The sequence below is a fragment of the Nicotiana sylvestris genome, chromosome 3 (genome assembly GCF_000393655.2).
Source record: "Nicotiana sylvestris chromosome 3, ASM39365v2, whole genome shotgun sequence".
Classification (NCBI taxonomy): Eukaryota; Viridiplantae; Streptophyta; class Magnoliopsida; order Solanales; family Solanaceae; genus Nicotiana; species Nicotiana sylvestris.
The window spans coordinates 218,417,284-218,469,479 of NC_091059.1; the positions used below are offsets into that span (position 1 = coordinate 218,417,284).

General features: G+C 37.2%; 5 protein-coding genes across 6 annotated transcripts; 3 read left to right on the forward strand and 2 right to left on the reverse strand.

Annotated features, from left to right (window-relative positions):
- Positions 1-3,502: 3,502 nt before the first annotated feature.
- On the reverse strand, positions 3,503-8,543 carry LOC138888688 (intracellular protein transport protein USO1-like). The gene is made up of 9 exons (XM_070170600.1): positions 8,170-8,543; positions 7,593-8,049; positions 6,786-7,541; positions 6,442-6,694; positions 5,696-5,913; positions 4,775-5,389; positions 4,482-4,666; positions 4,005-4,409; positions 3,503-3,923 (listed from the first exon to the last, which is right to left on the reverse strand). The coding sequence occupies exons 1-9, from the start codon at positions 8,541-8,543 to the stop codon at positions 3,503-3,505; spliced, it is 3,684 nt and encodes a 1,227-aa protein (XP_070026701.1).
- An 11,577-nt stretch (positions 8,544-20,120) lies between these two features.
- LOC104246034 (small ribosomal subunit protein eS19x-like) lies at positions 20,121-22,413 on the forward strand. Its single transcript, XM_009801764.2, has 4 exons — positions 20,121-20,312; positions 21,124-21,214; positions 21,316-21,499; positions 22,070-22,413. Exons 1-4 carry the CDS (start codon positions 20,229-20,231, stop codon positions 22,140-22,142), a joined length of 432 nt encoding a protein of 143 aa, XP_009800066.1. The 5' UTR covers positions 20,121-20,228; the 3' UTR covers positions 22,143-22,413.
- A 1,344-nt stretch (positions 22,414-23,757) lies between these two features.
- On the forward strand, positions 23,758-28,956 carry LOC104246035 (diacylglycerol kinase 1-like). The gene is made up of 8 exons (XM_009801765.2): positions 23,758-23,978; positions 24,470-25,989; positions 26,598-26,964; positions 27,121-27,197; positions 27,468-27,587; positions 27,926-28,090; positions 28,409-28,546; positions 28,672-28,956. Exons 2-8 carry the CDS (start codon positions 24,793-24,795, stop codon positions 28,819-28,821), a joined length of 2,214 nt encoding a protein of 737 aa, XP_009800067.1. The 5' UTR covers positions 23,758-23,978; positions 24,470-24,792; the 3' UTR covers positions 28,822-28,956.
- Positions 28,957-36,808: 7,852 nt separating this feature from the next.
- LOC104246036 (UDP-glucose 6-dehydrogenase 4-like) lies at positions 36,809-39,690 on the forward strand. Of its 2 annotated transcripts, none has more exons than XM_009801766.2 (2): positions 36,809-37,064; positions 37,967-39,690. In XM_009801766.2, the coding sequence occupies exon 2, from the start codon at positions 37,987-37,989 to the stop codon at positions 39,427-39,429; it is 1,443 nt and encodes a 480-aa protein (XP_009800068.1). In that variant the 5' UTR covers positions 36,809-37,064; positions 37,967-37,986; the 3' UTR covers positions 39,430-39,690. The 2 variants fall into 2 exon arrangements, with proteins under 2 accessions (XP_009800068.1, XP_070027600.1); XM_070171499.1 differs by lacking the exon at positions 36,809-37,064 and adding an exon at positions 37,096-37,250.
- Positions 39,691-41,645: 1,955 nt separating this feature from the next.
- Positions 41,646-46,553, reverse strand: LOC104246037 (uncharacterized). The gene is made up of 5 exons (XM_009801767.2): positions 46,213-46,553; positions 45,974-46,122; positions 44,123-44,284; positions 43,154-43,269; positions 41,646-42,046 (listed from the first exon to the last, which is right to left on the reverse strand). Exons 1-5 carry the CDS (start codon positions 46,385-46,387, stop codon positions 42,019-42,021), a joined length of 630 nt encoding a protein of 209 aa, XP_009800069.1. The 5' UTR covers positions 46,388-46,553; the 3' UTR covers positions 41,646-42,018.
- Positions 46,554-52,196: the final 5,643 nt, after the last annotated feature.

The following is a 52,196-nucleotide window of genomic DNA, read 5'->3' on the forward strand; positions in this document are numbered from 1 at the left end:
CAATGCCTGTAAAAGAGAACAATCACAGTTATTTAATGAGTTAGTAAGCAAAGTTTGATTGAGACTCAATTGCTGATCTTCCATCGAAGTTGAGTCCTTGAACAATACAAGCTCCAACCCTATCCTTGATCCTGATTGTGTTCTCTTCCCTTGAGGAGACTTCTCTCCTTATCCAATATGCAACCTTTTCGATCAGTTAAGGAGATATTGCTGCTTGATCCTTGAAACTTATCTCCTTCACGTGCATCTCACATGTATGGGCTGATAAACACTGTGTCTCGCATGATGGACCTGGTCCATGACTGAGTTCAATTGTCATTCTTCAAAACTTCATCTGAACTTGGGCCAACAAAATACCCATTTTTGATGATGACAAACTCTATGCGTTTACTGATCAGAGAACTTGTGGAACTCGGCTTAATCATCAAAACTTTAACTTATCATCAAGGACCAGGTTTAATCAGGTTATAAATATCACATTATTCAGAATAAAAAGTAAAGAACAATATCTCTTCCCCCTTTTGGCATCATCGAAAAGTTGCATATATTATGAATCCCAGATTTAATCATTACTCATGGCCACTGGGGCAACTGCAAGTGAAAACATGGTTCAATTTATCAACAATCAATTAACAAAAATTAACTATTAAGAGCAAAATCTTCATAGAACAAGAGAAAAAGCAAATTGTCATTGATTAGGATATGTTTCTACAACCAGACCACAAAAAGAAAGAAAAAACATCCAACCATGAGCAACAAAAACAGAAAAAGTCCCGAATCTAGGTCACTGGGGGGGTCTAGACTGGTTCAAAAAACAGGAACTGGAAGACCTAAGGCTTGGAGGAACTAGAGGGTTGAGATTGGAGAAGATTGAGCATATTCTGAAGCATCCTTTCACTCTTTTCCTTTTCCTTTGCTAGCTCAGCTTTAAGGCCATCTCTCTCAGTTTCCAATTCAGCAACACGAGCCTGGAGCCTAGCAATTTCAGCATCTTTAGCTCCACATTCTTGAACCAAGGCCCTAACCTTGTTGTTCACAGGAGTCTTCAGAGATGAACCAGGTTCAACTAGGGCTACACTGAGTGGATAGTCACAAGCCTGCAGAGTTTTGACACCAAAATGCTCATTGCTGGAAGCCATCTCCCATTTCTTTAAAGGCACATTCAGCCTATCTAGAACAGTAGTCAATATAAACCTATATGGAGTAGCATGAGCCTTGGAGCCATTAATGACCCAATCCAGCAGTTTGACAATAAAAGCAAGCCAGTTAATCTGCGTTCCTCTCACAAGGCACTCCATAAGAACCAAGTCCATGTAGTTGGCAGTATGCTTTCTCTCCTATCTAGTCAGCAAGCACTTGTTCACAAATTCAAATAGCACCTTGTGCTCAGGCCTCATCTCACTTTTCTGCACAAACCTAGCCTCAGGCACATCTTCAGCAGTTTTAGTATCATAGAAATTTCTGGTGATTTGGAGAGCAATAGGGAGGGAATCTAGACAAGGCCACCTCTGCCTGGTATAGTCATCATAACCCACACTGGGTATGTCTAGAATCTCTCCCAATTTAGGTGCATCAAACTGCACCTTTACTCCCTTCACCAGGCTGGTGACTACCCCATTTTTCACAGTGGCATTGGCCATGAACTCAATTAGCTCCTTCCTGGCCAGCCTCCCATCCATTTGAAGGACCATGTCCTTCCACCCCTGTGCAGCTAGGGCATCCACCAATCTTCTCATACCTGGCTCATCCAAGTCTTTAAACAACCTGTTTTTCAAAAAAATTCTCCTGCCAAAGATGGAAAATCTATCCTGTTCTTTCTCAGACTCCTACTCTTCTTCTTCTCCACTCCATTCTTCTCCTTCTTCAGTAATTTTTACTCGTTTCCCTTTCACTGCAGATCTGGTTCTTTTGGCTAAGGAGGGTTCAGCAGATATAGGTTCAGAAGACTTCTTGGAAGAAGTCTTGGATCTTTTTGGTTTGGGAGTGGGAACCTCCACAGTTGTACCTCTTTCTTGATGGATCAGTTCCATATCCTCCTCTTCCTCTTTTGCAGCCTCAGAGCTTTCCACAACCTTTGTTTTTCCCTTCTCCTTCTTCTTTTTCCTGCTTTCTTCTAGAGCTTTCTGCAACTCTGCCTCACTTTGTTTGACCCTGCTTCTAGTAGCTCTTCCCTTTGGTACTGAAGGGACAGTAGACTTAGGAGATGACACCTTGATTTTATTTGTTGGCTTGGAAGCAGTTGGAGCCTTTTGGGAAGAAGCTTTGCGCTTCTTTGAATCATAGCTGGCCCCAACCTTTTTCAGGATGTCAACTAGGGTTTCCTTAACAGATGAACCAGGTTCATCTTGTTGCTTGCTCAAATGAACAAGACCTTCAGCAGCCTTCCCAGAGCCACTTCTCCCTGACTTGTTGCCACTCTCCTCTACACCTCCACAGATTGCAAGAACTTTTTCTTTATTTTTACTTCCCCTCCTACTAGACTCAACCCCCTTTACATATTTCATAGAACCAACCAAAACAAACCTATTATCTACCTTTTCTATTACATTAAAGAATACCAAACAAGTATTTACCTCACCAGGGGTTTCTTGATTCTTGTCAGTGTCAGAAGACCCATGTTCTTCACCTTCGCTGGCAAAGATAAAAGCTTCAGACTCAGAGCTGGAATCAGATTCCTTAGCAGAACCTTCCTTCTTCTGGCTAGCCCTCAATTTCTCATTTAGAGCTTTTCTCAAAGAACTAGAAGCTACAGTTTTTCTGGCCAACATTTTCTGCCGGCGAAACCTAGGTTTTGGGGTTTCACTAGGGGGTTATGAAGACGTATTAGGGGATACTGGAGGGGGAGTGCCTGGATTATCTTGAGGATTTATCATGGTGAATTATTTCTGGAGAAATTTTGGAAATTTTGGAGAGAAAGAAGATGATCAGAGCTAGGGAGAGATTATTGACGGTTATGGACTAAAAGGAAGGATGTGGTCTGTATTTAAAGATGATTATTATTAAGTGCAGTAACGACAGCTTTTTGCAGGAGTCAATTAGAAGTCTAATCACTTTAGAATTCTGGTCTCTTAGTGATTAATAGGCGACGCTAGATTTTAGGCAAAAATCTCATTTTCTTTAGAGTTCTAGGAGAATGAAACCGGTTCAATGCTCAACGGATAGAATTTCTGTGAGTTTGGTGAAAATAGGACTTCTGCTCATGATTGAAAAATTTATCTTTCTAATTGTGCAAAGTATAGAAAACATACCTGAACTTTATCATGAGCATATACTGATAAACCAGGTTCTTCAAGTAGAACTCTCTTGAACATGCCTCAAATGTCATAATAGAAAAACTTTGTAAGAGATCAGTGAGTTATATAAACACATGTCACAGGAGTATACTGATTAAAGTATGAGACTGAGTAAGAATTAGTCTAGATATTTACACAAAGTCGGAAGTTCTAACAATTTTTTTTTTCATTTTTCCCTTTTTTTCATTGTGCATTCTGAACTGGACCTCTTAGGTGATCTTAATCATCCCTAATTCCAACCTGTTCCTCTCAAAATTTTCTTTACTCAGTGCTTTAGTGAAGATGTCAGCTATTTGTTTATCAATAGCACAGAATTTTATTGAAATCAATCCTTTCTCATAGTTATCTCTTAAGAAGTGGTGTCTAACATCTATGTGCTTGGTCCTTTTATAATGAACAGAGTTCTTTGTCATACTTATAACACTAGTGTTATCACAGAATATTGGTATACATCTCACTTGAATTCCAAAATCTACCAGCTGTTGTTTGATCCATAGCAATTGAGCACAACAAGAAGCAGCAACAACATATTCAGCTTTAGCAGTAGATAGGGCTACTGAATTTTGTTTTTTGGTAGCCCATGACACAAGACATGAACCAAGGAAGTGTGTCATACCTGAGGTGCTCTTCCTATCCACTAAGAAACCTGCATAATCAACATCAGCATATCCTACTAGATTGAAATTACTACCTTTGGGATACCAAAGACACAAATCAGTGGTGCCTTTCAGATATCTCAATATCCTCTTGATAGCAGTCAAGTGAGACTCTTTTGGAATTGCCTGAAACCGAGCACAAATCCCTACACTGAACACAATGTCAGGTCTGCTGGTAGTAAGATACAAGAGTGAACCAATCATTCCCCTATACAACTTTTGATCAACTGATGAACCAGGTTCATCAACATCTAATTTAGTGGCAGTTGCAATAGGTATATCTATTTCTTTAGAATCCTCCATTTTAAACTTTTTGATTAGTTCTTTTGTATACTTCTGCTTATGGATCATGGTTCCATTTGGACTTTGTTTAATTTGCAAACCTAAGAAGAAGTTAAGCTCACCCATCATGCTCATTTCAAACTCACTCCCCATTAGTTTTGCAAAGTCCTTACTCAACCTATCAGTAGTGGCTCCAAATATTATGTCATCAACATATATTTGCACAACAAGGAGGTCTTTACCTTTTTACCTTAAGAACAAGGTACTGTCAATTTTACCACTTTTGTAACCATGCTCCAGTAGGAATTTAGATAGCCGTTCATACCAAGTTCTTGGGGCCTGCTTGAGCCCATATAGAGCTTTGTCTAACTTGTACACATGCTCAAGACTTTCCTTGCTTTCAAACCCTGGAGGTTGTTTCACAAACACTTCTTCCTTTAGGTAGCCATTTAGGAAGACACTTTTGACATCCATCTGATGGAGAGTGAATTCCATGTGTGCTGCAAAGGATATGAGGAGTCTGATTGCATCTAGTCTTGCAACTGGAGCAAAAGTCTCATCATAGTCAATGCCTTCCTCTTGGCTATAGCCTTGAACCACCAGCCTTGCCTTGTTTCTTGTAACTATTCCATCTTCATCAAGTTTGTTCCTAAAGACCCATTTTGTGCCAATGACTGATCTGTCCTTGGGTCTTGGAACTAGATGCCAAACCTGACTTCTTTTAAATTGGTTGAGTTCATCCTGCATAGCATTCACCCAATCTGCATCCTGTAAAGCCTCAACAACATCTTTAAGTTCAATAAGAGATAGAAAAGCATCAAACGCACACAGATTCTTTAGTTGAGATCTAGTTTTGACTCCAGATGTTGGGTCAGTAATGATGTTCTCAATGGGATGAGAACTTTGATACTTATGGGATTTCACAACCAACTGGTTTCTACTAGATGATTCTCCTTTGTTCTGTTGCTGAGGAACAGGTTCATAAATAGGTTCTTTTAGGGAATTTGATTCAATTTCTCCCTGATTAGTTCCCCCTGTCAGATTGCCCTGAGTAGAAGGACGTGTTCCATCACCTGTTCCTTCTTTTGATGCCACTTTGACTTGTGTTGTAGATTCAATCAATTCTTTTACCAGTCCAATGGCTTCATCTTCATGTTCCTGTCTCTTAGAAAGAATGTTAGTTTCATCAAATACAACATGCACACTTTCTTCTACTCACAAAGTTCTTTTATTGAACACTTTATATGCTTTGCTATGTGAAGAACATCCCAAGAATACTCCCTCATCACTTCTGGGATCAAACTTACCTAGGGAGTCTTTTCCATTATTGTGCACATAGAACTTGCAACCAAATGCCCTAAGATGGGATATGTTTGGTTTTCTCCCTTTAAGTAACTCATAGGGAGTTTTCTCTACAAGAGGTCTAGTCATGCATCTATTGATTATGTAGCATGTAGTGTTTACAGCCTCTGCCCAGAAGCTGTGAGGTAGTTTACTAGAAATAAGCATGGTCCCTTCCATATCCTCAAGGGTTCTATTCTTCCTTTCAACTACTCCATTTTGCTGAGGGGTCCTAGGGGCAGAGAAGTTATGATCTACACCATTTTCATCACAGTATTCAGCAAACTTTGCATTTTCAAATTCAGTTCCATGATCAGACCTAATGGATGCAAGTTGATTTCCTAATTATTTCTGAGTTTTTCTAACAAAAGCAGTAAACATTTCAAATGCTTCATCTTCAGATGTCAGAAATACTACTCAGGTAAATCTAGAATAATCATCAATAAGTACCATTACATATTTCTTTCCACCTCTGCTCATGGTTCTCATTGGACCACAAAGATCCATATGAACCAGTTCCAACGTCTTGGACGTACTTACCATTTTCTTGGATTTGAAAGATGACCTTACCTGCTTCCCCCTTGCACATGCCTCACAAACTTTGTCTTCCTTGAACTTGATGTTAGGTAATCCTATCACCAGGTCCTTGGAGACTAATTTGTTTAGCTAATTTAGACTGGCATGACCAAGTTTTTTGTGCCACAGGAGGGGATCATTAACTAACACACTTAAGCAAGTGAGTTCGTTTTCTGAAAGAGTTGACAAATCTATAATGTAAATATTATTAACTCTTTTTCCCTGCAAAATAATCTTGTCAGTGGTAAGGTTAATCACAAAGCATCTGTTAAAGGTGAAAGCTACAAGGTTACCTCTGTCACACAATTGTGACACACTTATTAGGCTATATTTCAAGCCATCTATCAAGTAGACATTCTCAATGGAATGAGAGTCTGTCTTACCTACCTTTCCAACCCCAATGATCCCGCCTTTCTTTCCATTACCAAAGATGACATTACCTCCTTTTAGGTCCTCAAGTGAAAGGAACTGGTCCTTGTTCCCAGTCATATGTTTTGAGCAGCCACTATCCATATACCATATTTGGCTCTTCCCTTTCACTTGGACCTGCAAAAAGAAATCAGGGGTTAGTCTTAGGAACCCAAACTAGTTTGGGTCCCTTTCTATGGGCAAAAGGATGAATCAGATTCTTTCTTGCCCAGCCATGCAACATGTGTTTCTCTTGAACAAAAGCTTTGTTCTTTTGACTGGCCTTTTCTTTTGTATTGCATTCACTTTTGTAATGGCCAGTCTTGCCACAGTGTGTGCAAACTTTATTCTCAAGAAGTGTGAGGTACTTGCTTTTAGGGTCCCATTTTGGAGCTTGAGTCCCATAACCAAGTCCTCTTTTGTTGCTACTGTGATGCTCTTGCAACCAAGAGAGTGCATCAGAAACCTTGTTCCATTTGCAAGTTCTGTCTAGTTCATGTTTCACCTTTCCTAGATCTTCTTTTAGGACTTTGATCAATTCATCTTTCTTATACAACTCATCTTTCATTTTTCCTAAATTTTCTTCTAGAGTGAGATATGAGTGATCAGCCTTCTTCTTTCCTGTTCCTAGTTTCAATTTTAGGTTTTCAGATCTATGTTCTAGAATACTGTTGTCAAGTTCAAGAACCTGGTTCTTCAACTCAGCATTTTTGTTATCACTCTCATCAGCCCTAGACTCTAGACTTTTGCATTTTGCTTTTAGGATAACACACTCCCTAGATAGAACTTCCTTCTCATTGTTGACTATCTCAGACTCATCAATGAATTCTAACAATAGCTCAGCCAGCCTTTCTTTAGACAAAAATTTAATTTTGTCTTTAAGATGCAGAATACTTACCTCTTGTTCATCATTTGATTCTCCGATGGCCATAAGAGCTTGCTCATCTTCAGCTTCATTTTCTGAGTCCTCATCTGAATTTTCTCCCTAGGCAGCAACCATAGCCTTAGTTGACCCTTTGTTTCTTCTAGGTTGAACCTGTTCCTTCTTCCTGTTTCTTCTTTCTGCCCTTTCTTTCTTCCATTCAATCTCCCATTGAGGACAGTTCTTGATCATGTGATCAGTCTTACCACATTTGAAGCAGCCCTCATTGGTCTGTTTCTCTGGAGCCCTAGGTTTGTTAAAAGTTGTTCCTCTTGAAGAACCCTTTCCTCTCATCAGATACTTTTTGAAGTCCCTAGTGATCATAGCTATTTCATCATCCTCCAGATCTGAACCTTCAGAGATTCTGAGAGTCAGACTTCTTTCCTTCTTGGGAGCATCCATCTTCATGGTTTGCCTTCTCAATTCATAGGCAGTAAGATTTCCAATCAGTTCATCCAGCTTGAGGGTAGCAGTATTTTTAGATTCCTGAATAGCAGTGATTTTGCTCTCCCAAGCAATTGGCAGAACTCTTGTCAAGATTTTCTCAACCTTGTCTTCTTCCAGAATAATCCTTCCAAGAGACTTAAGTTCATTTGTCAGTGTGGTGAACCTAGTGTACATCTCTTGGATGGTTTCTCCTTCCTTCATAGTAAAATTCTCATATTGAGAATACAACAGTGTTCCTCTGGACCTCTTTACTTGAGGTGTTCCTTTATGAGCCACTTGCAAGGTGTCCCAGATTTCCTTGGCAGAATTATAGCTTTGGATCCTGCTGTACTCATCTGGTCCAAGTCCACACACAAGCCATTTCTTGGCCTTAACATTCTTCTCCCACTTCTTCAAGTCTTCAGCAGTGCAATCAGCTCTTGTTTTTGGCACCTCCAATCCTTCAGCAGTCTTCTTGGTTGTTGCTAGAGGACCATCAGTGACTATGTCCCAAAGTTCATAGTCCTCCCCCATGATATGGTCCCTCATTCTATTCTTCCACCAAAAGTAGTACAAGCCATTGAAAAGTGGGGGCCTAGTAGTGGATTGCCCTTCCCAGTTACCAGGTGGTGCACTCATGTTGATCTTTCCTAAGGTGTTAGCCTCTTCAAGGATAACCCGATCTGATACCAATTGATGTTCTAAACGCCAATACCACACAAGAGGGGGGGTGATTTGTGTGTTACCCAATTTTCGCTCTAGAAGAACCTGGTTCTTCTAAGTGTTCTAACTACTACTGTTTGCGGAATAATAAGTACATAAAATAAAGAACACAGAGATTTACGTGGAAAAAATCTAACTCAAAAGGTGAAAAAAACATGATCTACTACTCAATAGGATTTTCCCAAACATCTACTAAAATCAATGAGCCAAAACAACATTTACAAAACTCTTGTAAACCTAAGGATAAACTCTAATCCCTTTGTAGCATACAGCCTCAACTATTGCGACAAAACCAAGTTAGCCTATAACTTGATCACTCAAAATACCTATTACAAATGCTTCTACAAAAAGCTGAAAGGTACAACTTTAAACCACCTACTACAATTGAACTAGAATAAGAATAAACACAATGGAACTGGTTCTTCTATCTCGTTCAAGTAGCTTCAGGAGTGCACACTCAAATCTCACATAAATTGCTTGCAAAATTGCCTTGCTCTTTTGCTCTCAATTTAGTTTAACTTCTGCGTATGTGCAATGCCTGTAAAAGAGAACAATCACAGTTATTTAATGAGTTAGTAAGCAGAGTTTGATTGAGACTCAATTGTTGATCTTTTATCGAAGTTGAGTCCTTGAACAATACAAGCTCTAACCCTATCCTTGATCCGGATTGTGTTCTCTTCCCTTAAGGAGACTTCTCTCCTTATCCAATATGCAACCTTTTCGATCAGTTAAGGAAATATTGCTGCTTGATCCTTGAGACTTATCTCTTTCACATGCATCTCACATGTATGGGCTGATAAACATTGTGTCTCACATGATGGACCTAGTCCATGACTGAGTTCATTAGTCATTCTTCAAAACTTCATCTGAACTTGGGCCAACAGTCGCAGATACGGAAATGGCCATAGGAGCTGGAACTGCAGAAGCGATTGTTTGAGCATACCTACGGTACCGCATGTGCGGAATGGGGTTTTTAAGTGAAAACCGCAGATGCGGTGAGCTTGATCGCAGAAGCGGTAGCGCAAAAGCGGAATTGGGCCGCAGGTGCGAAAACCCTAGGCCATAAAGTATATAAACCCTCCTTCGCGATTTTCAGCCTTTCTTCACCATTTTTACATCTATTTTGGAGTTTTGGGGGGATTTTGGAGAAGGAATCAGAGGGAACTTCATTGAGGTAAGATTTTTAATCATAAAACTCGTTCCTATGGTGTTATTTCATTGATTAGGCTTGAAATTTATGAAAAATTGTAGGTAAATATTGAAGAAACTAGGGCTTGAGATTAGAGACCTCTGAGTAAGGGTTCGAGGGGTCATTTATGGTCGGATTTGGTACTTTTGATATGAATGAACTCATGGAGTGATATGGATTCTATTGATGTAATTTTTATTGGATTCCGAGACGTGGTCCTGGGGGTCGAATTTTGGTTAATTTCGGGATTTGTGTTGTAATTTGATTGCTTTCGAGTGGGCTTTGTTCCCTTAGCACATTTTGATGGTTATGTACTGATTTTGGTTAGATTTAGAGCATTCGGAGGCCGATTCAAGAGGCAAGGGCATCGCGGGCTAGGGTTCGGACCGGATTGAGGTAAATAATGATTGTAAATATTGTCCTGAGAGTATGAAACCCTGGATTTCACATCGTTGTGCTATTTTGAGGTGACGCACACGCTAGATGACGAGTGTGGGGTCGTGCACCATTGGGGATTGTGACATAGTCCGTACCGTATGACTGTTTAACTGCGTATTTGATTGAAAACTGTTTGATATACTATGTTTTGGGCTGAATGCCATATTTGGGCCTCGTGCCAACTGTTTTAGACCCTTAGGGAATTTTTACTACTATTCCTCATTGTTTTGGCTTTATATTTGTACTCAGTGTCACACCTCCTTTTTCCGCCCCCGCGAGGGGTGCAAGGGAGTTTTTCCAATTAAAGGACAATCGAAACGGGATTTATTTATGTATTTCAGAGTCGCCACTTGGGAGATTTAGGGTGTCCCAAGTCACCAATTTTAATCCCGAATCGAGGAAAAGAATGACTCTGTTTAACAGTCTGCGCACCAGAAATCCGGATAAGGAATTCTGTTAACCCGGGAGAAGGTGTTAGGCATTCCCGAGTTCCGTGGTTCTAGCACGGTCGCTCAACTGTCATATTCGGCTTATTTATCTGATTTTAATACAAATATGAACTTATGTGCAAATTTTATCTTTTTACCGCTTTTATTATTTTTTAATTATTTTTACAAGAATGTGAACATTGTTTAAAAACATGTCTTTGGATTGCGTCACATAAAATGCACCCGCGATCCGGAACGTATTTTTATTCAATATTTTGGGATTTGGATTTGGGTCGCATAAATGCGCACCCGTGTTTAAGAATGTATTATTATTAAAATCATGCCTAAAGCGATTAACGTGTTATTATTTATGGGTAAGACTGTGGAATTCACTAAACAATCCATCCCGAATTCTAAATACTCAATTAAACATTTATTGAGGGCCCCGCAGTTAGTGCATTTTATTGGGCGAGGCTCATCTCATTTTATTTTTAAAAGGACAGTCCTAAAATGCCTACATTTTTTATTGAAATTTGTCTCTACAAAATAAAGGAGAAATATCTTAATTTATTTACATGTTATTACCTAGTTACATTATACTAGGCATGTTCTCAGTTTGTCAAATTAAAAAAAAACATAGCAATTCTAATTTTAATCCTAGACCATTTACATGCTGAAATTAACCAATATTATTTAACTAAACAATATTTCTACCAACTTCCTACTAGATGGCCTATTCGTTTGATTTTTGACTCGACGGAATTACTACACCATTTATTTATTTTTAGGCAATAGATGTAGATAGTTCATTTGTTAAGCTATCGTCGAATGTTCCACTATATGTATTAAATATCTACATGATTCTGATTTTTGCAAGCTAAATAATTTATACATACAAATAAAATTCAGAATATAATTAAATATAATTCAGAATTTCAACTCTTCATTTTTTCGTATTCATGCTTCATATTTCGGATTACAATAACCAGCGTGTCAGTTGTGTACCTGATATTGGAAGCAAAAGAAAATGAAGATGAGAATCAACAGCAGTAATAACAATACAGCACAGCAGCAACAATCCAACCACAGTAACAACCCAGGAACAGAGTTTGCAAACCGGTGGAGTATTAATCCCAAAACAAAAACTTCAAGCTTTGATGACACAACAATTAATTCTGATTTCAAACAATGAAAGAAAACAGAATATTTTTTTTTAGTTTTTTTTTTTGAAAGTTTAAATATTTTTTCGGAATTTTCTCTCTCTTAAATGTTCAGCCCTTTTTTTCCTCTCTTATTTTCAGATTCGTTTCTCTCTCCCGTTTTTTTTTCTGTCTGTCTGTATATCCTTTTATTCTGATTTCAAGACTTCTTATAACCCATCCCATAAATCTTTTAATCAATTAAAATCAACTCATTTTCTCTACCAAACTCATTATCTTCCCACTTATCCCCATTATATTAAATAAACATATCACACCACCCCATTTCATTTTGTCCCCCATGCTTCATTTAAAATAATGCAAGATTCCCCTTTAAATTAAATCTTGTCCCCCCTTTATATTAAATAATCATATCACAACCCACCCCATTTCATTTTGTCCCCCATGCTTCAAATAAACAATTACAAAATGTACAATTCCTAAACTACCCCTTCCGACCTTACTGAAATTACCAAACTACCCCTGAACGTATTACAAATTTACCAAACTACCCATCAGCTATAACACATCAATTAATCAAACTTAACCAAAATATAGACAATATGATCAATTTCTAACAATGTTCAAACAACAATATGAACACGGATGAACATCATAACAACAATATCACATGAACATGATTTTAACAACATTTCAACAACAAATCACATGAACACAAATTGAACAACCAAGAACAACTAAAATTTGATTGAACAATATTTTTGGCAACAACAAACCTATTTTTCGGATTTAAACAACAACAACAATCAAACAAGTATATTTAGATTCCTAAATTCAATAATATTGAACTTAAAATCAACTCTAACAACATTACAACAAACAATTCTTATATTAAACTTTAAACAAGATTATGAGAACAATTCAAGAAATAATCATAAATGGTAAACAAGAAATCAAACTATACAAAATTCGGATTCAAGATCATCCAAACATGAACATGAATGAATCTATTTTAACACAACAAACATGACGGATTAAACGATTAAATCAATATATTCCTTTAACACAACTAAATTCTTTAAACAAATAACAAGATCGACGAAGAAACAATTATGAACTTAAACTTGAACTTAACAATACTAACAATTTCTAACAATACATAAACACATGAAACAAATTGAAGAAATAGTTAATTAAATTTCAATTTGAATCTAACAAACAACAAACTAACAAATATTCACTTAAACAATAATACAAACATGAAATGAATATGAAAACAACTAATTAAACTTCTATTTTGAAATCTGAAAATTAATTTAACAAACAACATGAACACACTAGAAAATTATTTCAACGACGAACAACGAACAAAACAAGGATTAAATCATTTAATGATTTGGATCCGGAAAATATCAAACAAAATATGGACAAAAAATAAAACTCAAAAACAACTAACCGGAGATGAATCAACGACGCACTTTGATTGTAAGCAAATCTGTCCGAGCCTCGACCAAAGCTCGAACAAATGACGACGAAGACGACCACGAACGGACGACCAAAGAAGGTGGTCGTTTGGCATCGTTTAAAAATGAAACAATGGCAGTCCGTCACAAGCAAAAGGCAGCAGCAGGCTGATCGACGCAGCTGGAAGGAAGCAGCAGCGATATGGCTGAAGAAGAAGCAACGTGAAGCAGCAGCACGAAGAGAAAAGACGCAGCAACAGCTGCTCGGCAACGCCGTAATGCCGCAGCAAACGCAGCCATGGGTGGTCGGAGAAGATGGAGTTCGTTGGAGCTTCTGGTCGTCGACTTTAGAGCTGGATGTCGACGAAAACTGGTGGTCGTCCGGCTGTGTTGACGACAAGGAATGCAGCAACAGTGGTGGAGCGACGTTTGGTCGGGGAATATAAAGCAAAAGCAATGTCCGCCGTGGACGAGCTTGATGAAGAAGATGAGACAGCATCCATGGCTGCTCGGAGGCGACGACGAGGTGTGTATGTGTGTGCGTGGTGAAGGCATGAGAGAGGGGCAGCCATGGTTGGAAGGTTTGAAGCTTTGGGGAAGATGAAGAGAAAGGGGGGGGGGGCGGATTGGTTAGTATAGTTTTAGGGTTTTCTCCTTCTTCTTTTTTTTGTTTTGTTTTTGTTTTGTAAAATGTAAGATAATAGGATGTTGGGTTATGGACTGGGTCGACCCAGTTCGAAATGGACTGGGTCGTTTGGGAAGATTGGGTATTTTTTGGGCCTATGGCTTGAAATCGAAGAAGAGGCCCAATTCCGACTTTCTTTACATTTTCGCTCTTTTTTTCTTCTTTTATTTTTCTAAAACTAAATTATAATAATACTTAAACTATTATTAAGAACTAAATTAAGTTATAAAAGCGCAAATTAACTCCCAATAACAATTAACGCACAATTAAGTATTAATTAAGCATAAAATCGTATATTTGGACATTAAATGCTAGAAATGCAAACGATGCCTATTTTGTAATTTTTAATTTTTGTAAAACAAATTTAATTACTAACAATTGTAGAATTAAATCCTACATGCAAAATGCGACATATTTTTGTATTTTTTGTTAATTTAACAAATAAACACGCACAGACAAATGCCAATAATTATTCAAAATATAACAAAATATCACAAAATTGCACACCAAAGAAAAATCATTTTATTTTTGAATTTTTTGGGAGTAATTCTCATATAGGGCAAAAATCACGTGCTTACACTCAGTCATGCTATATTCTATTGCTTTCATAACTCAGCCGTGTTTACTCTGTTTTGACATCTTAAATGATATTTTGGGCTGAGCATCATATTTACTATGACCGAGTGGCTTTTTAAGATTTCTGACTGAGTAGGGCCGAGGGCCTGTGTTGTGAGGTTATTATAGGATTGGGCTGCATGCCGCAGCGGTATTGTGTTGATTCATGATTTTTAGCCGATGGCCTTAGTTGTACACCACGAGTTGGCTTGATATGAGGCGGAAAGCCTATTTGATTATGCCATGAGATGGCTTGTTTTTGCGTTTGGGCCGTAAGAGGCCCCTCCCGGAGTCTGTACACCCCTATTGAGCGGGTACCCAGTTTGTGATATGATATAGCCCGAGGGGCTGATGTTGTTCCATGTTATTGCACGAGGGGCTGATACGAGTGATTGTGAGATAGCCTGAAGGGCTGATTTTATGTGTCTATCTTTTCTCATTGCTTTTCATTCACTCGTTTAACTGCTAAAAGATGTTTTAAAGAGGTTTTTACTGAACTACGATGTTTTTACGAGCTTTCACTATTTTATTACATCGTATTGGTTTTATCCTGCCTCTTTGTAGCATTTTGCTGTATTTTACGTATTTTCTTATCGCTCAACTGCCTTTACTTTTATCACTTACTGAGTTGGCGTACTCACATTACTCTCTGCACCCTGCGTACAGATTCAGGAGTCTCGGGTCCTGCTAGCGAGGGCTAATTGCTTCCAGCAGGCTGTTCGGAGTTCACTAGGTAGCTGCTCGGCGTTCGCAGCCCAGTGCTTCTCCCTCTTATCTTACTTTCCTTTGTACTAGTTTTGTAATAGACTGTGTAGTCTCTTTCATACTCTTAGACTATGTTTAGATGCTCATGACTGGTGACACCCCGATGTCGGGCTGTATTTGTTTCCGCATTTGTTCTATTTCACTTTACTTTGGAATTTCTCATTTATTAATGACTTAATTATGAATTACATAATTGTTAATTGGTATTGGGGGTTTGTGTCGGCTGGCCTTGTTCACGATAGGCGCCATCACGACCGGGTCCGGTTTAGGGTCGTGACAAAACAGTTATAAATTATATTGCAAAACACTTTTTTACAATTTTATCTTTTAACATATTATTTCAAGTTTGGACATAACATTTTGAATGGTAAATAAAATTTATAGCCTATAAATGTAGTAACTCAAATAAATTTCAAATCAATACTAATGCTAACAAAAAAAATTAACTCAACACTAGGAATGACAATAGTATTGGATACCTATCTTTTAGTTTTACATTGGTTTATAATAAAAATGCATAACTTAATATATCTTTTTCTATGTGCTTAATTAATAGTACTTATTAGATATACTTATTTTAGCATGACCTATAAAGTATTTTTTTAGATTATGTTAATTTTTATTATGACTTATTAAATATCAATATTTGCTTTATGCAATTTATTATTTTTGTTATAGAATAATTTAGTTAATGACGTGATTTATCCCATATTATTATGTTATTTTCTTGAAAAATACATTATATAGTTGTATCTTATTAGGACTAAGAAATATTTAGAGAACAAGTTACATATTTTGTGCTATGAAGACTTTACCAACAAAATCCGAAAATTCGAAAAAATCGAAAACCCCAATAAAATCGAGATTAAAAACCTCGACTTTGTTGGTTTGGTTTATAGATTTAAAATCCGATACCATTGATTTGGTTTGGTAATTAAAAAATTCGAACCAATCCGACATATGTACACCCCTACTTAAGAGATAGGGTTGCAACGCTCACTACTTTAAACTCTGGATACAAATTGCAAATATTACGCAATCTGGCCAAGGAGTTTCAGGAGCGTGACCGGAATGGGTTTTGGAGGTCCGGAGTAGATTTAGGCTTGAATTAGCGAAATTGGAATTTTGGCATTTTCCGGTTGATAGGGGAGATTTTGATATAGGGGTCGGAATGGAATTCCGGAAGTTGAAGTAGGTCTGTCGTGTCATTTGTGACGTGTGTGCAAAATTTCAGGTCATTCAGACGAGGTTTGATATACTTTTTGATCGAAATCAGAATTCGGAAGTTTTTGGAATTCTTAGGCTTGAATCCGTGGTTGATTTGATGTTTTGATATTGTTTTGAGTTTTCCAAAGGTTGGAACAAGTTTGAATGATGATATGGGATATGTTGGCATGTTTGGTTGGGGCCACGAGGGCCTCGAGTGAGTTTTGGGGGGGGGGGGGTTAAACGGATCAAGTTCATGTTTGAAAAAGTTGTAGATTTTTCCTTCAGTTCTATTGCAGATATTTCTTCTTCGCGATCGCGTGAGGAGGCTCGCGATCGCGTAGAGCATTTTTAGGGGCAATCCAGTTTGTTCTTCACGTTCGCTTACTTGGAGCTGCGATCGCAAGAGTTGTTCAGGTAAAGAATCGCGAATGCATGGGTTAGGGCGCGTTCGCATAAGGTTAAGTGGACCAGAGGTTGACCACGCATTTGTTCATCGCGAAAGCGATCCCTGGTTCGCGATCGTGTAGGTATAGGGCTGTTGTGTATCGCGTTCGCGTAGAGTAAATTCTGAGTCATCAAATTTTGTGCTTCGCGATCGCGATGGTCTTTCCGCGATCGCAATTAAGGAATTTAAATCGCTGGGCAGAATGTTTAAAAGACCATTTTCGCAATTTTTGGCCATAGTTCACCATTTTTGAGTCGGTTTTGGAGCTTCTTGGGGGAGATTGAAATGGGAATTCAAGAGAACTTCTTTGAGGTAAGATTAATGAACCTAAAACTCGATACTATGTTGATTCTTACTTGTTTAAACATGAAATTAGTGGGATTTGAAGCCTAAAATTGGGGAGTTATGGCTTGAAATTGGAGACTTTGATTTGAGGATTTGAAGGGCCGTTTGTGGTCGGAATTTGATGTTCTTGGTATGTATGGACTCATGGGAGGATAAGGTTCTATTGATGTGACTTTTATTGAATTTCGAGATGTAGGCTCGGGGGTCGGGTTGGACCAATTTTGAGATTTTTGATATAATTTGATTATTTACGCATGGGCTTCGTTCCCTTAGCATATATTGATGTTGTAATTCTGATTTTGGATAGATTCGACGCAAGTTGAGGTCGAGTCGAGAGGCAAGGGCATCGCGGAGTAGTATTCCATCCGGTTTGAGGTAAGTAACCATTGTAAATTTAGACCTGAGGGTATGAAACTCCGATATTTCGTATTGTTTTGATAAATGAGGTGGCGCACATGCTAGGTGACAAGCATGTGGGCGTGCACCTGTAGGAATTTGTGACTTGGTTCGTCCCGTAGCGGCTATTAAGCTGCGTATTTGATTTAAAATCTTATGATATTCCGTATTTTAGAGATTGATACTATATTTTGGGTTGTACGCCATGTTTGGGGCCCTGTGTCGACCTGTTTAGACCCTTAGGGGTATTTTTACTACATTCATCACTCTATTTATTTTGAAAGCATATCATCAGTCATATTTTTACCTATTTATTGTTTAAATCCAATTTCATTACTCTACTTCTTAATATATGAAAACTGTTTGGGTTGAGTTCCCTGATTTCCACTGTTATGCCCGAGTGGCTGTGAGGTTAATGACTGAGAGAAGTTGAGGACCTAATAGTGAGGATTTTATATATATATATATATATATATATATATATATATATATATATATATATATATATATATATATATATATATATATATATATATATATATATATATATACATCATGGATCGGGCTGCACGCCGCAGCGATACTTATATAGATCGAGCTGCACGCCGCAATGATATATATTAGATCGAGATGCGCGCCACAACGATATGACACTTGGGCTGTAGAAGCCCCTCCGGAGTCTGTACACCCCCAGTGAGCGTAGTCGACTATAAACTATGGATCGGGCTGCACGCCACATCGGTTATTACTATTATTATTATTATTATTATGAGATATCTATTGAGCCGGAGTGCTGAGTGTGAGTACTGATTGACGAGAGTTGAGTCACGAGTGACTGAGAGGCTTGCCCGAGAGGCTATACTTATGAGTGATACCTTGCCCGAGGGGCCCGTTATGATATTTTGCTGTTTTCACTCTTCTTTTTATGCTGAGCCTCTATTGAAAAATGTTGAATAAATGATTTCAAAGTATTTTAATTGAAACTGAAGTTTTATGAGGTAACCGGCTATTGAACTGCTGAGTTTGACTTAATATATCTGTTGAAAACTCTTATCTGATTTTTAACTGCTCGTCACTGCACTCATACCTTATTTATTTTAGTTACTTACAGAGTTGACGTACTCATGTTACTCCATGTACCTTGTGTGCAGGTCCAAGTGCCCGAGCATCAGAGTGAGAGCTTTCAGCACTCTCAGAGCTTTACCGGAGATCGCAAGGTAGCTGCACGACGTTCGCAACCCTACCTTCCTCCTTCCTATTTTAGTATTTTGTTGTTTCGGACTTATTTTGTATTATTTAGATAGTGTCTTAGTTGTATTTAGAGGCTCATGACTAGTGACACCGGATTGTTGGATTGTGTTGGTATATTTTGTATTGATATCACATATTTCCGTTGATTTATATATTTTATATGAGAATTTGAGACTTAATCGGTTTTAGAAAAATAGTTTTATAAAAAGAATTCACTGTGGTTACTTGTTGGGTTGGTTTGCCTAGTACTGCGATAGTCTCATCACGACCGGAGCATTTGGGGTCGTGACAAAAAGTTTAAATACCCGCCAGAATTTTGAAGCACCGGAAATTTAGAGGATCACTAGAATTTCCAGCCACAATGTTGAAAAGTCCTGGTGAATTCATAATTTGTGGCAACATCATACAATCACCGTAACTGTCGTGTGGTTTAAAATTCTGACAATCGAGAAAAGTCCTGGCGAGCAAACTTTAAAATGCTGACATTACTTTTTTCTAAATTTTTATTACCTGTTTCAAAAAATTAATAGTTTCACCTAGAGGTGGCAAAATAGTTAAAAAAAAATAGTTATCTATCCATATTATCCATTAAAAATGGGTTGGATAATGAACTTTTTAAAAACGGGTCAAATATGGATAAGAATCATATTATCTACTTAGAAAATGGTTAACCAATGGATAACTAATGTGTTTAACTTTTATATTTATAAAGCCTCAAATTAGGGGTTCCTCAAGTTTAAAAGACTAGGAATTCTCCTATAAGCGGTCATATTCAAGAAGCCATGGATAATATGGATATCCATAATATCCGTCGGATAACTCATTTTTTATCCGTCTCAAATACGGATGGGACCGAATAATTTATCCGTTTTTTGAATTACCTGTTTTTAACCCGCTCATATTCGACCCGACCCACCCGTTTGACACCCCTAGTTTCACCGAATGTCCTGTTTGTATCATTCTCCTTATGTTAACTGACAACAGATGTTGGGCTTTTTCTTAGGTGAAGCCCATATAATGTTATAAAACGAGGTCATTGGGCTTTCTTTCGTGAAGCCCGAATATAATGGGCTTATTATAAAACAGGGAGGCCCTTTTATGATCGATATTCCACAAATATAAACCCTAGCATCCTTCTTGTTACCTTACAAACCCTTGCTGCAACTCGTAGGAGAGAGACGCACAGGCGCCGCAGTAGCAGCAGAGCCAAAAATGGAGCCAGCGAGAAATGTAAAGGATGTTTCACCTCACGAGTTCGTGAAAGCTTACGCCGCTCACCTCAAGCGTTCCGGCAAGGTCTGCCTCTCTCTTTATCATTCTTCTCTCAAATCCACTTCTCTTTGTAAACTATAGATATATCCATTTCTCCATAGTGTAAAGTTTTCTAGTTTACAAATTTGTCCATTTTTCCGTAGTGTAAAGTTTCTCAAGTTTACAAATTTATTTGATGGAGTATCTTTCCTATTTTAATTTGCGTGTATGTTTGTAATCTGATCAGTGATATTCTATCGTGTCTCTATGTTTTATGTGTGGTGGTTTACTTTTATTTCTGGCTAAGATGTCCTTTCAGTGTATTTACTAGTGTTCGCTAATAAGTATTATAGCTGTAGAAGTTTGATTGACATAGTCGTCCAATCTATTCATGATTGTACATGACTATGGATGTTGGCCTGAAAGCGGTTGTGTTTAAAATAAAAATCATATAACCAGACACTCTAAATTGAGAGAACATTTGTCTGCTAGATCCTGTTAAAGACTGAAAGCTATTACTTCTGTTTGTACTTGAATTTGTTGCCATATTTTATTAATTTTACATACATTCCATTTCTATATTGTTTACAGTCATATAAATGTAGTATGTGGTGATAGAGTGAGATGGCTTGTTTTAAGGTCAAAAGTTGTCTGATATCTCAGTTAAAAGCTATTATGTATTATGATCAATAGGGAGAGTGCCTGTCTGCCCTTTTGCTATAGTAGGCTGTCTATTTGTCCCCCTCCTTTTTGATTTAGTTTTGGTCAAGATTGCTGCTGTAATTTGGTTCGGAATGTGAGATAAAAACCACAGTTATCTCATTAGTTTGCTGCTTATTAATTTTCAATTTCATAGATGGAGCTTCCTGAGTGGACTGACATCGTCAAGACTGGTAAACTGAAAGAGCTTGCCCCATACGACCCTGATTGGTACTACATTAGAGCTGGTATGCATTTCAGTTATCTCCTCGCATTGAAGAAGTAAATTATGTGACTAAACATTACTGTTCCTAACTTTTCTTCCATTCTGTTTGTATTGTATGGACAGCTTCCATGGCAAGAAAGATCTATCTGAGAGGAGGTCTTGGAGTTGGTGGATTCCGAAGAATTTATGGTGGTAACCAGAGGAATGGAAGCCGCCCACGTCATTTCTGCAAGAGCAGTGGTTCAGTTGCCCGCAACATCCTTCAGCAATTGCAGAACATGAACATCATTGACTTCGATCCCAAGGGGTAAGTATCCTTGTCACATTCAAATTGCATCTTTCAAATTGTAGGTACGGAATTCAGTTGCTTAGGAAAAACTCCTGGGATTGACATCTCATTTTTGAAATGTTATTTGAATGAAATGGGGAATGCAGCAGGAGAATAATAGTTGTTTCCCCTGATTTTGGAGTCTTTGCTATTCGAATTTAGCTGATGTAGTTCCCCTAACACCATATTTTGTACTGATGCTTTATATGCAGAAACAGGATTTTTTATTTTTTCGTTCTTCTATATGTCCTGAGAAATAGTCAACAACATAACAACAGCCCATTATAATTCCACAAGTGGGGTCTGGTCACTGATGAGTGTAGTGTGTACGCAGACCTTACCCCTGCCTTGGGGTAGAGAGGCTGTTTGTGATAGACCCCTCGGCACAAAAAGATAAAATATCCCGAGAATTAGGCATAAAATTAAAAAAGGGGGATTGGAAGGAGTCATCTCTGAGATGAGATTAAGTGTCGAACTGCTGCTACTTATTATCTTTCTGATACTTAGAGAAGTATTACTGTTTGATGTTTGTTACTCCTTTTTTTTCAGTGGAAGGAGAATCACATCCAATGGCCAGAGAGATCTCGACCAAGTTGCTGGAAGAATTGCTGTTGCCATTTAAGAGAGATGAAAGCAAGCGTTATTATAATACATGAGTTGCTTCAAACTTATAATTTCAGCTTGGACCATATAGATGTAGGGTGTTGTTGAATCAATTTTCTGCATGTTTTGCCTTTTTTTCTTCTTTTATCATGGGATTCTTTTTGCATCAGTATGCTAGTTTTGTCCTTTCAGTACTTTAAGATGTTACTTGGGCCTGCCCTCTCTTTGAGCATAACATTCTTATTCTCGTTAAGGGTGTGTTTTATATGGAGGAAAATATTTTGCTAAAACGTTTAACTATTTTTCGTTTTCAAATAGCTAAACTCATACTCGATGTTTAGACGTGCGCCAATCTTTCACATTTTGAGTGGATCTGAGTTCTATGCACTTCAAAAGTACAAAAAAATTTCCTAATAAAATTTGTAAAAGCTTTACATTATTAGTATAATAAAGTTTAAACTTTATTTGAATTATGTCAAGCGTAAACTCATATGTTAACCTGCATGGACAATTACACTATAAAAATACTTTTCCTAATTTAAAAGATATCATAGTTACAGCAGGTTGTAGTCTAGTTTTCACTCTTTAGACTGATCGTCATGTGCTTTTTCTTCTTTCTATTTTACAATTGCTTTTGACTGGCATTATTAAAGATAACATGAAGTTACCCCCCCCCCCTCCCCCTCCCCAAAAAAAGTCCCAAATTTTAATATATTTGGTATCTTCTACTAATTTCTTTTCCTTTAGGTACTTAAAATATTTTAATGCCCTCAACTTTCCTCTTCTACCACGCTCACTTTTGCGACTTTGTTTCAAAGATCTTTTAATTGGTATTCTTTAGTCTTAACTCTTAACATACATGTTTTTGATGTAGATGTTTTGAATAGACCTACCGAGTCATGTCGGCAATGTTGTTCCATCGCTGATACCTCATGTGGAACGCTTTACTCTAGTTTTGGCTTCTCTATTACCGCTTTTTTCATTGCAATTCTAAAATAAACAATATGAAAAAGCAAAAGAAATTCTCGTATCCGATATAAATGTACTCTCTATTTTAAATGGTTACATGCATAATTTTCAAATCGTAACCTCTAAACTATACTTTACTCTTCAGCAACCCCTCCCCCCCTCCCCCTACAAACCCCCTAATAAGAGAAGAAATATTTAGGACCTGAGCTAAAATATATGTCGCGCTTATCCAGACCTTTTTACTAATTGAATTTATTTTTATCTCGTACCTGAATTTTAAAAAAAAAAGATTTAGGACAGAATACAAAGTTGATCGATCGAGTAAAATTAGTTTTTCCCTAGTTAAAATATATATATACTATATTTTATCGATTATTATTTTCAAAATCGACTATAAATATATATTTCTCAAAAATATTTATTGGCAATTGAGCAATGGCAAGAAAGCCCACTACCATGTCATTAGGTGATCACGGATCAGTTGCGTGTATCCAACGTTTGCTCCAGTATAAATCCGATTGTGTAGGTCCCTCTTCAATATACACAAGAGCTGGGCCCTCTTCTCTAATACAATCGCTCCACGTGTAGGCGTGACGATCACCGATGTAGGAGGAAAGACATAAGATCTCTAGAAACTTAAAAATTCATAAATCATAATTAAGCCGTTGCCTAACGCACTTTAATAACGATCAACAGAGGAAAAAAAGAAGATAAAACAAGGATTAAATTCTCCATTCCGTTAAAGCAAAAGAGGGAGCAGAGCAGATTTGGGCTTCGGCTTTTGCTTTACTTTGCTTCGATTCTAGGGTTTTGCACTACGACTCTGTTACAGAAACAAATAGAGAACGCGGCTAATCCCACTCTCTTTTTTACTTTTGTTAATACGGTAAGATTATTAACTACCAATTTGTAATGGTTTTGTTGATTGGATTGACTTTTTCTTTCACGAACTATGATCACGTTGCTTTCTTCGTCCTTCCTTTCAAAACGAGTTTTCAGCCATTTCGTGATTGTCGGTTATAATATCAGTTTTAACTAATTATTTTTGGTTTGCTTCCATTTCCTAGAGATTTCGTTTGATTGTTTTACAAACAATTTAATTCGAGAAGCAAGTACATTGTTTTTGACTCAATGGGAATGATAATTGTTTCCCTGTGCAAGAGGTGGCAGATGGGCTATGGCATAGTATATTTTAACTTGTAACATTTATGCAGTATGATAGTTTTAATCTCTGTTTAATGTTAGGTAAATGTATACTGTATGCATGTTTAATTTATTCTTAGCTAAAATTAGGTTACCATTAGAAGAATTCCGCCACGGGTTAGTGGGATATTTCTGGGCACTTGTCTGATATAAATTTTATTCTCATATTTGCAGGTTATTTTTGTTTCTTACTGTGTTGATTCAAAGGTTTAAGGCCCTTCCAGGATCAAAGTGAATAAGTAGGATTTCAAGGATGTGCTGAAGTGAAGTATCATCATCTCTAGACAAAGGTTTCGAAGTAGTAAGCTACAATATATGGCATATTAGGGGTAAAACGAAACCCAATGTAGGATACTAACACCAGCTTGGCTTTAGATTGTGGCAGTTTGTGAAGGAGGTGAATGGTGTGCTATTCATAGCCTAATGCTTGCCTAGGTTCAGATTTATACTGACATACCTGTATTTGTGTACCAAATATGGAATTATAGAATTTTAATATGGAAGACTTTAGAGAATCAGAGCTTCCACTTCTTAGCTGGATCAGCAAAAATCCTTCTGAGATGGCAGAATCCCCTCTGTTTATTGTCTCCTGTGTCATTGCTGGTTTAGTTGGAATTTTAACTATACTTTACACAGCTTTCCAGTGGAGAAGGAACACAAATGGTAGTTGGATGAAAGCCATAGCCAGATCAAAGAAAAACCCGAAAACAAGGAATAAGGTCCCTGTGGCTCCTCATACTTGGGCTTTAGAAACTGTTTCTCGAGGGAAAAGTTTAAATTGCGGTGTCTGTCTAAAGTCCATTTCTCCATCTCAGACTCTTGGCCCAATTGTGGCTTCGGAAAGTTTCTTTAATCGTTGCAGCATATGTGGTGCAGCAGCTCATCTGAGTTGCTCATCGAGTGCTCACAAGGATTGCAAATGCGTATCGATGTTTGGATACCCTAATGTGGTACATCAGTGGGCAGTGCGCTGGACAGAGGTAGCTGATCAACCTGATGAATCTTACTTCTGCAGCTACTGTGAAGAGCCATGCAATAGTTCATTTCTTGGTGGGTCCCCTATATGGTGTTGCCTGTGGTGTCAGCGTCTAGTTCATGTTGATTGTCATGCCAATATGTTCAATGAAACTGGTGATATTTGTGACCTGGGCCCTTTCAGAAGGCTTATTCTATCGCCACTTTATGTGAAAGAGCTTAACAGGACTTCTGCGGGCGGACTGCTGAGTTCTATCACACAAGGAGCCAACGAGATTGCATCTTCAGTGCGTGCTAGTATAATAAGTCAAAGCAAGAAATACAAACACAGTAATGAGAAACATGGGAATGGGACCTCTGCAGAGACAAGCAATGGTGATGCTACTGGGGACACAACTGCTGAAAGCACTGCTGATAGTCATCAAGTAAATGGTAATTGTAGAATAGAGGAAAAATGCAATGGCTGTGTAAATAGAGAGGGTGTGGATCAGCAGCAAGACAGTGGTGTGAAAAAGATGATATCTATACCCAGCTTCAAGAGGAGTTCATCCATTAATCAGAGGGATGAATCTCAATTAATAGGGATAAGGCAGAAATATGAATTGACTGATTTGCCTCCAGATGCCAGGCCTTTGCTAGTTTTTATAAACAAGAAAAGTGGAGCTCAACGAGGAGATTCACTTAGGCAGCGGTTAAACCTTTTATTAAATCCAGTGCAGGTGAGGTGAAGCTCCTTAGCTACTCACTGTTATTTTAGCATCCAGCTTGTGAATAATTCTTGCTCTCTCTATTTATCTATCGGTAGTAATGTGTTAATCAGTGCAACAATTACATTTTGAGGAATGTTACCACCATAGGTGGTTAGTTAATTCACCTGTCCTTTAAATGGCTTAGAGGGCTTGCGCTTGTAGCTGCTAAAAAGATTCTATGAGCCCTATTTTATCTGCCAACATGCTTTTGAAAGTGTCGTAACACATTCCTTGGATAATTGTAAATGTACCGCCTAATAATGTTTCATTATCAACGATTGACTTGTATAATCTTGGTATTTTGGTGAATGTTGTAAATTAGACTTAGGCAGATCTCTATCGGGCAGAGGAACAAATGTGGTGATAGATAAATACATTATCCCTTTACAGGTTTCGGTGCGGGGGAGTGCTAATTTCCTTTTATGCTACTTGATTATATGCCTTATGAACATCATTAAAGATGTCTAGTCTTTTCTGTTTAAAGGCTACTTTGTGGTCCAGCTTTTTCAGTAGATTCATGAATGTTTTTGCCAGCAAGCCAATGTGTTGATCTGATTTTTCATGGATATGCTAATTAGGTCTTTGAGTTGAGTTCAACCGATGGGCCCGAAGTCGGTCTGCATCTTTTTAGAAGGGTGCCTCACTTCCGGGTTCTTGTATGTGGAGGTGATGGTACTGTAGGCTGGGTTTTGAATGCCGTAGATAAACAAAACTATGTTTCTCCTCCACCAGTGGCAATACTTCCCGCTGGGACAGGAAATGATTTGGCTCGAGTTCTTTCCTGGGGAGGTGGCTTGGGTTCTGTAGAGAGACAAGGTGGTCTTTGCACACTTTTGCATGATATTGAACAAGCTGCAGTAACTATCCTTGATCGATGGAAAGTTTCTATCTTAGACCAACAAGGCAAGCTGCTTCAAGCCCCGAAGTTCTTGAACAACTACCTTGGTATGGTAACTGTTCTTCTTTGGACGGCAGATGATATATTAAGTTTGCTTTATTGGAGAATGTTATGATCATCATCTCCCTTTTCCAGTGTTTTTTTCAATTCTAATTTTTTTTTTGGTTGCAAATTTTGATTAGTGTTCGTTATTGATGTTCCAGGGGTTGGCTGTGATGCAAAGGTTGCATTAGAAATCCATAATATGAGGGAGGAAAACCCCGAGAAGTTCTACAATCAGGTATGCAGATCATCTTCTATAAGATCATGTGGAGCATGATAATTGGGTTTGTGAATTTAGTTTGATAAAGAAATAGGTCTGTATAATTTAAAGTTTGCTTTGACTTATGTAATGAATTGCATCATCTATGTATTCATGCATCTCTTGTTTGTAGGATCGTATGGAATTTTTTTGGCGTAACTGAGAGTTATCTTCCATGTATGTCTCCTTTCTATTTTATATGCATTTGTGACTGATATTTTTTATTTTTCGGTTGCAAAACTGCTGCAGTTTATGAACAAAGTTCTTTATGCCAGAGAAGGTGCTAAGAGTATCATGGATCGGACATTTGCAGATTTTCCATGGCAAGTTAGGGTGGAAGTTGATGGTGTTGAGATTGAGGTTCCTGAGGTGGTGACAAAAGGCTTAACTATTCTTGTGGAAAAAACATTTTTGCTTCGAATATCTACTTATAGTCATTTGATATGTGATTCTTACTGCAGTCTATCTTTTAGTGACTCTCATCATTCTTATATAAGTTGCAATAATACTATCGAACTCTCTGGAGATACTAGGAAATCTTCTATCATGATAAAAGGTGCAAAAGTTTATAAGGGAAATTTGGTGGATAATTCTGTATATTCTTCTTAAAGATGTTTTAGAGTCATCACGGTCTTGAAACCACCTTCAGCAACTAAAAGATTATTAATCTTTAATGATGAGTTATTACTTTGTGACTTGATCTGTAGGATGCAGAAGGTGTTCTTGTAGCTAATATTGGAAGCTACATGGGCGGAGTAGACTTGTGGCAGAACGAAGATGAAACTTATGACAATCTTGATCCTCAATCCATGCATGACAAGATGCTGGAGGTTGTCAGCATTTCTGGGACCTGGCATCTTGGGAAGCTTCAGGTATATAGGAAACGATTTCTGAGACGTTAAGTGTAGCAAAAGTAATTTTCATGGTCCTGTGGAAGCTGTTTCTTTTTTGTTGAGGAAAATTTTCACAGAGTGTTAAAGTAGCTTCCTCTCGGGCAGTTGTCTATGTTGTGTGTTCATATCCTTACTGGAGAGGCGTTCAGTAATTACATCTGCTGATCCTCTGACAAGATTTGCTGCAGTTGTATAACTGGAAGAGCAGTTTTTGATGGTTATTGACATGATGTGTCTATTTGATCTTTCTGCTTTTATTTCACTCTTTTGTGATAAGGTTACTGCTCTTGCAAACAGGTGGGGCTTTCGAAAGCTCGGAGGCTTGCACAGGGGCAATTGATCAAAATTCAACTTTTTGCTGGATTTCCTGTTCAAATAGATGGAGAACCCTGGTATCAGCAACCATGTACATTGACAATAACACATCATGGACAGGTCAATTACACTTGCGTATGCTTTGTTTTTTCCAAGAGTGGGGAGAGGGGGAGGGAAAATGGGTTTTCACGTTAAATTTATTGAACTAATTCAGCATCTATAATTTGACCCTGCTGCTGTTACAGGCCTTCATGCTGAAGAGAGCAGCAGAAGAACCTCTAGGTCATGCAGCAGCAATAATTGCCGATGTGCTTGAGAATGCGGAATCCAATCAAGTGATCGATGCATCACAGAAGCGGGCACTTCTTCAAGAAATGGCCCTTAGACTCTCTTAGACACTGACACTTTTTAGGTTGCAGCAGTTAATAGGAAGTTTTGTGTAAAGTTCTCTGCCCTTTTTTACAGGTTCTTCCATTTCACATGTAAAATATATGGAAATTAGAAATGTATACAAAGCTAGTTAACATCGAGTGAAGAGGCAAATTTTATGATGGTTGAACCAGTGTCCTCGTGGTCCTACGGTCTAATTTGTGCTCAAGTGTTTCGTCCCTTTGGGCGTGTTTTTATATAGTACCCAACAAACAGTGGCTGTAACGATATCCAAACCACCCAGTAGTTGAGGATTATGGGTTGGCCAATGCTTGCAGCTTTTAGCTGTTTGGACCATCGTAGTGGGCTGAGGATAAATGGTGGGGTAACAGCTTTCTTATATTGCCTGTTGTTTCAATGAACATTACGGGAAGAAGTCATACATAGGGAAAAGAATCGTTTCTGCCTGTGAGTAGTGTATGGGTCAAAATCCAGCTTAGGAAATCAGGCATGAGAAGGTCGTTACGTGAGAAGACTATGTTTCGATTTGGGCGGCCAGGCCGAGGTCGACTGAAGCCCGACAACGAGCAGGAGCAAGCCGTTGAGAAGCCGAGGTCGAGTAGCGAAGTTCATTCTGAGAAAAACTATTATAAAGAAGTTGACTCTTGAGAGAAAATACAAAGTTCACTTTTTCATAGTGATTAATTTTATCGATTATTCTTCCTTTCCACTCACACGATCCAAGAAAGCCTTGTTCATTTTCTTACGTACTGCCATATTTCGTTGTCAGATATTATTATGTTTCACTAGGATTTACCTTGCACCTTAGTTATCTTTTAATTAGTTTAACAAAATGTTATACTTTTTATCTTCAATCCAAGTTTTATTTTACGTCTCGAGTGTAGGTACATTTCTTATAATTGGAGTTGGCTGATTTGTTTTTATTATTTTTAATTGTTCGAGGTTGATGTCCCAAAAACTTCTTTCAGATATACAAAATGGAAGGTGAAGAAAGAAAGATATACAAAACGGAACGTACACATTACTCATTTTTTATGCTTTTCTACGTAATTTTTTTTCTCTATTATATAAAATAAACAAATGCAAAAATCGATGTAATACTTTGTATCTGGTCATTGCAAATATTAAGTTATCTGTTTCGTAACATGCTCTTAAAATTTGTAAGAAGTCAAAAAAAAGTAGAATTTAAAACGAGTACAGTTTTAAATAAAATAGCCAATTAGTTGACATTTATTCAATTTTACTAATTTTGCTTTCACGATTGACTTGTTTTTTTTTTTTTTTTTTTGAAAAAAACGGAAACTAATGCCCGAAAACTGTTAAACCAATATATGAATATTATATACTAATAATTTTCTAACTAATTTACCAAAAGGATGGCATAATTTTGACCATTTGCACATGACCGCCATACGTGCAGCCGTTTCTTGTACTTCTCGTTTTGCTTCTCCTTTTATATATTTGACCAATTTATAAATTATGACAGTGTTTTCTTTTATTTTTATTAGTAAAAATAATCGGTACATACATTCTTACAAACGTCTATCACACACTCATCTTGTCAACTAGACTCCATACAGTGTTCGAATAACTTGATTCCAAGAAAGGCTGTGGAGCTTTAATAATTCATCACGCCATAAAAAAAAAATTAAAAAAGGAAAAAAAAAGTAAAGCTTGAGAAAGGATAAAGTGCAAGTTTATATATGCAATCATCATTTAACACACGCCCATATGATTTTACCTATTTAAAATTCAATCTCCCTCAACAGTCTTTCTTCGAATATCTCTAATGAGTTGTTATTAATAATTACGTACAATGGCAAACAAAAATGCTGATTTTATATGGAGAAATATCATAAATATTAGATTTTCAGATCCCAAGGTGACAAATGTAGTTAAGGTCATGAGATCCTCAACTATCAAAAAAATTAATTACTACATCACAATCGAGGTTTGAGATATAATCATCTACTCCCTCCGTCTCATATTATCAGTTATAATCATTAAAAATAATTGTCTCAAATTATTTGTCACTTTAGAAGTTCAAGACAAAATTAATTATCTTTTCCTTTTTATCCTTAGTAATAACTATTCCCTCCGTTCACTTTTACTTGACAGTATATTTTCATTTTTACTTGTCACTTTACGCATATCAAGAGAAGACAAAAAAAAATTCCTGTTATATCCACAGTATTTATTACTCATTTCAAATCATTTTCTCAAATCCAATAAAATATGCATCAATTAATATAGATATCATGGTAAATTATGCACTTCATTTTTTATTTCTTAAGGGGCGTGAAAAGTCAAAACGTGTCAAATGAAAGTGAACGGAGGGAGTAATAATTATCCTTGAAGACTACAACATTCCGATGAAGAAAGATTAAATATTAAGACATGAATAAGGATAAAATAGTCAAAATTCCATCATAATTAATTTTTTTAAGGGGCTAAGCTTCCCAAAAAAACTTTTAAGCATTTTGTTGAGAGTATGAATGTATTGAGTAGTGAAGTAACTTAAGATAACTAGAGTTTAGTCTAATCATAGTTTAACTAACTATAGTTAGCAATTAGTTAGTCCAGCTGTATTAGTATATAACTGGTAGTTAACACTGTACAGAGGCGGTTAATTGATAATGAAGATGAGCTTTCTTCTTCCCCAATTTCTTCTCTCATTTCTTAGCTCAATATTCATCTTCGATTCACAAATTTATCATGGTATATTGTCAGGAGGTGACACTATTAAGAATGTCTTATGTGTTCCTGCTTTCAAGTTCATTGTCGGTCTCCAAGGTGACAAAAGATCTGAACTGTTTTGCTTCCTTCTTTCCTACATTTTGTGTATTTCAGGACCTCTGGTCTGGGAGGGTGAAGGAGATTGGTAGGGAAGAAAATGGATTATACACCATGATATCAGTAGAGTCACACAAAATGATGCATTCTCACAAAGCCTTTATAGTAATGAAGCTAAGAGGTCCAGATATATGGCACAAGAGAATGGGGCATGTGGCTCTACCAGTCATTAGAAAACTACAATATTTCAGAAACAGTTTAGATTTCAATAATGTTCATAGATGTGAGATTTGCCCTTTGGCAAGGCAAACTAGAATGCCTTTTCCAGTAAATACTATAGAAGTATTGAAGCTTTTCAACTAATTCATATGGATGTTTGGGGACCTTACAAGGTTGCTACCTATAATGGAATGAAGTTTTTTCTTACATTAGTGGATGATTACACTAGATGGACTTGGACTTTTCTGATAAGACTGAAATCTGATGTAATTTTCATCCTTAAGAATTTTCTTGTTATGGTTAAAACTCAATTTGGCAAGTCTGTTAAAATGTTCAGGTCAGACAATGGGAGTGAGTTTTTCAATACTCAATGTAGCGAATTATTTCAGCTGCATGAGATCTTACACCAAAGTTCATGCCCATATACACCTCAGCAGAATGGGGTAGTAGAAAGAAGACACAGACACATTTTGGAGATTGCAAGGGCTATCAGATTCCAGGGTCATCTACCAGCTAGATTTTGGGGAGATTGCATTGAGACAGCTGTATATATTATCAATAGAGTGTTATCCATAGTGCTTGGAAACTAGTCACCTTTTGAACTGTTGTATCACAGACAGCCTTCTTTAGCTCATTTAAGAATAATAGGGTGCTTGTGCTTTGCTTCATTGTTGCCTAAAACTGACAAGATTGGGCCTAGAGCTGTGAAGTGTGTACTATTGGGATATGCAGCACTCCAGAAATGATATAAACTTCTTGACCTTGAGCACAATGTATATTTCATCAGTAGAGATGTAACCTTCTTTGAAGATGCTTTTCCTTTCCAGAATCCATAGGAGGGAACTGACCAATCCTTCCTAGATTACTTGAATATGAGAACACTCTATGATCATAGTACTCCAGATCATGAGTATTATCCACATTCTACATCAACTCCAGCTAGAGACTCACCCATTGTTCCTATTCCAGAGAGTTCCCCAGTACTCAACTCAGATCATGGACATTCAGAGACTTCTCCAACCCATTCAATATCCACTTCAATCCCTCCAACATCAAATCCCCCAACTTCTATGCCAACTGCAGTTCCAAAATTGAGTATACCACCTATTGAGGTTGCTAGAAAGTCAAGCAGGACTTCTAAACCTCCCATTTGGCTCAAGGATTATGTAACAGCTGACAAAGGTACACAAAGTAACAGTTGCAGATATCCAATAACTGCTGTCATAGGCTATGATCAACTGTCACCCAAGTATCAAAGTTACTTGTCTCGCTTCTCTTCAGAACAGGAGCCTAATAGCTACTATGAAGCTGCAAAGGACAAGAGGTGGATTGAGGCAATACAGACAGAAATAAAGGCACTTGAGGATAACAAAACTTGGGAGATAGTACCACTGCCTCATGAGAAGAGAGCTATAGGGTTCAAATAGGTATACAAAATCAAGTACAAGGCAACTGGAGAGGTTGAGAAGTTTAAGGCATGACTTGTAGCCAAAGAATACAATCAGAAAGAGGGGTTGGATTACCAAGAAACCTTTTCACCAGTAGTGAAAATGGTGACAATCAGGAGTGTGATTGCTTTAGTTGTTGCCAAGCATTGGACCATCCATAAAATGGATGTGTACAATGCCTTTCTTCAAGGAGATTTAACTGAAGAGGTATTCATGTGTATTCCACTAGGTTTTGTGGGATGTAACAACAGATCACTGGTATGTAAACTGCATAAATCATTCTATGGGCTTAAGCAAGCATCTCAGCAATGGAATATCAAACTCACTACAGCACTACTTGCATCAGGTTTTCAACAAAGCCACCTAGACTATTCCTTATTCACTAAAAAATCCTCAAGGCAGCTTGTGGTGGTTCTTGTGTATGTAGATGATCTCCTCATCACTGGAGATAACTTAGAGCTAATACAAGAGACTAAATCACAGTTGCAGGATAACTTCAAAATCAAAGATTTGGGAGAGCTGAAATATTTCCTGGGAATTAAGTTTGCCAGGGATCTTGATGCATCAAAGGAAGTATAGTCTGGAGTTAATTGCTGATCTGGGTTTATCGGGTTCTAAACCTTTGGGTTCACCTTTGGAATTGAATGCCCAGCTGACCACATTGGAGTTTGATACACACACAAACTCTACAGATGATGATGCTCTATTAGAGGATCCAGGACCATACCAAAGATTACTTGGAAGGCTGTTGTACTTGACAGTCACTAGGCCAGGCATCTCATTTGCTATCCATACACTAAGTCAGTTTATGCACAATCCTAAATCTTCTCAGATAGATGCTGCTCTCAGGATTGTGAGATACATCAAAAACTGTCCTGGACTAGGGGTGTTGATGAAAACTGATTGTTCTGGCTCACTAGCAGCTTTCTGTGATGCTGATTGGGCAGCTTGCCTCAACAGTAGGATATCTATAACAAGTTATTAGTAAAGTTTGGTGATTCCCTAATTTCATGGAAGTCCAAAAAACAATCAACAGTTTCCAGAAGTTCTGCTGAAGCAGAATATAGGAGTCTTGCCTCAACAGTGCCTGAGATTATTTGGCTCATTGGTTTGTTCAAGGAGTTAAGTGTTTCTTAACAAAAAATTACCCCCTCCGTTCCAATTTATGTGAACCTGTTTGACTGAGCACGAAGTTTAAGTAAAAAATGAAGACTTTTGGAATTTGTGGTCCTAAACAAGTTCAAATGGGGCCCAGAGTATTTGTGTGGTTATAAAAGCTTCTCATTAAGGGTAAAGTTGTAACTTTAAGCTAAATTGTTACCAAATTTAGAAAGGGTTCATTCTTTTTGGAACGGACCAAAAAGGAAATAGGTTCACATAAACTGGAACAGAGGGAGTATGTCTTTCATGAACGGACCAAACATATTGACATCGACTGTCATTTTGTACGTGAGAAGATCCAGTCAGGGTTGATCCACACTGTTTATGTCAATACTACTGATCAACAAGCTGACATCCTCACCAAAGGCCTGAGAAGAATGCAGCATAGCTATTTGTTATCCAAGCTAGGGATGAAGAACATCTTCACCTCCTCTAGCTTGAGGAGGGCTGTTGAGAGTATGAATATATTGAGTAGTGAAGTAACTTATCTTCGATTCACAAATTTATCACATTTATACTTATTGCCTTCTCCAAAATTTATTTATATACATCAGAAAATAGTTATTTAGAGTAATAAATTTAATATCTTTAGTACGTTACCAGTTAATTACCTTTGAAGGTATCATGTAGTGTCTAGACACCATGAATTGCTACTTTAATTGGTATATGCTTTTACAATTTTAAGAATTTGAAGCATTTTCAACGTTTACTCCTGCAAAAAAAAAATTTATTTTCTATTTGTTTATTACTAAATACAAATCAAAAAATGGAAGGCTATTTCCTCTTGGTTTTTCGATAAAATTACATGCATCTCACTAGACCGAATTGATCACCAATCTAAGCAAAACTTCCTTTTTTTTTTCTTTTTATCAAAATTTTCAAAACCATAATATTCTCTAGCTGAAAATAAAATAATCCAAACTTTTCTTGTACACCCCAAAAGAAAAAGAATAAGCAAAATAAATTAGTCTCTCACCATCCATAAGTAGTGAAGTTAAAGCTTTTCATTTCTGTTGCTGAAGAGGCCATTTTTCAGGTACCCAACACGTTGATTTCAAGCTCTGTTGCCTTCAAAGCAAGCTTTCTAATAAGTACTTCTTGTTTTTTTCCTCTAACCATAATGTATTAATTTATTAATACCATGCTATTAGCTGTAATTAATCTTTCTTTAATCTTACTCAATGTCCTTTGAACAAACACATCACGTTCTTTCTGAACTTTCTTTTTCTTCATTCTCTTTCTGTTACTGTACCAGTCAAAAACATTTTTCTTGTTGGAGTTACAACCTCATTTTCACATGAAAATTGCACCTCTAGTTAAATTGGTTCACTTTGCAACAAATTAATAATTATAAAAAAAAAAAAAGGTTTTCCCCCCACCTTGTGAGACTGTTTTGTTCAAAATCCATTGTTGTAAATTTAGTTTGGAGTAAAAAATGTGTCTTTTTTTCTTTTGGTAAATGGACTTTACTTGTGATATGTTGTGCGGACTCCCCAAAATAGTTGTCGTACCCGTATCGGATCCTCCAAAAAATATACTCCCTCCGTCTCATATTATCAGTCGTGGTTACTAAAAATAGTTATCTCAAATTATTTGTCATTTTAGAAGTTCAAGACAAAATTGATTATTTTTTTCCTTTTTTACCCTTAGTAATAATTGTTCTTGAAGATGGAGATAACACATAAATAGAATAAGTATTCAATGAAGAGATTATATCTTAAGACATAAATAAGGGTAGAATAGTCCAATCCATTTCCTAATTAATATTTCTTAAGGACCGCGTAAAAGAGAAACACGACACATAATATGAGAAAGAGGGGTACTAATTTTGGGGATCCGACACACACTCATCGACATTTTCGGAGAGTTCGAGCAACATAAATAATCATAAACCAAGACACGTTTTTTTTTTTTTGCTTTCCCATTTTAATGTGTTGCGAACTTTTTCAGAGGTGGAGCCATCTCTTGAAGTTTATGGATTCATGATTCTAATCCTTTTAAGTTACTAGGTTTTAAATTACCAATTTGTACTTATTTAATGACTTTCTTAAGACAAATATAGTATTTGAACGAAAGTTATTAGGTTCGGCCAAACTCGTAATCAAGTACTAGTTCCACCACGGAACTTTTGCATAAACATTTAAGTTAAATACACTTCTACTTTTTTTTTTTTTTCAATATAGTGAACTTTAAACTGTATTTACTTAATAAATTATCTAGATTGTGTAAATGCACCATTAGTTATATTAACCGTGCAATGAACTTTAATTCTAGCAGAAAAGGTTGGTAAGAGTATTAAACCATTGTTTCAAAATTGAAACATGGTTGAGGGAGTGGTCAGAAACCAGTCCAAGTGTAAAGTCTGTCTTTGCTGAAGAGAAAAGGCAGAAAGAGATGGTGGAATTTACCTTGTTAGTTACTGAAAGGTCCCTCTTGAAAACGTGTTCAACATTCTGAATCAGACTTTAAATCTTACATTTGGCACTTTACTTAGTTTTTGAGAGTCCATTGGCTTACACCCTTTAGTCTTTTTTCCATTATATAAAGTGGTCTTTCCACATATTTGTACACCATTTCATTTCAGAATCAAGACATATTTTTCTTCTTCATATCTTCCTTTTCTAGAGGTAACTTTTATTGAAGTGGTTTATAGTAGTTGTTTCTCTTCGCAAGATTTCTAGTTCAATTTTTGTGTAATACTGTCTCAGTTTTGATCTGAGGGTCTTTCGGAAACAGCCTCTCTACCCCTCGGGTAGGGGTAAGGTCTGCGTACACACTACCCTCCCCAGACCCCACTAGTGGGATTTCACTAGGTCGTTGTTGTTGCTGTACTGTCTCAGTTTTGATCCTTTCTTTCTCTTCTGCTTCAGCTTCTTCTTTTTGTCAGTTTCTTTGTGTATTCTTTTTGTCATTTTTGTTTCTATGTCAGCTCATGTTTGTAACATGTACTCATAATTGTGCCATAGACTTTGTGCATTGGATGATGCTTGCAACTAAACTATCTGAAAAGCTCCTAATTTTATACTCCTTATCAACTTTTAGTATATGCTTTGGTTGGAATTATCCCTGGTGCACTGATATTGACACGTCTTTAGCATGTCGGTGCGATCCTTTTATGGGGGCACAAAAAAGAAAAGAAAAGAAAAGAAAAGAAAAAGATGTAGCGAAGTTTATCCAGTTCTCTTTGTATCTGTAATCAGAGCATTCACATATGAAAGTCATATTGTGGAGGCTGATTAGGACATTGGGAGAATATGGTGGTTGTTAATTGGACAAATAAAAAGAGATATCCCTTTGGTTGTGGGATATGATTCCTTTTATCAGATGCAATACTTTTCTTTATTAATGCAAGTTCAAATGTAAAGATGACACCTAGATAGAAACTTACAGCTTTTTGCTGGATAAATTTCCTGTTACCTTACAGCCTATCTTAATGATGGACCAAATGAAGCATTAAATTCTGTTAAAATAATAATTAGGATACTGCAGACAAGCTTGGTTCTGAATCTAATACTTCCCTGTTTACCAGGTTTCATATTGCAGGAAAAGATGGTGAAGATTTGTTGCATTGGAGCTGGATATGTTGGTGGACCGACTATGGCGGTCATTGCCCTCAAGTGCCCCTCAATTGAAGTAGCTGTTGTTGATATCTCTGTTGCCCGAATTGCAGCATGGAATAGTGATCAGCTGCCTATCTATGAGCCTGGACTTGATGATGTGGTGAAGCAACGCCGAGGAAAGAACCTTTTCTTTAGTACTGAAGTAGAGAAACATGTCTCAGAAGCAGATATCATCTTTGTTTCTGTTAACACCCCAACGAAAACTCGTGGACTTGGAGCTGGGAAAGCAGCAGACCTTACATACTGGGAGAGTGCTGCTCGAATGATAGCAGACGTATCCAAGAACGATAAGATTGTTGTGGAGAAATCAACTGTTCCTGTGAAAACAGCTGAGGCAATCGAGAAAATACTCAGTCATAACAGCAAGGGAATTAACTATCAAATCCTCTCAAATCCAGAATTTCTTGCTGAGGGAACTGCAATTCAGGATCTTTTCAATCCAGATCGCGTTCTAATTGGAGGAAGAGACACCCCTGAAGGGCAAAAGGCGATCCACGCCCTCAAACAAGTGTATGCGCATTGGGTGCCTGAAGACAGAATCATCTGCACCAATCTCTGGTCAGCCGAGCTCTCAAAGCTCGCTGCCAACGCCTTCTTGGCTCAGAGGATTTCATCTGTTAATGCAATGTCAGCACTTTGTGAAGCTACTGGGGCTGATGTTACACAAGTTTCCAACGCTGTTGGTAAGGACACCCGAATTGGTCCCAAGTTCCTCAATGCCAGCGTTGGTTTTGGTGGTTCTTGTTTCCAAAAGGATATCCTCAACTTGGTTTACATATGTGAATGTAATGGCCTTAAAGAAGTTGCCAATTACTGGAAGCAAGTGATCCAGGTGAATGACTACCAAAAGAATCGGTTTGTTAACCGAATGGTTTCCTCAATGTTTAACACAGTTTCTGGAAAGAAGGTTGCAATTCTTGGTTTTGCCTTCAAGAAAGACACAGGTGACACTAGGGAAACTCCTGCAATTGATGTGTGTAAAGGCTTGTTGGGAGACAATGCTCATCTGAGCATATATGATCCACAGGTCACTGAGGATCAAATAACAAAGGATCTCTCAATGAAAAAGTTTGATTGGGATCATCCAACTCACCTCCAACCAATGAGCCCTTTTGCAGTAAAGCAAGTTAACGTCGTCTGGGATGCTTATGAGGCAACAAAAGACGCCCACGGTGTCTGCATTCTCACTGAGTGGGATGAGTTCAAAACACTTGATTTCAAGAAGATTTACGATACCATGCAAAAGCCTGCATTCGTGTTTGATGGGAGGAACGTTGTTGACGCGGAGAAGCTCAGAGAAATCGGGTTCATTGTCTACTCCATTGGAAAACCTTTGGATGCATGGCTCAAGGATATGCCCGCTTTGGCATGAGAAATCTCAGGTTGCCTTCCCCTGGTTTAAGCACTAGAAATGAGAGGAAGATCCAATTCTTTCAATTTTTTTCAACTTCAGGCCTTTAAATTACTATTTTCCAATTGCATGGTTCAAAATATGTCCTTTTTTCTTTACTTTCAGTTTAAACGTCAGCTTCCCAGCTCATTATACAATCACTTTGTACTACAATAACAAAATTGCCTTGTTCTGATTAGTTCGGGCATTTTCTTCTTGATATATATTTTATAATTCAGACTCCGTTTTTTGTTTTCAACAATGGATGGAAAAACTCTTTTTTTTAATATATAGAAAGATGAGCAAAAGCAAAGCTAGTGACTTCTAAAACTTAAAGATCTAAGGGGTCATTTGGTAGGAGGTAATAGAAAAAATAATGCAAGCATTAGCTCTATGCATTACTAATACTTTGTTTGATACACTTTTTCAACCTGTGTATAACTAAAACTTGTATTAATTATACATTATACTTGGTATTATCTTATGTATAAGTAATGCATAAAAAACTATGGCATTAGTAATACCAAGGCTGTTAATGCATGCATTAGCATGGTTAAAGACAAAATTGTCCTTAAAGTCTCTTAAAGCTAGAGAATATGAAGGGTATTTCTGTAGACAATTATTTTTCTTAAAACTTATGCAATGCATTATAATTTTAATACACCACACCAAACAGTAGATAAGAAATAATATCTGTATAACTAACGCTTGCATTACTAACACATACATTACTAATCCATGTATTACTAATACACCTTATTCCGCACTATTCTTATACACCCTACCAAACGACCCCTAACTTTCTTGCAGAAGCAAATGATCAAAAGAATCGTTTTGTTAGCAGAGTTGACTCCTCAATGTTCAACACAATCTCTGGAAAGATTACTATTCTTGGATTTGTTTTCAAGAAATTTTCTTGCACTCTGTTCTGATTATTATTTATCATCATTGTGTATTGTTCTTACATATTGTACTGTATTGTTTTCTGAAAACTATGTTTGAATAGATTGTATTCTTTGTCATGGTTTAATAACAATTTTTCAAATCAATAATTGTACCAAAACAGAATTTATCCAGAATTGTACTGCTAATTTTTCTGAAGCTGATGCTAATATCAGAATTTATCCATAATTACTCATAATAATAGTTTAACACCAGTTTTTTCTCCTAATTTATCACCAATTATCCTTGAAACTAGATAGGACCAAAACAGAAGGTGAATTTTGGGGCTTTTGCATCTATACCCTGTTTTGCAATCACAATTGAATCTATACCCACTTTGCAAAAAAGTTTGCAAGTCTACCCACTTTACGATCAACTTCAGACTTATCAGATCTGAAGTTAAGAAAAATTAGTCTGAAGTGAAAAAACTACACTTCAAATACACTTAAGGTCAAATAGGTCTGAAGTGCAGCCAATGATTTCATGCATTTAAGGCTAATAAGTCTGAAGTGGAAAATTACACTTCAAATGCACTTAAGGCCAAAAAATCTGAAGTGCAATAAACGTTTTCATTCACTTAAGGTCAATAAGTCTAAAGTTAAAATTTGCACTTCAAATACACTTAAGGCCAAATAGGTCTTAAGTGTAACCAATGATTTCATGCAATTAAGGCCAATAAGTCTGAAGTGAAAATTTCACTTCAGATGCACTTAAGGCCAAAAGGTCTGAAGTGCAACAAACATTTTGCTATACTTAAAGGCCAATAAATCAGAAGTGAAAAATTACACTTAAGGCCAAAAGGTCTAAAGTGCAACCAACGAATTATAACATCCAATATACGATTTAATACCTAAATCTACTCCAAATGAACTCAAATTTGAAACATAACCTCCAAATATCATCAGGAACAAACATCAATCATCAATTTGTCAAAACAACAATAAATCTAATGAATCTATTTTGCAATTAAAAAAAAAAAAGAAACTCTAAGCAATAGTAAAAAATAAAACGTCATAACAGCTCACCACTGTAAAACATCATAAACTACCTTAAAATATATTCACAAACACCATATAAAATCATTGTCACCCGAAGAAGAAGAAGAAAGAAGAAGACGAAGGAGGAGGAGAAAGAGATCTTAAGTTGTTTAAAAAGTGAGTACAAGTTAAAAATATTTTTAAAAAGTGGGTATAAGTTAAATGGGGGCGCCCAATATTTGGTCGCCCGTACAATTTTTCAGTGAATTTTGATGTGCATTAGCGAAAAGACAAGTTCATTTCTAATTGTTATTATTAAACGACATAGCATTGGCACCCACATCAATCACTAGACAAGCCGTCCGCACATCATTTGGAATCACGAGTTATTGCTAGTAATCAACAATCTACCGCACTAAATATTACTGAGCTACCAAGGAACAACGGACTTAATTAAGGAAGCCGACTCTAGTTCTAGTGGCCAATCCATGACCAAATAAAAATGAGTCCGTACACCAGGAGAAAAGGGAAAAAGAATATCAAGACTACAAAAAGAAAATGATATTCCGACTATATAAGAATTTCTTCTTTTGAACATGTTTGCCCCTCAACTTTAGCTAGATTTGTTGACTTATTCTTGCTTGTTTCTTCTTTAAATTGTTGAATCCTTCCCGCAACACCTACATAAACCACAACAGCAAGACAATAAGCACAAAAAAAAGGGGAGGGTAGGGTGGCAGAGTAGGCTGGAGAAGCCACTATTGATGCAGTTCCTTTATCCCCCTCTTCCTCACAACTTTATTGCCTTCTTCCCTCCCCCTTTTCTCCTAGATCTTGAGAGTAGAGATTGGGCAAGTATCCTACGGTGATATCTCCAGGAAACAGCTCATCTACACCAGTTGGTTATACTCTAACAATTCTTAAATTCAGTAGCTGATGGGCTAATGAGTTAACTCAGACATGCAAGTCCTTCGTGTCACGTGAGAAAAGGGGGGAGGGCGGGCTAACGCAGAAGAGGAAAATAACAGGAACAGCGGAGCTCCTTTTGGAGAGAGACAGAGAGAGGGGAGATAACATTATAATATATGGTCAAATACTAATTGTATACATAATCTATAAACCATATTCAGTGTTCCAGTGCACAAAATATTTCGAATATCCAATATACAAGCATACAGAAAAGACGAGCAAACATATTCTGGATGGTTTGCAGCCATTTATGTAGATGAACAGTTAAAGAGCCTCAGAAACTCACCCCCCTCCCCCCCCCCCCAAAACCCCCCAAACGAAAAAAAAAGCCCAAGGGAAAAATAAAAAATAGCTCAAGGTTTCTGAGGTTGAAACAACCCACGACTTAGATGATCAGCGTCAATGATGTGACATCATGACATTGGAATGTTAGTAAAACCATAAATCACCTCTGACAGAAACCATGCAAACATTGAATCTGGAAACTCCTATCAAACATGATTAATAATCCACACCCACTCTATGTATGGATTCCATACATCACGGAAACAGAAATGTCTATGTTTCCTGCATCTCATAGGACATTTCATTTGATAATCACCTAAAACCGCCTGTGGATTACGGACTGGTCAAGAGAGATGGCAAAAGGAGAAGGAAGAGAAAAGTTTGGTAGTCTTTACAGTACACGGAGAGAAGACACGAACAATGGCAACCAATAGCGCAATCTAGTAAACACGTCTTATTTCTCTTCCTGCTCTAAGGAATTCAAACATTGAGAAATAGCCGTTCATGTTTAACAATAAGAAAAGCAGAAGTACCTTTTGTATCTCTTCTTGGAACCACAAGGACAGAATGCATTCCTACTAATATGCCCACTCTTAGCCAAGTTTGATCGTGCAACATCCATCGGGGATGAACCCATCAACTTTTGAACCTAATATTAGAAGAACCCAAAATAAGTCAACTTCATATAACCACAGAAAAAGGAAGCACCAATACTGGAACACATTGTATGCATTCTTTTCTCATATTCTGAAGACTCTGTGCAGAACCAAGTATTTGGATGAGAAGGATCTTGAGTGCTATTGAATTTCCACCACGGCCCATAACTGTTAACTGGACCAGAGACAACAAACCCATACTCACTTCATAATGATACACATGCACCTACATTACTGGCATCTATAACTGAGGATTTCTTTTTTTTTTTTTTGATGAAGATAGATAAGACTGAAGATTTCTTCTTTTTTTTTTGATGAAGTAAGATAAAACTGAAGATTTCTTTTCTTAGAATGCAAAAAGAATATGCATCTCTCCACAATGCAAACAAAAATCCCAGAAAGTGAAAGAATCAAACCACCAGAAAACCTAATATGGTATATAGAAGATTTAAGAAATTTAAAAAAAAGCTGTAATACTCCCTCATTCCCATTTTATGTAAATAAGTTTGACTGGACATGGAATTTACGAAATAAAAGAAAACTTTTGTCACATAAACTAATTATTACGCGAAGTACCAAAATTGTCCTTACTGCGGACAATTAATTTAGAGATGTTAAGAGTTCCATGTGTCCTTTCATCTTTCTCTCTCCTGATAAAAATATCAGATCTTATATCAAGTGGAGTTCAAACAAATTATTTTATTAAAGGTAAAATGATTTTTTTAGATGCACCAATCTTTTTGGAACATCCTAAAAAGAAAGTGTCCCATAAAATAGAATGGAGGGAGTAAAACAAAGAGCGAAGATATGCCATAGAGCAGCAATCTTAAATGCAATATACAGTACCTCAGCCATGTTCTTTGGCATTGGCTTCCCTTCTTCCTTCATCTTCTCAAGTTTTGTTTGTGCTTCTTTTGCCCAAGTAAACTTTGCCAATGTATTCTCAACATCAGCTATTGTGCACTTGCAATGTTTTGCTGCCTCTTGCTTTTGAATTGGTTGAAGATTCTATTTTTTATTTAAAAGAATAAAGAATTATGACAGAAAGAGCTTCAATAGGTTATCCAATTCTTGTCACAACAATAGTCTCTTCCATCTATCCTACACATGACTACTGCTTTGCTTTGTTTCATCTTTACTGAGCCAAGGGTCTATCGGACACAACGTCTCTACCTTCCCAGGTAGGGGTAAGGTCTGTGTACAACTACCCTCCCCAAACCTCACTTGTGGGATCCACTGGGTTTGTTGTTGTTTGTTGGATTAAGTTATGTGAAAATTCATTTAATTGCAGTAAGAAGGTGCATGATATTTCACATAAAAAGGACTTTGAATTCCTTTTTCCCACTGCAGGGAATCCATGAAATCTATCAAAAGTTCAGACTTTGTAAACACTAAGGTTGTAACATAAATTGTTTCAATCTTCAGGTTGTTAACTGTTGGTTGCTACTTCTTATTTGCTGTATTTATAAATAATAATTCTGGAGAAAAGAAAATTAGCGTATAAACGTAAATATAAACGAAACAGTAATTAATTCGAGCCCACTGAATTCACAATGTTTCCTTAAGGAATTTAATCCCCTCCTAGTACCCAAGGTTATGGATTATTTCCTCCCAGGATAGAACGAATTACACACTGGTGTAGCGGTACTTTAATCCCCTATGTTTCAGCGAACACAAAGTTCGGCAGCAAATCACACTTACGGTTGCTTTGTTTGTAGTTTAAAACAATGCAGAACAAGGAAGGAGAACTCAGAAGTCGAATGGAAATTCTGAGAGGAAGGACTGCAATTTATAGCCGACGTTGAGTTCTTACCGAAGAGGAGATCGACGATAGCCAAGCTCTCAATTTCGTTTCTGCCTGTGCCTTCTCCTAACAGCTCTTATTCTGTTTTTTTTTTTGTTTTTTTCGTTCAGTTTTTTGTGTTTTGTGTGTCCTTGCTCTAACAGCTACTGCACATATGTGCAGTCAGCTGTTAAGAGAATGACCAGCCACCACTCATGGTGGAGCATGCGCTAGGCTATTATGGAGGAAGCACTTGGCCATGGTGGAAGGAGCACTAGACTGCTAACAGAACTGGTGGGACAGATACGCGGATTGGAACATATCCGTTACAAACACGGATAATATTACGTTAATATTTACTATTAACAAATAAATTTGGTCCAAAAAATTAATCAATCAATCGATCATTTGACAAAATCCAAATCCGAAGCCGAAGCCGAAGCTGAGCGACGACGGCGCGAGACTTGCCTTCTTCTTAACTCTTTAAGAGTTACAAGAAGATCAATTGTATATACACCCACCAAAATCCTTTTCTTCTTCCAATATGGGACAATATTTCAAGAGAGGGACACTTAAAATTTTACTCAAAAATTTTATTTTCCCTCCATTTCCCATTCACCCTTTTTTAAGACTTTTCCTTCTTAAAATCCTCAACAATCACCCACATGAATGGGGAATGGCTATATCACGGAAGTATGCATGAAAAACTTGTGTGATTTGCAAGCAAGGATTAATTGTATCTGGATAAGTAGGTTTCCCTTTGAACTTTCCGTAGTAAACTTATGTCGGACTTTGTAAACACTAAGGTTGTAAATAAATTTTTTCAATCTTCAGGTTGTTAACTCCCTTTGATATAACAAAATCACAAGTTAGACAAAAAAGGGCTATAGAGAAAAGGAAAATGAGGGGAAAACCTCTCCAGTGGGATCCAAAGCACCAAGATATCTGATAATAGATTCTTGCTTCTCAAAAGCATCAGCAAATGTAGCTTCGCTACTTCGCCCTACAATGTATTGCTTCAGAGTCCCCAATTTCCTTGCTTTGCTCAATTCGTCCGCAAATCCTAAAACATCCCATCAAATAGGAAAAAGTAAACTCAGACAACACAATAAAGGATCTTACTATATGCTGTCAATGTATTACAAATACTTACGAGGGAGAGTGAATGACTGAGAGGTGGGTAATTCAGGTTCAGAGGAAGTCTTTTGGCCGCCGGTAAATGCACCTTTAATCTTGTCCATCCAAGAGGAGACATGAAGTTGTGTTGTCGAAGAAATCCAGCGACGAGAATTTGATGCTGAGTTTGAATAGAACGTCTGACGAATCATATATGTAAATTTTTGCGTCTCTCTCTCCTTTGCTCTGCACTGCAATCGAATCGGAAGAGCAAGAGAACTGGGCCAACTAAACGGGTTTTGATAGGGGTTTTCCACTTGTATCTTCAGGACGACGTCGCTCCTACAAAATATTAAGGTCAAGTTGCCGGTAAAGTTGAATGCAAGGGAAATGTAGGTAAGGCTACCTAGGATAGACTCTTGTAATCAACAACAATAGAGCAACCCACATTGTCTTTTTCGGGATCCGCACTTAACGAGAGCTTAGTACACCTGACTGTTCTTTTTTTCTTTTATTTTATTTTATTATTTTATATTAACCCACCAAAAAAAGATAAAGTTTGGTTTGTGTACATGTAAAACACAATTTTTTATGCATATATCGAGCACAAAATTGTCAATTTCGCGATGTAACACCAATAACAATATTTATTTACATCAACAAGCTTCTCCTATATTAAGAAAAATATTGGTTCCATGTAATTCATTTTTCATATTTATTGTACAAATTCATTAAACATTAAACAAAAAAAAGCTCTATCTCTTCAGTGTTGGAGTCATCTTACTCAATGTTGAATAATAATTTAAGATATTTGTGATAATTAGACCTTTTCGTTCATAAAGCGAGCACGACTATTGTCGAGCTCAAAACATTAGCATAGAGAGAGTCTCTCACTTCTCTCTAAACTTTTCCTTATTCCCCTACCACTAAACACCAATAAAACCATCATGACATCCACCAACCACAACTTACCACCTCCGGAACCACCAGACATATCGATGCATATTGATAATCTCATTCCTCATACCACTACTCCATCGAATACGACACCAACCTACATGCAAATCCTGCTAGATCATAATCAACTCAACCATATACAAAACACTTGTCGTGCTACCCACTCCTACCTAGTCCTCTCAGACAAAACCACAAACAAAGCCAATACAGAAACTTTCATTCCTTTATCTACTTCCAACAAAGCTAGATTATACACACCCTAGAAATACTCTGTAATAGTTAAGGTTTTTGGACGTATGGGTCACCAAATGTTACGTGCTAAACTTAAAATCTTATGGAAACCATTTGAAGACCTCCCGCTCATCGATTTGGGCTCAGATTTTTCTCTCATCAAATTTCAACGAGAGAAAAATGACTAAACCGTTGCATGAAGGGCCTTGGTTTATCTTTAATCACTTCCTCTCTGTGTGAAAATGGGAGCCCAAATTCATTGCTTCATCTGCACAACTCACATATTTCGCAATTTGGATCAGACTGCCTGAATTACCCTTTACGATTTTGAAATTCTCCAACGTGTGGGGTCCAAAGTCGGTACACTCCTAAAAATTGACACTTGCACTTCTGCTACAACTAGGCTAGATATGCACGCATTTGCATTGAAGTCCCTCTTGAAAAGCCACTTCAAACACATGTGTTTATTGGTATGCACTATCAACAAATACTTTATGAAGGCCTTAATATGCTCTGTACCAAATGTGGCAGACTAGACCACACCACTAATCTATGTCCATTCCAAATCACGCCAAACACAAGAAGTATACCTCCAGACCCTAACAATTCAGCCACCAATCAAAGGATTACTCCCTGTTCCACTACCCAAATGCCTATCACTTCTCAAACTAAACAAATAGAAGGTGAATGGAAAACAATCTAGTTCCCCCAAAAATACAACCACAGAAGTCCTCCTAGACGAAGAGAAGCAGTTTTACTTCCACGATCTAGAGGACATCCCTTGCAAAATTACCATATGCCAATTCATGCAAAGACGACAGTTATAACAGACCCCGCAGGCAACTCACCTACGACTTCACACACTAACCCTAGTAAAATACCTCCATGAAAAGACTATATCACCCCTTCAAAAAAATTTAATAATTCTGCTATTGAACTATTAGAAGAAATAGAAGACGCAACAATGCTAGAGCCCAACTTCACACCTAGTAGCCCAGCAGTAACGGGGCAAAATCCAAACCCAGAACCAAGCCCACAAAATATTCCACCTCCTTCTGATACAACACTAGAGCTACCTATAGCCCACACAACTCATACCCACACTCCCACCACACTCCACGTCAAAAAATTAATAGGTCTAAAGTGTCCACATGGCAAATACATTGACACCTCATCCTACACCTTACACGACCAAATCTCCACCAATTACATCAATAGCCACCCAATTACAATAATATCTCCAACATGCCAATACTGAATCCACTATACCTACGTATCGATTAACTTTAGCCCATTACCATCCGCATACTCAAACAACCCAAATCAATTATACCCTACAGCCCAACCAGCACAAAAGGTTGCCTCTATAAACCCATCACATGCCCTTCCTCATTCATTACAGCTACATCACCCCCGAATTTTTCACATTAATTATACTTTTTTAACCTCTCAAGATAGATCCTCCACTGAAACTCCATCATTAACCTCCACTTCCATTCCAAATTCAATAAATATTGATTACTCTTTCTTTCCAATTCCTACAAATGAACAGATTACCTCTCAACTTCCAATACAGAAGGACCACATCCTTCACCAGCACCAATCTTCTACACCATCCAATAATACTCAACTTGCTCACCGTGCAGCCTCCAAACAAAGAAATTTCTTGTGGGGTATTACTCAAAACAGGAAAAAAATCCATCTACTAAAATGGAATACTGTTCAAAACACAAAAGCCCAAGGGGGTTTGGGGACCCAAAATCTCAGTATTAAAAATGACGCACTTTTGGGCGCCTTAGCATGGCGACTATTTAACTCCCCTTCCTCACTTTGGGCATCCATACTTTTTCACAAGTACAATATTTAGACGCCCAAATACCAAATTTCTAATATATGGAAAGTTATCAAACTTGGATGGCAATTTTTCCAAAAAGGCATAGTATGGCACATTGCCACAAGACAACATATTCGCTTCTGGACGGATCCATGGATTGGGCCTAATATTTTACTTAGGAACTTCTTTGAAGGTCCACTACCACGCCATGAGTTAAGCTCTACGGTTAGCCATCATTTGTCTCAACACATCATAAATCTTTATACTTTGCCATTTGAGCTACCGCACTCTATGTTTAACCATCCTATATACCATTCTTACATAATCCTTAGGCCTATGACCAAATTATATGGAGCCTAACACCAAATGGTCAATTTACAGTGAAATCCCTCTACTCCAACATCCAAATCTGCAAACCCATAATAATTTCAAGTGGATATGGGCCTTCAAGCTTCCTCCAAAAAAAAAAAAAATTTCTTTGGTTAATTGGACACAATCGCCTACCAACAACTGCCTATCTTTACAAATTGCACATCACTACATCCAGACTTTGCTCAATTTGTCACCTAGAGGATGAAAATATTAATAACTTGCTCTTCTTGTGTCCAAATACACAACAACTATAGCAATACATCGGCCTCTCTCACGTAACCCAAATATTTGGATGTTGAATCTCCTCTGACTAACATCAAAACTCTACTTTATCTTGCACACCCAATGCCACACAACCTACCACCACATATCCTCTTGTCATATGCCATTTGGCATATATGGAACAATCGCAACAAAAATATTTTTGAGAATATAACAGAAACTCCAAATCCTTATAAAATAATTTCACAAGCGGCAGTATACTTCTATATTATTCAAAAGGAGATCACAAAAGCACAAACACGCTCTATCTATTTCAAATGGCGTCCACCACCTGGAGGATACTATAAACTAAACACTGATGGTTCTTCACAGGGAACACCACGTAGGAATTGTTTGGGTGGGGTGATCCGTAACTCCGCGGGTAATTGGATAGTAAGTTTTACTGGAAGTAGGCAAGCGGGAAACTCCACCCATATGGAAATCTGTGCCCTACTTACAGGTTTACAAATCGCTTGGCTCCATAATTTAACACCACTGGAAGTCAATGTTAACTCCACAAAGGTAATATCTCTTTTACAAAACCACAACATGCAACTCATCCCTTTTGTTTGAATGCAGGTTCTTTCTCCAACGACTGGGTAATCCACGTATAATGCATACCTACAGGGATCAGAACCGCATAGCACATCTGCTAGATAAACATGGAGCAAATTTGGAACAACACGAATCTTCAACTACCCTCTTTCTACCGTCGACCTTTTTTTAGAGGAAATCTGTGCAGATTAAAATGGAGTAGCCTACGAAAGAAAGCTCAATGTCACTGCACCACCAGCTATACCATCTTTTTGTCTAGAAGATTATCTAGCTGATTGTAATAGCATGGGGTCCTATATGAGACAACCCATCGAACTATGTAGTAGTAGTTTTTGTAACCTAGGGTCAGTAAGACCTAATGCTCCTTGTAGTAGTATGTTAAATTAAATCTATAATATAACGTTCTTCGGTTGGCAAAAAAAAAGACTATTGTCAACCTCATTATCAACACGAAGAGTTCCTGCTTTTATTGTCGTTATTACAAAATTGTCGTGCAATACAGCAACCACCAAATTAAATCCCTCAAGTGGAGTCCGGGAAAGATAGTGTGTACACAAACCTTACTCCTATTCCAGAGTGCAATAATAATGTGTACACAAACCTTACTCTTATTCCAGAGTGCAATAATATTAACAAAAAGTCAATAATAACAACTCCATATCTTTCTAATTTAGATTGTTATAACATGCCCTAACCAAATTAGACTTCCAAATACATAATATTATCTTCTCTTAACGACATTCTAAGAATAAATATAGATCTTCAACCAAATTTTAGCATAAATTACAAGATCAAGAGGACTGGCGAGAGGAAAATGCAGCTCGATTTTGTACATCCCTTCCTTTAAAATATGATATAACATGGGACAACAGGAAAATGAAATTACAATCGGGAAAAAAAAGGGTAAAATGAAGTTATCAACTAGCGTAATAAGGGCAGTGAGCTAATTTATGACCACACTTATACATAGTATCAAATCGCCTTACCCTTCGTGTCTCCTCAAACATCATATCATAGTATATTATAAGCATGAACATTTTTCGGTGAAGTTAGTTTACTAAAATGCCCGTTAAAATTTATTCCATTTACCCATAGTTATTGCAGCTTATTAGGTGTGTAAATTTTCTTACATGTAGTTATTTCAACATGTATTTTTGTTTCTTTCATCGTTTGTAGTAATAATTATTTATTAGTTAGTTAAAGACAAAACGGATGATCTATTTACCTCTTTGTTTATTTCAGTTTAGTTCCCACAATAATAAACATTTGGTTAGTAGTAGTACAATTAAAAGGAAGACAAAAAGATTAATTCTTTATCTCCTTTTACGCACAATAAGTAAAAACAGCTAGCATTAGGAACATTTCTGTTTTGGACGCTTAGAATTCTAGAAGACACTTATATAGATACCTAATTTGTCTTAAACAACTGGAGATCATATGTGCATTCTTATGTCACTAAGCACAACAGGATGAGCCTATCAGTTACATTGAACTTCTACTCATCATTCAGATAATCTTCAGCATCCATAAGGTCTTACATTTCAGGCTGCGATTCTTCGATCGTTCTCATGTAATTCTGAATGATGGGCATCCATATACTGCTTCTCCGTCCCTTGTCCTCACGTTGTCACTCGACTTTTAGACACTAAATGATTGAAGTGAATGTGTTCGCCGCAATGCCGGTTGAAGGTTGAAGGGCCAAGCAGCTAAAGCAACTGCTTTAGGCCCCGATCTTTTGAGGCCCCATTAACTATTTATTTATTGTCAATAGTTGCTGCCATCATCCATTTTATTCATTGTTTCTTAGTGCC

Excerpts from the sequence above, each read along its gene's own strand:
- LOC138888688 (XM_070170600.1), bottom strand. The coding sequence starts at position 8,543 with ATGAGTGCACCACCTGGTAACTGGGAAGGGCAATCCACTACTAGGCCC. Across the intron at positions 8,050-8,169 it reads GGAACACCTCAAGTAAAGAG|GATTATTCTGGAAGAAGACA; the intron begins GTCCAGAGGAAC and ends GTCTCTTGGAAG. Across the intron at positions 5,390-5,695 it reads ACAGCTTCTGGGCAGAGGCT|GAACATGAAGATGAAGCCAT; the intron begins GTAAACACTACA and ends TCTAAGAGACAG.
- LOC104246035 (XM_009801765.2), top strand. The coding sequence starts at position 24,793 with ATGGAAGACTTTAGAGAATCAGAGCTTCCACTTCTTAGCTGGATCAGC. Across the intron at positions 27,588-27,925 it reads TTGAGATTGAGGTTCCTGAG|GATGCAGAAGGTGTTCTTGT; the intron begins GTGGTGACAAAA and ends CTTGATCTGTAG. Across the intron at positions 28,091-28,408 it reads GGCATCTTGGGAAGCTTCAG|GTGGGGCTTTCGAAAGCTCG; the intron begins GTATATAGGAAA and ends TCTTGCAAACAG.
- LOC104246037 (XM_009801767.2), bottom strand. The coding sequence starts at position 46,387 with ATGATTCGTCAGACGTTCTATTCAAACTCAGCATCAAATTCTCGTCGC. Across the intron at positions 44,285-45,973 it reads CTTTGGATCCCACTGGAGAG|AATCTTCAACCAATTCAAAA; the intron begins GTTTTCCCCTCA and ends AATAAAAAATAG. Across the intron at positions 43,270-44,122 it reads TGCCAAAGAACATGGCTGAG|GTTCAAAAGTTGATGGGTTC; the intron begins GTACTGTATATT and ends TTCTAATATTAG.
- LOC104246034 (XM_009801764.2), top strand. The coding sequence starts at position 20,229 with ATGGAGCCAGCGAGAAATGTAAAGGATGTTTCACCTCACGAGTTCGTG. Across the intron at positions 20,313-21,123 it reads ACCTCAAGCGTTCCGGCAAG|ATGGAGCTTCCTGAGTGGAC; the intron begins GTCTGCCTCTCT and ends TCAATTTCATAG. Across the intron at positions 21,215-21,315 it reads TTGGTACTACATTAGAGCTG|CTTCCATGGCAAGAAAGATC; the intron begins GTATGCATTTCA and ends TTGTATGGACAG.
- LOC104246036 (XM_009801766.2), top strand. The coding sequence starts at position 37,987 with ATGGTGAAGATTTGTTGCATTGGAGCTGGATATGTTGGTGGACCGACT.